Source organism: Apodemus sylvaticus, chromosome 8, assembly GCF_947179515.1.
Source record: "Apodemus sylvaticus chromosome 8, mApoSyl1.1, whole genome shotgun sequence".
Classification (NCBI taxonomy): Eukaryota; Metazoa; Chordata; class Mammalia; order Rodentia; family Muridae; genus Apodemus; species Apodemus sylvaticus.
In genome coordinates this window covers 80779856-80851944 of record NC_067479.1, presented here as the reverse complement: position 1 = coordinate 80851944, position 72089 = coordinate 80779856, and the positions used below count along the sequence as shown (strand labels likewise).

The window sequence follows — 72089 nt, the reverse complement described above, 5'->3', positions numbered from 1 at the left end:
CCAGAGTAGAGTAGATAGGGAGTGGTACATCCTAGCTCAAAGAGGGCAACAACAAGCAAAGGAGGTTAACTAATCCCAATGGACTAGATGATACCCAAGCACAGTAGGGAGAAAATCCACTTACTTAGTCCACCAACTCAAATATCCTAATAGACACACCCCAAGACGTTTATCATGAGATTCCGTTGACCCGCTGAAATTGACACATAAAATTAAACACCATGCTTATCAATGTTAAAAAATACTGAACACAAAATACCCAAAGGGAGAAGTCAGACAAAAGGGCCATCAGATGAATACAAGACAGTTAACAAAACAGCAACAATAAATTCTTCCTCATCAATAATTGCCTTCCATGTAAATGGATTGAACTCTACAACAAAAAGAGATGTTATGGCTGAATAAATGAAAACAAGTTTCAATTATAAACTGTCCACAGGAAGCTCACCTTAGATTTCAGGGCACATAAGTGCAACAAAGGCAGTAGTGAGGCAGAAGTTTATTATCGTAGGCACCTATATAAAAGAGAAGAAAGATGTCTCTGTGGTCAAGACAATCACCATGCCTCGTGCTCTGGGGACCCATGTAGTAGAAGGAGATAATCATGTTCAGAAGTCATCCTCTGACCTCCACACACATGCCACAAATGTGCACACATACCCCTACATGCACACAACAAATAAATGTAATAGTTTTAAAGGAGAAATATAAAATAAACAATTATCTCTATGCCTCAAGGAAGTAAAAAGGACAAGCCCATGATGGCTAGTTTTACATCAGCTGGACACAGTCTAGAGACATCTGTGGAGAGGAAATGTCAATTGAGAAAATGCCCCGACCAGACTGGCCATTGGAAACGCCTTTGCTCGGGGGGTGGGGGGTGGGGGGGAGGGGGGGAAGGAACCGCCTTGGTGCATTTTCTTAATTGATGAGAGCACAGCCCACTGTGAGCCATGCCACCCCTGTGAAGGTGGCCCTGGGTTCTGTGAGAAAGCAGGCTGCGCAAGCCATGAAGAGAAAGCCAGTGAGCTCCATTCCTCCACAGCTGCCCTGTTTGAACTCCTGCCCAGATTTCCCTCAGTGATGGATAACCCGGAAGTATAAGATGAAATAACCCTTTCCTCTCCAAGTTGCTTTTGGTTATGGTGTTTTATCACGGCAACATAAACCTAAGTGTGGCAGAAACTAAGCCCAAAGTTATCAGAAAGAATGAAATAAAGATCGGAGAAGAAATAAATGAAATAAAGAACAGAAAGGCAATGTAATAAACTTAAAATTCTGAAAAGATAAATACATTGAAAATTATTACCTAGACTAAATAAGAAAAAGAAAAATACTCAAACAAAATTAGAAATGAATAGAGATAGCATATAGCTGATGTCACAGAAGTGTTTAAAGGATCATACAAAACTATGGTGATCAATTAATTATATACCAACAGGCTGGATAACCCAGCAGAAATGAATAAATCAATTCCTGGAAACACACTATGCCTAAAACATAAAGAGGCAGGGAAGCGTATGCCATTCATAGTAATTTAGTATAAAGAGTAAATCATTGATCAAGATCTCAAGAAAAGTTCACCAATAAAATCACACAAATTTAAAGTCAGTGCCAATCTGTGGAACATTCTTCCAAAAATTTCAAGATTAATGAAGATTTAAGAGGTATTATTTTGATGCAAAGCCAGACAAAAATACCTCAAGACAGGAAACTACAGGCCTGTATTCCTGAAGATTATAGACACAAAAGCCTCAATGGCAGGCACTCATAAATTTTCTGGTTCCTTACTCATATATATATATATATATATATATTTTACTCAACTGAAAACCAAAAATCAACCAGGTGATGTTTATCCTGGGGATATCAGGATGGTTCAGCATCTTGAGAATAATGAATAGCTCTCACTAACTGTCTAACCCTTTCCACCTTACCAAATCCAGTTGGCTCACTTCTGGCATCTTACCTGTTGAGATGGATTTGCTCACCACAGGCTCACATGCTAAAAATTGGCTCCTGATACAGTTTAGAGATGGGGAGTTGGGAGTTATGGCTCCTGAGTGCTGTGGGCTCTTTAATGGATGGATCCACTGATAGGTTCAGAGATGATGGAAACATGGGGGCGGGGCCTGCTTAGAGGGAGCAAATCCTTGGGGCCATCCATGCTCTTAACCCAACCTTCCCCTTCCCTTCCCTCTGCCTCCCACATCTCTCCTCTCCACATCTCTCCTCTCGCTTCCCAGCTACCTCTCTCCCTTCTTCTTCCGTGGTGGATGCTACGGATTGGTGGCCTTCTCTGCCTCGCATCACCAGTGCTGCCACGCCCTGCCTTGCCTCAGGCCCAAACCAGTGGAGCCAGGAACTGAAACTGCAAGACAAAGTAAATCTCCTTTAAATGGATTTTCTCGGTTAATTTTTTTCTCTTACAGCAACAGAAAGCTAACACAACGATACGAGGTTGTTGTACAGATTTTAAGGAAAGAAAGACAGCAAATAAGAAAACGTAACTAATAATTAGCTATAATGAACACTAAAGTAATATTTTCTCTTGCTTGGATATTTTGCCAACTAATGTGGAATCTGACAGAAGTAACAGTTCGATAAATACTTTCTAAATCATGAGTGGTTTTCATTTACTTTTTAAAACATTTTGACAGCCTGATGGTGTTATAGTTCACACTATGCCATGAGATTTCCATTGCAGACTGTTTTTGTTATTTCAAGTCCTTAACATTATAAATTTCAAAATAAGCATCTTCATAGATACACAGGTGCCCACACTTTGCCCCTGAATCTCTCACGCCTTCTCCTCCCCGGAAGCCCACTCCTGATTTTGAACAAGCCCGTCTGCCTCTGTCTCCTGAGTCCTGATCGAGTATGACCTTGGGGACATCATCTCTTCTCCGTGTCATCGCTCTTCATCCTCTCCTGGCTAACTTCAGCTCTGGGCACAACTTGAGTTGGTCTGCGACTGGCCCAGCCCTCTTTCTGCTTCTGAGTCCCACAGAAGCCTCAGTGAGCAGGTCTGAAGCTGATGGTCTAGTGTGCACCATTGCACAACTTGTCCTAAGTCTCCTTGACACCCACTGTAACTGCTTGAATATGGAATGCCCCTGACAGGTTCGTGTCTTTGAATATACGTGGTCCTCAGCTATAGGTGCTGTTTGGGAAAGGTGAAGAACTTTCTGGGGTAGGTGGTCCTTGAGTTTATAGCCCAGGCTCCCCTCCTCTCCCAGCTCTACTTGCTGTTTCTCCAAGGCATGATGAGCTGGTGGTGGCCCACACCTGTAATCCCAGCACTTGGCAGGCAGAAGCAGGCGGATTTCTGAGTTTGAGGCCAGCCTGGTCTACAGAGTGAGTTCCAGGACAGCCAGTACTCCACAGAGAAACCCTGTGTGGGGGGGGAGGAACCCCACCCCCATGCTCCAGTTACTACCTGGGGCTATTAGGCCTCGATGGAGGAAGTAGGTATCTTAGAGGTGGGTGGTATAGGATATAGCTTGTTCAAATTCCACCCTGAGCCCCCTAAGTTGCAATCTGCTGAGATACAAGCAGACTGTTTCCCCACTTCTGCACCACGGGTCTTCATGAACCTTCCTTCCCACCTGAGCAGGTTAGGATAAACCTCTTCTCCCTTCAGTTGCTTCTTGTTCAGTATTTGGTCCCAACAATGAGAACAGGGGCTACTCCGCGCACTTCTGCCACTGTCTCTCCCTTTGTGGTTGGTGCTGCCCTAATCCCCAGATACCCTACCTCCCCGAGCAGGATTACTCAGGAGGAGCCATCGCCTGCTGGTGAGCAAGCTCCTCAGCTCTGTGTTTAAACCTGTGCCCTCCTCTCAGCTGCAGGCGCGCTGACAAGCTTTTGGTCCTGAGTTAATGTAGTAGTTCCTAAGATGCCCAGCCTCCGACTGACTCCAGCACAGCCCAACTCTCCCTGCCTGAAGGCCTCCTGCTAGCCTTTCACAACTCCCCACTGCTTCTGGATCTGTTCTGGTGAAGGGCCTTTGAGGTCTTCTGGGATCTGGCCCTTGGAGAATCTCTCCAACCCTCTGTGTCTAGTACCCCACCTCCACTGTGGGACCCACATGCAGGGGAGCTCTGTATCTAACGTGTTCCAAACATGAGTCTCCATTACTCACCCCCTGCCTGAGTCTAAAGGCTGGGCTGTCTTCCTCACCTTTGTGTGCCTACATACGACACAGCTAAGCTTAAGGGAGAAAAACCTGTACAGAGTCACTGCAGGAAACAGCAACTGTGATGGGAAAGAAACTGGTGCTATTTCTCTGGGTAGGTGGGACTTCACTCCCGGTATTTACCTGGTCTTCCTACCTGTGAATGGAAAGAGGGCCCAACACTCAACAAGAAGCCTCTTTTAAGTACATACCATCAGAAGTTTCTGGGACCAAGATGCTCAATCCCACCTGTTGTACCAGAAAGCCCATGATGCCACCTGTATAACTTCCAACAGTATGTGCTGGCTAGCTTTGTCAACTTGACACAAACCTAACCTATCTGGAAGCAGGGTAATCTCAACTGAGAAATTGCTTCCATCAAATATGGGCGTGATTGTGGGGTATTTTCTCCAACAGTTAATGTGGGAGGAGCCAGCCTATTATGGACAGTGTCCCCTGTGGACAAATGGTCCTGAGTGCTATAGAAAAGAAGGCTGAAGCAAGCCATGGAGAGCAAGCCAGGAGGCAGGATTCCTTTGTGATCTGCTTCAGTTCCTTTAGCTCCGGGCCTGACTCCCCTCAGTGATGAACTGTGATAAAATAACCCCTGCCCTCCACAAGTTGTTTGGACACAGTCTTTATCACAGCAACAGGGAAGCAAACTAAGACAGGCCGCGTCTTTCCCTATGCAAACGGAATGAAGCACTCACCAAACTACGGCTTCATTGGCAGGGATATCTCCAAACTTAGTTAAAAACACACTAGAGGGACTAGGGAGATGGCTCAGTGTAGAATGTGTTTGCTGTGCAAGCATCAGGATAGGAGTTCAGATCCCTGGTACCCATGAAAAGCTGGTCCCACCCCAGGCCTTGGATGGAGACAGGTGGATCCTAGCGCTCACTGGTTGGCCAGTGTAGCTGAATCAGTGCGTTTAAGGCTCAGTGAGAGATCCTATCTCAAAAAATAAGGTTGAGAGGAAGAGAGATACCCAACAGCATCTTTTGGCTTGCATGTGAGCACAAAGGCACACACATCTGTGCACACACAAAAATAAATATCATAGACACGCAATTGAGTACAAGGTAGAGAGAAGAGAAACAAGATTAGTTCTGTAGGGCCCAGCAGGGCCTGCAAAGCCCTCTGAGTCAATCCCCATTGCTGTGACGGCTGAAAGAAACGGTGCTTGCCAGCTCCACAGAAGCTCCCCTAGCAGCCCAGAAGGCTGGAGTTCTTTGCTGTGTATGTGAGGGAACCACAAAAATGTGTCAGATCCAGAGAGAGGATCTGTCAGTGACAGGTTGCTGGCCAGATCCAATCCTCCATCTGTTAATGCTTTTTACATGTTTTAATCATTGAAAACGGCAATATTTCATGACACATAACAATTATATAAGGGGCTGGAGATATGGCTTAGTGGTTAATATTACTTGCTGCTCTTCCATAGGATGCGGGGCTCACAACCAGCGGTAACACCAGCTCCACAGGATCTCCGCCCTCTCCCGGCACCCCTGCAAATAGATAGTATACAAACACACACACACAAATATACATATAAGAAGCAAATTTAGAAATAACTATATGAAATTCAAATGTCAGTGATGATAAATAAAATCACACCGAGACACAAACACACTGGTTCTTTTGTAGATTTTCTGTGGTGGTTTGAATTAGAATAGTCCCCACAGGCTCGTATATTTAAATGTTTAGTCACCAGGGAGTGGAACTGTTTGAAAGGATTTCAAGGAGTAGGAGACACGGCCTTGTTGGAGGAAGCGTGTCACTGGAGGTGGGCTTTGAGGTTCCAAAAGCCCACGCCAGGCCCAGTCTCTCTCTTTCTGCCTGTAGATCAGGATGGAGTGTTCACAGCTACTGCTCCAGTGCCAGCCTACAGGGTGCCATGCTCCCGCCATGACGATAACTGACTAACCTCTGAAACTGTGAGCCAGCCCCCAATTAAAGGCTTTCTCTTATAAGAGTTGTCTTGGTCATGGTGACTCTTCACAGCAACAGAACACTGACCAAGACATTTTCTGTGGTGAATTTCACACTGTGGTGACAGAGTAGGCAGAAAACATGTTACCTACAGAGTCAAAAATATTTAATACCAGAGACTTTCCAGGAAAAGGCTGCTAGTCTCTGATCTAGAGTTCTCAAAGCCTGTGAGTTACAGAGGAATAAAAATGCAAAAATTCAGCCCAGTAATATTTTCAATTTAACAGAGTAAATACACCTGATTTGTTGTTGTTGTTTAATCAACAGTAGATATGGGAGCAGCATGTGAATGCGGGTGCCCTTGGAGACCAGAGTGCGTCGGTCCCCTGGGGCTGGAGTTACAGGTGACTGAGCCCATTTGAAATGAGTTTCAGTCCTCTGGAATGGCAGAATGTGCTCTTGACTGCCAAAACATCCCTCCAGACTCATGTTTTGTTTTTGAGGTAGCATGGACTATATTTTCTACGCCGGCCTCAAACTCATAATGTAGCCCTAGGCTATTCTCAGACTGTAAGGTCCCAGTTAGCCTCAAACTCTGGCCTTTCTGAGTGCTAGGATTATAGCTATCTACCTTTTGATTATCAAAATAGTGACAGGTTAAAAATAAAAAGTGTCTAACACAAGGGATCCTTTGTCTCACGTGGCCCCCCTCCTTGCTGAAAAAGAAAAGAACCAAAAAGACTGTCATCTCTCCACCACCAGTTACTTAACCAAAAGACACCCTGTATTGTTCTTCCAGGCTGATCAGTCTGGATGTTATCCAAATGCAGTTGTAGGAGGTAAGAATGGACCTCACACCAGTCTTCCTCCCAGGATCAAGGATATCAGTTTTTAGTTAACTCAGCAACTGGTATTCACACGGCAGCTATGAGTGTGTTCTCCTGACAAGCACAGTGAAGTCCTAGAGAACGCTGTCTTCTCTTGTGTTCTTTTCTGTACATTTGGAAGCTCTCGTGGGGGAACTCCTTATAGCAGAGCTGTGAGAAGTTCTAGATCTCCAGCTACGACCTTTGTAGCACACTGCAAATTATCTAAGCAATTACATATCTACAAAGCAAATTACGTAGCCCAGATGTCTCTCTAAAAATGAACAGCCACCACCTCTTGCTGTTTGGAGAACACCTTGTCCAGATGCCCCCCTCGCCTCTCGCTCCAGTCTCTGAGAGTAACAGAAAAACAAGAAGGCCATGCTCTCCTGTCCCCATATGACCATACACAAAATGATGAACACTTTAAGGGACTCGCAGTGAGAACCAGCCAAGCTCCTGCCCAACTCAGAACTTGCTTGGCATGAGCCAAAGCGATAAGGTGATAAATGGATCAGGGACTAGTCTGCTTCTTGCTAGAAGGACCCTAAAAATTAACCCAGCCCCCATGGGATCATTGCACACACTTTGGGGTTAGAACTGACTTATAAACAAGAATTTTAAAAGGCCCCAGTAAGTGACAGCATACACAGGATTACACACACACACACACACAGAAAAAGAGAAAATGAATGAATGAATGAATACAAAAGCCCCAAAAGTAGAATTGATAGAACAAATACATATGTTTTAATGGCATGTGCATGCAACATATACATACATACATACATATATACATGTAAAGACACTTTTAGGCTCTGATCGTACTCCATCTGTAATTTTTTTTATAAATGCTTGTGGCTACATGGTTAAAATTAAAGTGTATCTTCAATGCATACTGTAAATTAATTCCACCAGGTTAACCAGGGGCTGATTCATTCTAAATTAAATATAAGACCAAATTACTTCCCCACGGGGAGGCAGAACACACTACAACTCCAGCACTCAGGAATTGAAAGGCAGGAGGATCAGAAGTTAGTTCAAGGTCATCCCCAGCTACATAGTGAGTTTAAGGCCAACCTGAGCTACATGAAACCTTGACTGAAAAAAAAGAAGAAAACGAAAGGAAAGAAGGAAGGGAAGAAAGGAGGGAGGGGGAAAGAGTTAATGAATTGGAAATGTCATCGGTAAAACATGCTTAGCAAGAGCTTAGCATGTGCTGAGTGTGTGTGGAGTGTGTGTGTGTGTGTGTGTGTGTGCTCATGCACGTGCAGTCTACGCAAGGAACTAGTTTTGATCCTCGGCATTATAAAGTGAAGCACACACACACACACACACACACTGCCTCAACCCCTCAGGCAGTGTTTCTAAAACGTACAGCAGCTTTGTTAAGATGAAAAGCCGCCTGCTACTGCACTTGGCAGCCTCTGTAATTCGATTTTCACTACAAACAACAATCCTTCTGAGTATTGGGCAACAAGAGAGGTGAAGCGTCTGTCCCCCTCCTGGCAGGAGAATCTCTGCAGTGTGCTCGGGAAGTGGACCTGATGGTCCGTGTGCCCGAACTTTAGCATAAAGCTGGACACTGTCAGCATCTTCTGACAGAGACAGGAAATGGAGAACACAGGGAGGAAAGGAGCCCTTCACCCAGGAATCCAGGGGAAGCCTCTTGCCTGTTGAGAATCAGGAACTGTAGCACAAAAACCAGCATTTGCTTACAGCCTCTCTCCTTCCCCTCCAGAAAGCTACAGTCTTCTAGTAAAATCTCACCTAAAACTATCCTAATGGTGAAAGGACACACCCTAATGCCTTCTGCAATCCTGGTGTCTCCTGCTTTTACCACATCTGATCGCCATATTAACCCCATCCAAGGCCCCTCCATAGAGACATTCTGTGATCTCGTTTCTCTAGAAGGGCTGGGGCTGGATTTTCTTAGCAACCCTTTGAGGTGGAACTGGAGAACCACCAGAAGAGATAGGTGGCCGATGCTTCTCTGAGAAGGCCCGTTCTCTCAGACGTCTGACTTTCTTCCCGAGAGCCTTTCTATTGACCTTTATTCTTAAAATACGTGTCCAAAACATCTTTTAATAAACTCCAATTCGTTTCATACTAGTTCATCCCAAAATTCTTTTTTTTTATTTGATATATTCCTTATTTACATTTCAAATGATTTCCCCTTTCCTGGATTCTCCCTCCCCAAAAGTCCCATAAGCCCTCCCCCCCCACTCCCCACCCTCATTCCCCCATCCACTCCTTCCCACTTCCCTGTCCTGAGTTGAGGTCCCTACAAGATTAAAGGAATCCCTCAGACTTGTAAGAAAAATGCAGGCCTGATCTGGGGCAGCCTACTTGGCATGATGAGCTGCTAAGTAGGGAGCACAATGCGCCTGAATATTCCCAGAAGTCCAAGCACAGAATTCCGAAGCAGTGTGAGTAGCCGGGTGCATCTTCCTCACAGAGACCTTCCCTGGTACTAAGAGCTCACTATCAAATCCGAGGTAATGTGCTAACTGATCACAGTCCATGGGCTTCCATATAAGCAGCTGTCCATGAGCAATAAGCAGACACTGTTCCCGAAACCGTCTCAGGACTGGTTCATCTGCATGCCCGTTACTGACCCACGGGCATTGCAGTCTTGTCAGCGGATGCCCAGGCAACAGGGGCAAAGTTTGCTACAGGTGATGGCATAAAGCTGTGCCTCTGTCCCGCTGCCACTGACATTACCTCCTGTTAGATCTTACAAGCCATCCATATATCTAGAAATAAACCTATGTAGAAATAAAACTATATAAGGCTTTCTGGTGGGTTAGATACAAGCCAGCATTCCCCAGGAATGTGTAAGACTGGTTGCCATCCATTTCTCTTACCTCTGGCAGAAGGGACATATGGCTACCTGTGGTTGCGTATCAAAGCCCATACTGGCTTCCAGGCCCCTGCAGTAGCAAATATATTTCAAAGTCCACTCTAGTCTCCTGGCCCTTCCCTCCTCATGGCTACTCATCCATCCTCCCATCCTCTTTAGAACTCTCTCTCTCTCTCTCTCTCTCTCTCTCTCTCTCTCTCTCTCTCTCTCTCACAGTCTCCACTAGTCTCCCTTCCCTAGCCCTGGCATGTCCAGTCCACAGTCTGCTTCTCTCTGCTCTGGACTCTTCCAGATCAGATGCTTTTCGATATTTTCTCTCTCTCTCTTTTTTTTTATTCACAATAAAAACCTGGCCCTAAGCCGGGCAGTGGTGGCACACACCTGTAATCCCAGCACTCTGGGAGGCAGAGGCAGGTGGATTTCTGAGTTCGAGGCCAGCCTGGTCTACAGAGTGAGTTCCAGGACAGCCAGGGCTATACAGAGAAACCCTGTCTCGGAAAAAAAAAAAAAAACCAAATCCAAAAAAACCAACCAACCAAACAAACAAACAAACAAACCTGGCCCTAGTAACGCAGTGGTCATGTTGGCAGTCTTTACTGCAGCCTCTTATATATATCAGGAGCCGCGATACCCTTGCAGACACATACCTAACAAGGTATCATACTTTAAAAACAACACACTTGGTGCTGGTGGGGTAGCATGAATTTAGTAATACCTTGTTGGGAAACAATTTGAATTATATACCAAAAGTGTTTGAGTTGTGAAGGGGGAGCCGAGTGGTGGGTGCAATGAGGCAGTCTGGTGGGCCCCAAGTTATTTTGTCTCAAGAGCTCCACACTGGAACCTACCCTTTGGAAATGCAGGTGTTCACTGAGACATTGTTGCAAGAAACTGGAAACAAAAGCTTGTCACTATGAAAGTAATTATTTACCTGTGTTATTTATACCATAGATTTTTTTCTTTATTTTTTTACGATGTTTATTATGTATAGTGTTCTGCCTGCAGTATGCCATTATGCCAGAAGAGGGCACCAGATCTCGTTATAGATGGCTTTGAGCAACCATGAGGTTGCTGGGACTTGAACTCTAGGACCTCTGGGCTCTTCTTAACCATGAGCTATCTCTCTAGTCCCTCTGCGTAATTCTTTAAATGATGCTATAAAGATACCAGGGAAGAAAAAAAAAAGATACCAAGGAAGGCAGAGAAAGCTATGTGGACCTTAGGGTCTCCAAGGCTATAGATAGTTAGAGCAAGAAAGATGGGGCAGAGACTGGAGCACTAGACACAAAAGTCTGACTCTAGACGTTTAAAACAGTCTGGGAAAGACCAAGGCAAAGTTAGGATCAGATAGGAATTAATCATTACAAATTGGGGGTGGGGGTAAGAGATGTGTGAGGTTTTTGTTAATTCTTTACTTCTTATCCATGAGTAATACATCCTAAGGGAAATATGGGTAAAATACTATCTGGGTGAAAGTGCTTTAAATCACCATATCTTTTTCTGTATTTCATTTTAACAAAATGAAAGAAAAGAAAAATGTTAACAGTAGTTACTTCCAGGTTACACAACTCAGTAACTAGTGGTTTTCTGTCCCCCTAACTCTATTTTCTAAGTCTGCCGTGATGAATCAGAGTGTGGAAGTGAGATATGCTTAGACAAATCAGACCAGAGAAATGACTTACTCATTCATACACAGGTAAATGTAGAACTGATTGTACTAATGTGGAGGCAGTCCCTCGTTAGAGGCAATTTACCTTTAGACCTGTCAACTGAGCAGCTACAGGCGCTGTTAACTGCCTTAACTGGATGCTGGAGTCCACTCTGCAGCAATAATTCCTATGCTGTTCTCTGCCTAAATTGCCTAAGATGAAGAGACTAGTTTCCTGGTCATGTGGTTTCATTGGTCAGAGGAACTGAATGTTTAGTTAGTAGTTCTCAACTGAAGGAGTTCACTGGAATCCTCAAGGATTTTTTGTTAGTTTTCTTTTCTTTTCTTTTCCAAAAAATACTGTATAGTTCTAAGTTGGGTGCAGGCATATGTGTTGACAAAACCCTCCTCGGTGGTTGGGGGAGGCCCGAGTAGTTGAGAATCCCTGATGCAAATACACGTGTGTGAATAAGCTTGCTATCATTTGGAAGGACCTGTAAGAAAATGGAGGCGATAGGGAGGGGGCTGGGTGGCAGGAAGGGGGGAAGATGTTTCTATCTTTGCTGTCTCTCAAAGACTGTGCTATAAGTGTGTTATAAGATCAAATAAAGCTGGGCAGTGGTGGTGCAGGCCTTTAATCCCAGCACTTGGGAGGCAGAGGCAGTTGGATTTCTGCATCCAAGGCCAGCCTGGTCTACAGAGTGAGTTCCAGGACAGCCAGGGCTACACAGAGAAACCCTGTCTCGAAAAAACAAAAAACAAAACAAAAACAAAAACAAAGATCAAATAAAATCTCGGTGAAAGGAAACCAATTTCAAGAGGCTCCGTCTGCCCTGGCACTCAGCTCCTTGGGCGCCTCTTCTCTTTAGCAGGGCTTTCAAAGCCATGCAAAGTGAAACTTTCTTAAATACAGATATTTTTGATTTTCCATTTTTTTTGGTTAGTGTGCACTAACTTTAAAGGAACTCCATGAAAACACGATGAATTTTTCCTTCTGATATTTCCAGAAGCCAGCCCTCACTCCTGAGTCACACACGTCACCATTGGCGTGTCTTGTTTTTGCTGAACTTGGTTTAAGCATAGGCACGCCTGCTTAAACATAATATTGAGACAGTTTAGCAGGTAATTCAGACTGGACGGAACTACTAGGTGATGTGCACATGTTTTGTTGATTTGACACAGTGATGTCACTATGCAGCCCAGGCTGGCCCTGAATGGCAATCCTCCTGCTCCCAGAGCTCTATTATCATGGATACATAAGATCACACTCAGCCTGTTTACTTCTTCAACAGTGAACTAATATGGAGACTCTGCTAGGACAGCCAACACGGCCAGAGAAGTCGGTCTCCTCTTCCCCTACAGGAAAACGGTGACTTGGACAACTAGGCAAGCGGCTCTCAGATGCAGTCAGGTGAGGACTTTATAATCTCATACTCTGAGCTTATACACATCAGCATTCAGGAACACAGAGCTGAGACCCTAGTGAGCAAATTTCATCTGAGATCAGTTGCCTTTGGTTGGTTTAGGGAACACACCGACTGACAGAAATAAACTCTGGAGTCCCTGGTACTCAGAATCGTTTTAAGCTCTCTCTCTAGCTCTCTCTCTCTCTCTCTCTCTCTCTCTCTCTCTCTCTCTCTGTATGTCTGTGTGTATGTGTGTGTGTGTGTTTGTGTGTGTGTGTGTGTGTGTGTGTGTGTGTATGCAAACATGGGTTCATAAGCTTGCTTGTATGCAAAGGTCAGAGGTCAACGTCAGGTATCTTCCTCGATCACACTTCTTGATTTTTGAGGCAGGTTTTCTTACAGAGCCTGGGGCCCAGCAGGATGGGCTAGGCAGCAAGCTCTGGGGAGCAGAGGAAGCCACCTTCCAGTGCTGGGATCACAGCGGTGTGTATCATGCATGAGTTGGGGGGGCGGGTCTGAGCTAGGACCTCAAGCTCACACAGCAAGTGCTTTACCCACAAAAGCTCCCTGCCTCAGCTTTTCTCCACACTCGTCAGTGTTTCCCTCCATTCCACAAGTGAAAAGCCCTTCTAGAGAGCGGGGTTGGGGGGGGGGGGGGTGTGAGAGAGGGGGTTGGGGGTGGAGAGGAGGGTTGGGAGGGATTTATGAAGGAATTTAGTCAAGACAGAACAGGCTATAAAAACTAGTATCACCACAAAAAAAAACTCACAAAACGACAAATCAGAAACATGTCTTATTTGTCTACCTGCTGAGAGAGAGTATTTTCAAGTGTGGAGATCCAGCAAGGGCGAGGAGAGTCACCACGCCCAGGCAGAGTCCATTCCAGAAGCTAAAGGACTTCTCAGAAGTCAGAGCTGTGCACTTGCTGCCCACAACAAGCAGTAGAGTAGAAAGGCGGGGACAGGCAGACCACTAGGACATCAATCAACCTGAGGGAGATCAACCTGACGGAGGCCGTCCTAGGAGACCTCGCAAGGAAGTCGCTACACCATGAGGAGAGACGAGACTGCGCAGGGCTGGGGGTGGCGATCAGTGCTAGAGCGATCCCCTCACATGCAAGAGGCGCTCGCGGGGTTCATTCCACATTCCACAAGAGGCGGAGGCAGGAAGGACAGGAGTCAGAGGCCTGAGACCTGAAATGCCACTATCCCCCCACCTGCCCGATTTTCTTGCCCAGGGGATCACCACAATGTGACTAAGCAGGGGTGGGGAAATCCAAACACTCCTACTACCCATGCCAATTCTCGGAATCCCCAGGAGAAGGCCCCACGTAGCCTCATCATTTCCAGTTCCCACATAACCTTCCTTCCACCTTCTCCAGAATCTTAGCAGCCAGACAACCCTTGCGCAGAAGCTAAAGAAGCCCCGTGCTGGATGTTTTAAAACTTAAGCTCGCTTCAAAAGGACAGAACCAGAGAAGAAAGAAGAAAGAGGGAGGAGAGAGAAGGGAGAGGGGGGAGAAGGAGCAGAAGCAGGAGGTAGGAGGAAGAGGAGGAAAGAAATGATGCCAAAGAATTGATTTACAACAGTCAAGCAGGGATGGGAGGTGTAGAGGTTGTACACAAGATGTCAGAGGTTTGGGGTCCACATGCTAGTCTCTCTGCTGCTGTATGCTTTATTTTGCACAATTAACAGATAAAATAAGCCATGTGACTTTGGATAAAGTGGGTGTGGGGTAGTTAGGGACTCACTTGAACTCCTCTCAGGCTTCCTCTGTGAAAGACCAGAACCTGTCGTGTTAGTAAAAAGCCTTGTTTTCCTTTTGAGATGGAGTCTCACTGTTAAGCCCTGGATGGTCTCAGACTCAGAGATGCACCTACCCCTGTCTCCTGAACGCAGGGGTTAAAGGGGAATGCCACCTCTGGAAAGCCTTCTTTCAACTTTGGGTGACAAAGGACTTGTGTATTTTTCAGAGAAAAATCTCAGTACCAGCAGATTGGCCTGAGTTGAACGGTTTAGTTTTGACATCTGGAACTTTGGTTTCAGAGTTACACCAGTGGGCGAGCATTCCTGAGAATGGCAAGAGTCAGTGTCTGCAGTGTGTGTAAGTAGCAGTGAGCCACTCCAGTGCCTGGCACCTAGATACACAGGAAGCCAGTGAGGGCTGGAGCCATTGTCCAAGGACGAGCAATGCAGAAAACCACAAGCAAGAGGGCACAAGGACTCTGGCACAGAACAGGAAGGGCAGCAAAACCCTTTGCATCTCACTTCGGGTTTTGCCCAGGGAGAGCCCTGGGCAAAGAGGAGAGCAAACCCTCTCTGCTTCCTGCCCCTTCCTTCCCCCTCTGCATTCATGAAAAAGCACTGCCTGTCCCAGGAGGCTGCAGCTACCCTGAGACCTCCTCTTCCCATTACCAGCAAGAGGCTGGAGTTAGTCTTACTCCAGTCACACATTAAAGAGAAACTACCAAGGCCTCAAGCTATCGCATTATCATTGAGATCTGTATTCTTAACACTTTCCTGGATGAACCAGGCTTTCATGATGGATATTTTAGCTAAAACAGAACCAAAATAATCAAATTGATTAATGATGTACTTAGTCGGGGTTTCTATTCCTGCACAAGCATCACAACCAAGAAGCAAGTTGGGGAGGAAAGGGTTTATTCAGCTTAGACTTCCATACTGCTGTTCATCACCAAAGGAAGTCAGGACTGGAACTCAGGCAGGTCAGGAAGCAGGAGCTGATGCAGAGGCCATGGAGGGATGTTTCTTACTGGCTTGCTTCCCCTGCCTTGCTCAGCTTGTTCTCTTACAGAATCCAAGAGAACCAGCCCAGGGATGGCATCGCCCACAATGGGCCCTTGATCACTAATTGAGAAAATGCTTTATAGCTGGGTCTCATGGAAGCACTTCCCCAACTGAAGCTCCTTCCTCTGTGATAACTCCAGCCTGTGTCAAGTTGACACACAAAACCAGTCAGTACATGTACTTATACTGGTGATTGAAAAAAAGAAACATCCACAGGAACAAAATTAAAACACTTTAATCATTTAAATAGAACCAATTTCAGTAACATACATACATATACAGTAAATCCAAACAGCATAATTGAACAGTATATTTAAATACATCAAATTTTTAAAAATTTCCCAAATGGACTCGGTATCATGGATATGAGAAGGTGTCTTTGAAGAACTATGGACTAGACTGAGACAGACAAGGCTATCCCTACAAAGACACTGATGGAAACACAGCCTGGAGATGTCAGGCATTTGTCAAGAACACTTCTAGAGAATGACCCCACAGGGTTGTTCAGAAGAAATACAAATGACCACCCCCACAAAAAAGATGAAGGTATATCTAACAATCTCTTTGGTCCTCTAAGTCAAGTCACACTGGTTTTACTTTAAAATACCAAACACGGGTTACGTACTTAACAGCCTCCCTAGAAATGTCTAAATAGCTAAGTGTACTAACACTGCTATCAGGTTAGATTACAAAGGAAACTCAAAATCCACCTGACTATATTTTGGAAACTCTAAATATAGAAAGTACTAGGAAAAAGTAGAGGTAAAATAATTAATAATAAAATTAAGAACCAGTTCTTGCTTATCATAAGCTGATGAGTGTCCAAGTGGCAGATAGGACCACAGGAATTCATTTAGAGAGCACTATGTCAGCCAGCAGGAAAACTCTTCAATGGAACAGCTATGATCCTGTCTGTGTGGGGGAGCAAGAATGCTGGGACTCACTTGGCCCTCACTGCCCCGGTGGAGGACATTTGAAGCAACTGGTCATTAGTCACACTTCCTGGACAGCTACACCTCTGGACACACTTGTACTGAAGACAAGACGCACACCAACAAGAAGGAAACTAGACTGAAATCCCCGTGCATCTCCCACAGCCACAGCATGGCGTGGGCAGAGCAGTGGGCACAGCCCCAGCCTTCCTCACCATCCTGCACTCCCTGCAGTTCAGAGGAGCTGGGAGTCCACAGAGCTGACTGAGAGGCAGTTCCAAAAGATTCTGGAAATAATTGCAAAAATACTTCATACAAGTTTTTGAAAATGCTTTGACATATCTCCTTGGAATAGACAAAGTAAACTCCCAAGAACTTTTAACAGGAAGTCAGCAATGTGCCGAGTGGGTACTCACAAACTTGAGAAGTTACAGCTGTCCGAAAAGATGGCGAAGTACCTGCACTCCAAATGGTGCAATATTTGCACCAAGGCACAAGAGTCAACCCTCTAAATCCACGTAGCTGATGTGAGAATAAACTTAAGGAAACTACTGCAGGAAGGAATTCCCCCTACTCAAATTGTAAAATATAGAAGGTGAAAATTTTCTTCTTTTAACTCACAGCAAAATTAAAGGCAGATACCCTGTCACCTTCCCTCAGAGACTAGTGTTATAGCTGGACAGTTAATAAATATAAAGAAGAAAATGTCCCTGGTAGCTTCATACGCATGATCAAAACAGAGTGGTGCCTGTGGGTCTCTGAATGCAGAGGGCAATGCTCTGGGCACCCACATCATCTCCGGCAATTCAACGGTATACCGTGCCCACTGGAGGCAGAAAACAGCACAGTGGCCACAGCTCTTTGAATGTCCAGTGCCCTCTGCTAATGAGTCAATGATTACGTCAACCAAATGCATGAGTTTCCTCCTTCCCAGCATCCCTGGTAGCTCTGAATGGCGGCAGTCAGTGTAGAACCTATACTCCTGGCAGCTCACGTTAGCGTTGCCACTAAGAAGGTGGCGAGAAGAAAGCAGAAGCTCACCCCTTAGTTGATCACCTTTATTTGACATATCTATATAAATAATTATTAAATACAATTCATGGTGAGAAATAAAGTTCACAAGTGTACCAACTAAAACTGGAATGTACGGTTGAGACGGATAAGGTCTGCAGCGTGGGCTCTGCAAACTGGGGCTTGCCCACGGACGTTCAGCTCCTGATGAGGGTGAGGAACTCCTCCCGTGTCTTCGGGTCTTCCCGGAACACGCCCAGCATGGTGCTAGTAACAGTCTTGCTGTTCATTTTCTGCACGCCTCGCATTACCATGCACATGTGTCTATAAGAAAACGAGCTGGTTTAAATAAAAGCAGGCAGGGCAGATACAACACTTATATCAGTTAAATAAAACTCAGGGCAGAAAATTAGTCTCAATTCACAGTTATTAAGAGTATCAAAACATCCCCCTCTAATGTTTTCCTAAAACATTAAACTTCCTCTTGAATCATTTTATCTCATACAGCTTTTATTCCTGTTCAAGGCTGAGCCCTTGACACATCCACCCTGAAGGGGAAGCAGAACTTTCTTCCTGGGGGCTGGGGGAGCACATAAGTTCTTTTTTTTTTCTTCCAATTTGAAGCAGTCTTTATTAAATATTTAATATTGACCAATAGATGGGCTTTTTAGTCAGGACCACTCCTTGGAATTTCCCAGCTGAGTGGCTGCATGTAGTTCTGAAATTCAGAGAGGGCTTGATCCACCCTCAGGACCGTGGTATGATGGCGTGCTACCCACGAGGGTGTCCAGAGAGATGCCCGTGGACTCTGACCGTGCCAGCAAATGCAGTAAGTCTGAGCAACATGGCAAAGGCAGACAGCATGCCAAGGCCAGAGCTTGGGGACTGCCATAGCATGGGAGGGGACGTGCTATACAATGTATGTGATTCTCATAACTCAGCCTAACTTCAGGAGTGTCTGGAGATCATTGCACGAGGTGAAGGCAGACACAGAAAGGGAAGCACCACACGCTCTCACTCTAATGTGGGATCCAAAGGAGCCGGTCACATGGAACTGCACAGCGCTTCCCAGACAGTGCTTCCCAGAGGCTCTCACTGAGCAGGATAGATGGATTTGAAGCTACAGCTAAATGCAGTGAGAAGTCCCGGTGGGTGGAGATGGCTACACTGTTGCCAGGAAGCATGTGACAGTTCTTTACTCCTAGAGAAATGGCAACTCTGAGGAATAAGCCAGACCTAGCCCCATCCAAACCCCTGCCGGCTACTCTGTATCAAGACACCGTCCACTCTGTATCAAGACACCGTGTTGGTTGGGCTCCATCAGTAGTGATTATGTTTACTAAAACCTCAGTTAACAATGAAGTTGGAAACTAGAAAATATCTGTTCTTCTTATAAACAGTGTCTTCAGTTGCCCTTTGTACCAGTTCTTACTTTTTTTCTATTTGACAAATGTGTGCTCATGAAAAAGCTAAGGAAACAGGGGAGATGCAAAAACTACTGCTGACTGCACACAAACTTCTACAATGATGCTTATGACTCAAAGAGCTCCAACATTCTCACAATGGGGGCTGGGGGGTGGACAAAACTAGGGTCTGGAGAGATGGCTCAGTGGTTGAGAGAACATCAACTGACCTGTATGGTTCCCAGGACCCACTTTGGGAGGCTCTGTAACTCTCCTTTTAACCTCCACAGACACAGATACACATGCACAGGATCCACATAAGATCAAAATCAGAACAAAAGTCTTTCCTATCCTGGCTCCTCGGTCAGCAGCGTTACTTGGTCCTAGAGAAGCTGAACGTACCGTAAAGGTAGAGTTGGGGTCGATACCACTAAGACATTATCAAAGGCGGGTTTAGACTTACGTCGCTTCAATCACAACCCCAACGCCAGCGGGCTGCAAGGCTTCTGTGATGGCCACCGCAATCTGTTTGGTGAGACGCTCTTGAACTGAGGATGTGACAACAAAGAGGTAGGTTTAAAGGCCAGACACAAACAGATGGAAGATTTTTTTTTCCTCTAGAATATTTGTGATCTTACAAAGCAGACTTCTGTGGGATTTAATATCTAAGACAGGACAGCTTTCCCTGAGATTATTCTACCTGCTAAGTCCCTGGTCAGTTTCCTCATGAGCACTACAGGCCCTGAAGAAACCCTGGCCCTGGGGCACCTCGGCAGGGAAGGTGTGAGAACAGCAAGCATTTCTTCCTTAAGCCTCAAGAACAGATATTGGCTCGCAAGCATCTCCATAGATAGGGAGTGGAGTGAAGAATTAATTACCTTGCAACAGTGTTCTGAGCGTGGAAGCTAACTGCTGGACTGTTAAAAAGCAGTGCTGGAACCTAAATAATTCAGTTTCCTTCCTCCTCCTCCTCCTCCTCCTCCTCCTCCTCCTCCTCCTCCTCCTCCTCCTCCTCCTCCTCCTCCTCCCCCTCCTCCTCCTCCTCTTCTTTTCTCTTTTCCTAAGATAGAGTTTCTCTGCATAGCCCTGGCTGTCCTGGAATTCACTTTGTAGACCAGGCTAGCCTCGAACTCAGAAACCCCATTGCCCAGCTGTGTCAGTTTCTTATGCCAACAACAACTTGTCTTTCGATACATGCAAAAATGTTCTCAGAATCATGCCAATGCCAGGAGACTGACAAAATCCCCACATGTCTTCCAGAGCAGAGACGGGCTGGTGGATTAGTTTACACAATGGAACTGGAAACAGCCATGTTGTTAGGAGTGAGAGGTATGGGAGTTGTTTAAGGTGTGTACGTGAACAGGAAACGGGAAGGGTCGTGATTCCAAACCAGCCCCCTTTTGTTTAAATGTAAAGAACTGATTTGAAAATGTTGAGCCGGAGGTGATGGCGCATGCCTGTAATCCCAGCACTCTGGGAGGCAGAGACAGGTGGATTTCTGAGTTCGAGGCCAGCCTGGTCTACAGAGTGAGTTCCAGGACAGCCAGGGCTATACAGAGAAAAACCAAATCCAAAAAAAGAAAAAAAGAAAAAGAAAAGAAAATATTGGTACCTGCGTAGACATGGGAGGAGCGGGAAAGCAGGGCAGGGCTTCCTCTACAGGTTTAATCACAAGTCTCTGGGACCTCCCTCAGAGGGCTTAGTTCCCGCATCATATTTATTACATTTGTAATAGGGGAAATGTTTTCTGTAAATAAAGCGTGTGCTTACCTTGTAGTCTTCTACTGTAGATTTCTACAATCCTGAAAAAGAAATGCTTTGCTTAGTCACATGTTTAATAACACGAATTCAGCAAAGCTTCCTCGTGAGACAAGGACTTTGTGGGTATGGGCAGGAGAGATGGCTTTTAGGACACAGCAAGGGATACATTCAAGCAGGGCACACCTGTCACACCTCAGCTCTGCTCCCATGTCCCTAAAGAGAAACTAGGAGAACTGATAGGCCCCAAGTGTAGAGTTCACTTAGGGAACTGTAACTACAGGGGAGTAACAAATCTTGGCGGTCCCAGTCATCAAGTCTGGCTAAGTCTAGGGCGCTCTAATTAATCATATTGTTTTATCAGAGCTTAAAGTTCAAGTTAAAAATAAAAAGACTATTTGTTAATTAATAGTAGGTCAACTACTGAATCAGCTAAATCTATTAGAGTAATCAGATCAGAGAAGATTAGATTTCTTCAGGCCTTTCTTCACAAAAGGTTTATATAAGTATTTTGCAGGATTAATGCTCTCCCAAATAAGAGGCTCTTGGCCAAACAGTGAAACCTGCCAGGTGGTAGTATGGACAGCCCACGTGAGGGCAACAATTGGCACAGCAGAATATTTCTTTAAAACATTTCTGTCTGCTCATGATTTGGACTCCATTAAGAGTCACTTCTATGAGACAGTTTAGGACACACACACACACACACAACCTATACACATCTCTGGCAAGCTGCTCCTTTATAGCTAACATGCATAAAGCAGTTGCATAAATACCTTCACACTGACCACCCAATCCAGAGACCCCTTGTGGCAGGAGTCATTCTATTTCTTGGGCCCTGTAGTTATAAAATGTAGGAGATGTGACATTGTTTTAGTTGAGCAAAAGAATGTTTTTTAAGACCAGAATTAGGAGGTACTGGGCTAATTTTTCTTTTGTATATATTATTTCTAGGAGTTTTTTTCCTGGGTGATTAGTTTGCCAAATACTTAAGAGATGTTATTGATTTATAGCTTAAAACTCTAGCGTTAAGTAAAATTGAGGATGGCATATCAGACAAATGCTGGGTGTCCAGGTTTCCCTCTACACCGGAACAGGAATGTCTCTGATATATTATTTTACCATCTGATGTGCATGCTTCTTGTAGTGAGCATCGTCCATACATCTGAAGATGTCGATCAGTGCTGGGACATTTGCCTAGCACGTAGGAAGCCTTGGGTTACATTCCCAGCCGGAAGCATGGAGTGGTCATTTAGTAGCTATGTGGTTATATGCCAACATGTTCTGTGCTCAGAGAGCTCTTCCCCCCTTCCTCCTTCTCCCTCTCCCTCCCTCCCTCCCTCTCCCCCCCCCCCCTCTCTCAAGTAAGAAACATGTGTACTGTTTGATTTTTGTCAATCCTGGATATATCTGGGGACAGGAAATTGTAATTGAGAAAAGGTCCCCATAAGACTGGCCTGTTGGCAAGTGCATAGGGCATTTTCTTGACTTATGTTAATGCTTGATGTTGGAGGGTCCAGCTCTTTGGAGGCAGAGTCATCTCTGGGCAGGAGTCCTGAATAGTAAAAAATACACTGAGCAAGTCCTGGGGGCCAAAGCATCAAGCAACACTCCTCCAGTCTCCGCTTCTGTTCCTGCTTCCAGGTGCCTGCCTTGAGTCCCTGCCCTGGTTTCCTGAGGTGACACGAGTGTGATCTAAACGTCCTAAGATGAAATAAACCCTTTCCTCCCCAATCTGCTTTTGGTTGTGGTGTGCCATTGCAGCAGTAGTAATCTTAAATAAAACAAAACTCTGGTATCAGAGAGTGGACCATTGCTGTGACAGTCATGACCATGTTGTTGCTAGAGGATTCTGAAGAATTTAGGAACTTTGTGCTGGAAAGGCCATCAAGCTTAATGGGCTGTGGTGGGAAGTGTCAAGACAAGGCTGAGAACAATCTATCTACCAGAAGCTGGGTCCTTCTAGTGATAGTTTGAATTAAGAATCTATTGTGAGCGGTGGTGGCGCACACCTGTAATCCCAGCACTCTGGGAGGCAGAGGCAGGCGGATTTCTGAGTTCGAGGCCAGCCTGACCTGTTAGACTGACTGTGTGCTGTGGGCACAGTCAGGGAGGAGGAGCCGCTCAGGTCCTGTGGAGCCAAGGTGATTCCCAGACACCTGACACTGAGCTCTGGTTTTGCTCTGACTGTAACTGTACCTGGCTCGTGCCCTGGTTCTTGCCCTTTTGGAGTAAAGGATTTACTTGTCTTTAATGTTATTTAAAAAAAAAAAAAAAAAACAGGAGCCCACAGTTGGTTCAAAGAGAAGTTGGATATTTTTAAAGAAAGCTTGGACGAAATGTCAGAGACTGTGGGACTGAGCCATCTCCCCATCCCCACCTACCGCACTGACCACGTCAGGCCTTTTGAAAGCCGCACAGGTGGCATTCACTCCGACCATGGCTTTGGGAACTTATAGCTGTGTGCGCCCCTTCCTGCTCCATGAAGGATCATGTCTGTGCTTGACTTGCTGTGTGGATAGACTACAGTGCTAAGCCCTGTGCATTCTCTATACAGGTGCTCACACATCCTCAAAGCACACAGGAACAGGAGGGCATCACAACCTGACTCAGCGTGCCTCCAGGGGAGGAGCTGTTGGTTTAGGGTAAAGCACTAGGAATGAACCACACTGGGTCTGAAAACATTGCAACTAACAAGCTAGAGGAGATTTTTTCTTTTACATCCAGAACTTGTGCAACTGTTATTTGTAAATGCGCTTAGTCAGTAACTTACCTAGTCTTAGCAGGCTATGGTGTAGGTGTCTGGAGTCGGGAGTAGGTAAGTCCTCATAACACTTTACCCAAGCAACTTTACAGGGTCTTCTATGAATGTTCCTTGGCTCCCCTAGAACTCACTATATAGACCAAGCTGGCCTTGAACTCAGAGATCCTCCTGCCTGAGTGCTGGGATTCCAGGTATGCACCACCACACCTGACTCTTCTATGAATGCATTAATACACCACAAATTAGTGATTGTTTGTCACTAATTACTGATTGATTGGTTAGTCAACAAGGAATATTCATGAAACTGAGCATCTCTGAGCAGTCCCTCGGCAACATTAACCCGAATTCCCTTTTTCACTTATGTTCACAGGCAGCTTTCCTGGCTTTCAATGCACTGCATCCTTACCTCAGCTAAGAAAACTGCACCATGAGGATGCTGGCTGTGGTGACTGAGCCCTGGGAAGCCAGCACTCAGGATGCTGATTTAAGAGGACTGCTGTGAGCTCTAGGCTAGCCTGAGCTACAGACTAAGGCCCTGTCTCAGAAAGAAGGAAGATTATGGAGGCTATTTAGGTTGTCTTTTTGGTACACACGCTTGTCTCTAAATATTAGAATGGATCCCTCAGTCAGTTAGACCTCGAGCAATCTCTGATTCAGTTTCAACTGATTGGACTTGTAACTTCTATTCTCTGGAGTCTTCTCAATTATTCCAAAGAAGCTGAACTTTGTCTTAAAAGCTATGGGCAGGCACAAAAGGGACAGCATAATTAAGTCTGCACTTGAGGAAGACCACTCCTGCAGCAGATCCAAGGACCCTTAGAAGGTACAGAACAGAGTCGGGATCTCAATTCACAGCCCAGGGGGCAGAAGCCGGAAGCTCAGCCATGGGCAGTGAGGACAGGAAGGCAAAGAGCACCCCAGAGCAGTGAAGGACTTCTTCTTCATTCCTGGTCCCAAATGCATCAAGATGTAAGAGATTTAAACATGCAATAAAGCCTGAAGCCATACAAGTGCAAACAAGTACACCGCTTGTGACCAGACAGAGTTTATAAAGTTTCCTTGTGGAAGTATAACACTGAACGGACAGGCACGGTGATACACACCCATCGTCTCAGCAGGAGGATTCCTAGTTCAAGGCCAGTCTCAGTTATAGTCTGAGGCCACCCTGAGTTGTTTTAAGATCTTGTCTCAAAACAAAACCCAACTGGGCTGGGGAGATGGCTCAGCCGGTAAGAGCAATGACAGCTCTTCAGAGGTCCTGAGTTCAATTCCCACCAACCACATGGTGGCTCACAACCATCTGTGATGGGATCAGATGCCCTCTGCTGGTGTGTCTGAGGACAGCTACAGTGTACTCATACACATAAATAAATCTTAAAAAAAATAGAATCATGTTATAAAAAACAAAAACCAATCAAACAAACAAAAACCCTTTAAAACAAAATCAAAAGACAAATGAAAAGCATGGGTGTGTGTGAGCAGTTAAAGTAGCAGCTTTGGTTTTTCAAAAAAAAAGGGAGACTTCCTTGGACAAAATCAGTTAGTTTTCTAGAAGAAACTGCAAAGTAAACCTGATACAGAAGAAGCAAGTGCAAACAGTGCTTAGTAAGTACCCAGGCTGCACAGACTGAATAATGGGTTGACGGGAAGCCACAAGCATGGGAATCAATATTTAGATATCAACTAAGAATAATTTAAGATTTTCTTTTGTATTTGAAATATAAATATTTTTATTGTGATTTATGACAGTTTTCTGTAGCTGTTAATCCGTTGAAAACTTTAAAGCAGTAAATTAGTTTATAGGAAAAAAAGAGCCATGGAAATCAGTGATAAGGAGGCAAACAGCAGTACCCTCAGCCACTGAGGAAATCTAAATCAAAACTACACAGCAGATTTCAAAACTTCGAGCAGGGGCCAATACAATCACCCTGGTGGTGACTGCCCATGATGCAGACCTCATTGAGCTGGTGGTTTTCCTGCCTGCCCTGTGTCACAATATGGGGGTGCCCTGCTGCATCGTCAAGGGAAAGGGCAGGCTGGGGTGCATGGCCCACAGGAAGACAAGCACCACTGTTGCCTTCACACAGGTTAACTTGGAAGGCTAGGGTGCTCTGGCTAAGCTGGTGGAAGCTATTAGGACTGCCATCCCTGGGTGGCCATGTCCTGGATCCCAAGTCTGTGACTCACATTGCCAATCTGGAAAAGGCAAAGACTAGAAAGAACTCACCACTAACCTGAGCTAAATGTACACTGCTAAGTTTTCTGTATCTAAATATAATTACAAAATTTTTAAAGATCCATCCTCAAACTCTCCCTACTTTTGACAACAGTCTCAGACTGCAAACTGTATTTATCTGTGTTGAAAAGCTAGGCAAATGAATGACCAGTCAAAGAAATATAATGTAGCCTCTTTTTTTTGAGATAGGTTACCACTATGTAGCCTTTGCTGGCCTAGAACTTGCTATATATACCAGGCTGGCCTTCAACTCAAAAGATCTGCCTTGCTGGGAGGCTTTTGAAACGAAAAGATGTCAAGAAATTTCAAGATACTTAAAAAAAAAAAAAGAAAACAAGTTTGTTAAGGAGCCAGAAAAAGTGACTCAGTGGTTAAGGACACCTGCTGCTCTTATCGAGGACCCAGGTTCAGTTCTTAACACCCACATGGTGGCTCAAACCATCTGTAACTCCAGTTCCAGAGGAGCTGATGCCCTCTTCGGCATTCATGGGCACCAGGCATGCATGTAGAACAGACATGCCTACATGCACAATACTCTTAGATATAAAATAAGAAGTCTTTAAAATATCTTAAAAGAAAGATGTAATGTTAGGCATAGTGCCACATGTCTTTAATCGTTTTGTAACCAAAGCCAACTTCACAGTGTCTCCTCACCACCCTTGGGTTAAAATCCCCTACTTCTGATAATGAGTCTGGCTGCACACGCTAGAACAGGCCTTGCTCCAACTTTCTGGTTTGCCTATCTTTAAGCGTTAGCCACGCCTTCGAAGTTCTCCCTACTGAGGAATCTGTGCACCCCCCCACCTCTGCCTGGGCACACCACTGTTATCACAGTGGCTCTGAACTTAAGGCAAACCTGCTTGTGCACACTGGATTGACTGCAGGGCCTTGGGTATGAGGGTAGACATTTCCATGGCTACAGCTACCTGATCCCACTCCTCCTCCAAGAGGAGGCTGCTACTACCTTCTCTCTGGCCACAGCAGTAGCTGATCTGGAAAGCCCGCCCAAGCCAAGGAATTCAATACCCAGAAACTACAGTTCCAAATTCAAGTTTTAATTATATTCATTCAATTGTTCTAAGGCAAGAAAACACAGAGCTCTTGGGTCTGAGTTTACTCTCGACTTCCACTAGAACCAAATCGAATCGCTTCTGGTGTCTTCCTGTGACTTGAGGCTTTTCTGCTTGATATTTGACTTCACCGGAATGGAAAGGTCATGCATTTAAAGGTGAGCAGACAACAAACCACACACACAAGATTAAAATGAACAGTGAGGTTTCTCTGGGACACAGCTTTCTTCATTACTCCCTGATCTCGAAGCATTCTTATTTCTTAAAAGAAATGGGCAGTTGAACACCCAATGCCTTGGTTTGGTGTTGCGTTTTATCCTTAAATTTTAATCCTATTGGCACAAGGCAAATCCTCATGCTAACAATCCGTTTCTTTGTAATGCTTCACAGAAGATTTAACTCTTTAAGGTCTTTTCACCAGGAAAGGACATAACCAAGATTGTCCCCCTGTGTCTCTGAGTCATCATTTATTCCATGAGCCCACTGGGTCACTGGAGAAACCATCTCTCATACCATCAATCATGCAGTAGAGGGTGCCCTTTGGGGTCTTTGGAGGGCTGGAAGCATGGCTCAGTAGCGGAGCCACTCACTCGCCTAGCACCAATGTGAGCCTCAGCACCACAGAGAGGAAAGGTAAAAAGACCATACCTAAGCTTACAGTGCTCTGCGACACTTATTTTTAGTACAGAAGCCATCGCCAAGTCAGTCTTCCACATATAGACAGTCTATTACAGTCTCAACAGTGCCAGAATGCCTGTGATAAAGGCAGAATTAGCATTCTTGGTGGAAAAGAGAACACCAGAAAGTTGCACCTGTGACTGTGTTTGTACAATAAGCATACTGATGATTCTGTCATTCACAGTTGATATAAATCTGTTTTCACTATTATTTGGGAGCAAGTAACTGGGAGGAAGACTTGTACTTTTCTGTGGTGTGTTAAACACCATGACCACGACAACTTATAAAGAGAAGGGTCTGTCTGGATTATGGCCCCATCACCATCACGGCGGGAGACATGGCAGCAGGCAGACACAGACGCTGGGACAGCAAGCTGGGAGCTCACATCTTGAACCACAAGCAGAGAGGGCAAACTGGGAATGGCATTGAGGCTTTGAAACCTCAAAGCCCACTCTCATAAATACACCTCCTCCAGCAAGGCCACACCTCCCGACTCCCCAAACAGGTCCACCAACCGGGGACCAGCGTTCAAACTCCAGGAGCCTATGGGAAACATTCTCATTCAAACCACCGCAGGTTTATACGGATTCCAAGAAAGAAATGGAAAAGATGAGAGCTACCACATTAGGACCCCAACCAATCCCACTGTCACACAGAGTTGCAGAACATTCATTTGTTCCAATGTGACTGAGGTCACTCTAGCCTCAGGCAAATGATGCAAACTTAGCTTTAAATGCAACGACTGCATGTTTACCACCTACTCCTTCATTTGATTCTACACACACACACACACACACACACACACACACACACACGCATATATGCACGGACAAATGTGCATGCACACACCCAGTGCACACACAGCTCACCCACCTACCCAGGATTCATTAACTCCATAAAAACAAATTAATACAACTTAAACACCTTTAGGGGCATTAAAAAGCCTGTGGGCTGGGGCCTAGCAGAGATATGTAAATAAACCTTCACACTGACTTCCAAATGAACACAAATTGTCGCGCACATACAACAAACATGCCACCTCTCCTTCCTAAAATCCCAAGTAAAGGTGGTAGCAAATGATTTTTCTTTTAAATTGTTTTACTTTTGAGTCAGGGTCTCTCCTCATAGCCCCGGCTATGCTGTAACTCACTGTGCAGCTGGCCTTGAACTCAGGGATCTGCCTTCCTCTTTTTCCTGAGTGATGTGATTAAAGGTTTGCCACCGCGCTCAGCTTGACAATGATTCGTTTAAATTCAAGAGCATGTAGGGAAAAGAGCAGAAACAAGGAGACCAAGCCAGCAAAGGGAGCCACACCCCTGTATCTACAGGGACAGAGGCCTCGACATGGATGGATGGGCTCGCTTGCCGGACTGAGAAACACACAAGGTGCAGGTGCCAAGGAGTGCAAGAAGCCAGAGCCCCAAATGCAGGCTGACCAAAAGCTTAAAACCACATACCTAACAGGCTAACAGGGACCTAGTGGCTGGGCTTGTGTTTCTGTGTGACCTCCTGGTGAAGAGACCAGGACACTCTGACAGCTTGGAAACAGAAAACACCAGAAAGGCCCGACCAGTGTGTGTGCTATAAAAACTCAGAAAGAAAGTGACAGAGTGAAGATATAGACAGATTGAGAACACACAAAAAGGTGTTCCCAAAGAGAGTCCTTTATCTCATCTACAGACAGCGAAGAAGACAACTCCAGCGGGAGCCATGAGGACAGAGGTTCCACATTGTTATTCATCCCTAAGTATGGCCACTGCAGTTCAGTTCTGTGACTATCAGCAACAAGGAGGGCAGGGACCCTCAGTTATCCTCTGCTTTCTGACTCCAGACAGAAGCACCATGTGTCTAAAAGCAGTGTGGGAGAACCTTCAGTGGTTGTACCTGCCTTCTATATGATATAACAGAACTCATGGAGAGAAACCCTGTGTATAAGCAATAGGGAAACCCTTCACAGTTCTTTCAATCACATGAACCACAGGGTTCACAGTAAACAGAAATCCTATGATGTGTTGTATGAATAACTTTCCAATACATAATTGAGTGTGCAGTGGACAGAAACCTTATTGTACAGCAATGTGTGAAATCCTCCACTTTCTGACCCCTTGTAAACATGAATGTACTCACAGAAAAGAGAAAACGTCTCTATGTCAGTAACGTTGGGAAGCACCAACCAATCCAGCTGTATTTGAACCGGGAAGGAGTCACACTGAAAAGAAGCCCCAGCCACGGCTGCAGAGCAAGCCCTTTCTAGCACCCATGAGAACATACAATAGAGAGAACTCACTAACGTGAAGTATGTAGTCTCTAGCTGTTTCTGTTCAACTGACGGGCAAACTCTTGGCAAAGTACCTTGAGTAGTGAGACGAGCCACTGCCTCTACCCGTGAGCCACTCACTGGGAGTCAGGGGGGGCTTTGGAGGCACATGATATCCCCAGAAGACCAGGCCTTCCTGTGAGCATGGAACTAACTCCAGTCTTTGACTTACAAGTACTTTCTGCTATGCACTGGATGCTCTTCTCCATATATGCAAATACTCTTCTACTCCCTGTCCCTCCAAAAGGAAAGATAGTGGAGTTAGACTCATGTGTCTCCTCTCCTATCCCTCACTGTTAGCTTAACCTCCTCTTAAGATCCAGGGCTGAACTGGGGGTAACCCTTGGTCTTTTCCAGTTGGGGAAAACTCTATAGAGAAAGTTGTGAGCTCATACTTCAGTAATGGGCTTGGGGAGAGAGATGAACAGGCCGTGAGGGAGAAGAAGGCAGAGACAGCGCTAGGGCCACCTATGTAAGAACAGATTTAAGTTACATTATAACGTCTAAGTTAGCTTCATACGGGTAAAAATACAAATTTTTATCATAAATTATTTTTTGTGCATTGGTATTTTGTTTGCATGCATCTGTGTAAGTGTCAGATCCTGAAGTTAGAGACAGTTGTGATCTGCCATGTGGGTACTAGGAATTGAACCCTGGTGTTCTGGAAGAGCAGTCAGTGTTTTTAACTACTGAGCCATCTCTCCAGCCTGAAAGAAATCTTGAAAGTCTTAGCAAATAGGAACAATTCTAGAAACCTCATACTTACCTGGCAAGTTTGCTGAGACCAAGGACTTGCTTGTTAGGAAGATAACCAATATGGACCTTCAGGGAAGAAAGAAAAATTACCAGCTAAATAAAAACAGAGAAGGCACTTTGTAACAATACAAACTGATATAGGAAGGCCACAGCATACACACAAGTTAAGTTTATCACAGTGACAATATATCTTTAAAACCTATGAAGCAATTCCATACATACTTTCAAATTACATGAAGAAACTCAAGAACAGACTTGTTAGCCGGGCAGTGGTGGTGTATGCCTTTAATCTCAGCACTTGGGAGGCAGAGGCAGGAGGATTTCTGAGTTCGAGGCCAGCCTGGTCTACAGAGTGAGTTCCAGGACAGCCAGGACTACACAGAGAAACCCTGTCTAGAAAAACCAAAAAAAAAAAAAAAAAAAAAAAAAAAAGAACAGACTTGTTACTAAAATGACAAATCAAAAGTAAACCTGTAATGTTCCTTGGTAAAATTCTTGATTCAAATCTGAAAGCCTGACAAGAAAAACTATATTCAATAAGGGGAAAAAATGGGCACATAACATCACAGTGTAGTCAGGGAGACTCCTTAAAATGGCAGACACTGTGCATACGAACAATGCTATTGCATGTTATTGCATGGAGCAGGCCTAGGCGTGCTGGAGGATTGACTAACTCAGGGTCCACCTAGGTCCAGATGCAGGACCCTGAGCTAGCCCACCAACATCCACCCCATCCACGAACTGCTGACGTATGTGAAAGGGCAGGTCCCTCAGATCCAAAGCTGCAGGGTCTCCATGGCACAGAGCAACAGAGGAATGTCTGAGGATCCAGTACTGGAGGGGTGGCTGAAGCCAGAGGCCTGGAACCAGACCTCATCGCAGGGAGCACTGCAAGTGAAGCTGTTTGGGGCAAACGGTGTACGCGTGACACGCCGTGGTACAGCACAGCTTCCATGGCAGGATTCTGTATGTTTGTTTGTTTGTTTGTTGTTGGTTGGTTTTGTTTTCTTTGGAGAGGAGAGGCTGCAAGGACAGAGGGTGATATGAAGGGACAGGGAGATGAATGGGATTGGGGTGAAAGATGTGAAATCCACAAAGACTCAATTAAAAGTTTTTTTTTAAGTGTGCAGAGATTAGATAGATAAAATAAATGGGTGGGTGGATAGATAGGTAGGTAGATAGATGATAAATAGATATGTAGGTAGGTAGACAGACAGACAGACAGACAGCACTAAATACTAAAGAGTGAAGTACCAAGTGCTACTGGAATATAAAACATTGATAATCCCCACATGTTCCTTTGCAGAGCTGAAGAGCAGTAGGGACCAAGGTGAATATGGACACACCTATGACCCTGCAATCCCACTCCTAGATACATCCCAGCGGACACAGTTTCATATGTAATCAAGAGAAAGTTAGTGGCCATATTGGCTTTGGGGGCAGCCTTGTTTGTTGGTTGGTTGGTTGGTTGGGGTTTTTGTTGTTTGTTTTGATTTGATTGGTTGGCTGTTCAAGACACAGTTTCTCTTTACAAGAACCTTGGCTGGACTGGAACTTGATATATAAGCTAGGCAGACACCTGCCTCTGCTCTGCTCTGCTCTGGGATTAAAGGTGTATGCCACCATGCTAACACAGGTCAGGCTGCTTTTAACAGCAAGAAAAAAAAACAAGACAGCAGAATTGCAGTTTGTACAATGCAATAATGTATAACAATGAAAATATTTATACATTGTGCCATTTTTAGGTTTTCCAACCATAAGAAAATAAAATATTTTAACAAAAAGCAAAGAAAATATTACATATTCACATTATACCCTCCAAATTTCCTGTTGGAAAATTAATAAAAGTCAAAATAGAATTACACTATTATGAGAGTTGGCATAACAGGACATCGCTATTGTTAAGTATTCATGTCCTCAAAGGTGCATTTAATGACCACTCTGACTTATCTAGCTTGCATTCAATTCTCTTTCCCTAATATAAAAAGGGACAGAATCCAATTAAATCCACTAATACCAAAACCTCTGGCTCCAGAAACTCTGCAGTCAGTCCTGCTCAGGTCACGATGTCATGCTCTGCGCACATGGACCTTGAAGCAAACAGTTCACTCAAAATACAGGGCAAAGCTTTTCAAAGCAGCAGGAATCACCCTTAAAAGATGCAAGTTTAATCTCATTATCCCAACCAACAAACAGGGCGCTAATGATGAAAGGTTTGTGTGGGCCATCTTTGGGGGTTGTTTTCAAGACAAAGTCTCTCTATGTACATAGGCTGGCCCCAAACTCTCCATCCTCCTGCCTCCACCTTACGATTGTTAATGTTATAGGCATAAGCTATCACCTGGCTGGTTTGCTTTTCAAATTTCCTTTTCTTTTTAGTTTTTGTTTTTTGAAACAGGATTTCTCTTTGTAGCCCTGGCTGGCCTCGAACTCAGAGATCTGCCTGCCTCTGCCCCTAAGATTACAGGTATGTGCCACTACTGCTCAGCCTAAATTTCCAATTATTAGGTTAGCCAAAATTGATAGAGTCAAAAATTATCTGTATAGACTATAAATATTGAGATTATTAAGAATCAGTTGACAGTTTCAAATACAATTGTCCCAATTTAAGATTTCCATTATTCTTTCTTCAATTACTAGGCAATAAGGAGAACTTACCCTTCCCACAAAGGGAACAAGGTGATGTTCACACATGGAGAACATATCTATGTCCTTCACAATTACCATCTCGTCATGATCCTCATCAAATATCGCGTCATTCAGAACATCTGGAACCAGAAAAACATGAAATTGGGACAGTAAATATTTTTAAACTAAAATAAAAATGAAAACAGATTAATTTTCCCTTCTAAGCAAGTGGTCTCTTTTCCTTAATTGACATTAAACCATCCTCTGGACAATGTTTCAGGAGAAATTCAGACTTCCAAGTGAATTTGTATCATGAGCTGAAGGGAGGAGGGGAGAGGGCATGACAAAGTGGGCGGCTATGTACTGGGGTGAAGACAGGTCGCTCTTGCCACCATCACGTTTCCTAACAAACATGTACAAAAATCCACAGGCCTGTAAACTTGGCAAAATTCTCCAAAATCACCAGGGGAAACATCAGACTTACTCTAAGCAGCTGCCTTCCTAAAGGAATAGATCCTATATTCTGCGTGTGTATGCGTCTCTAGAGGGCAGCAGTCATGTAAGCTGTGAGCCTCACATGTATGGCCAGGCAGCCAAGAGACAGCTCAGACAAGATGCTTATGCTTAAAGGCTGCACTTAGTAACAGTCCTTTCCCCATGTGCAAAGGAGAAGGTTATCCAGAGGACGCCCAAGGGAGCACTGAGCTCATGTAACACTCTGTGACAGCAGGACCACCCTGCCCTGACTGCAGAAAAGTAAAGAGATAGAAGCTACAGCCAGCCATCACTGCAATATAGCCATGGCGTTGACAACATTGCATGTAAGGGTCACGTGTCATTGTCACGTGAGAGGATGAGGGTCACGTGTCATTGTCACTTTTAAAAAAACAATACATGCACAGGAGAACCCTGATCTCACAGCTTGGCAGACCAGGTAACACCAGGACAGCTAGTGTGTAACTCCAAGGATCCTGGGAATACCTAATCCACACAGTACAGTAAGATAAGTGTGGGGGTTGAGCGTAGCTTTGCAGCTGCCCCCAGCATTTTTCGCCCCCGAGAGACAGGCTATGAGTCACAGAGATGTACACGTGCCCACCCCCACTGCCTGACCTTCAGGGCCTCAGGCACTGAGTCATGCATGAGCCTCTGTTTGTCAGGCCGCTTGGAGTTGCCTTGGATTGAGTGGTAGGAGAGTCACTAGTGTGGCTAGCCAGAGTGGGCATGTGCGGGCATTCAGCACAGACCACAGGGACAGGACTGGAGCAGGGACAAGCTCTGTCATCCTCTGAGTAAATACCCCTTCTCCGGAGCAGTCTCCTATGCAGAATACTCTGCCCTGACCTTTAGTTATATTTCTAAAAACAGTTTAAATATAGCTCCTTGGTGTTCCCAGAAGTGCCCTGGATTTCTCCAAGAGTTCAGTATCATGATAAGGCCATGAACAGCTCACTAAAATCCTTGGTCCTATGAGAAATAAACATGAGGGTATAAACAAAACAGTGTTTCTAAATGAACTACAGAGAGCAGGGGATGCCAGACATCCTTTTTCTCTGACAAAGGAAATCTTCAAACTTCTCACAACTACACAGCACACGTTAGAGTCAGCCTCAAGCTAAGGAGGAACCAGCTGACTGTTGGACCTTAGGCAAGGCACAGTGGGAAAAATGGCAACCCTACAGTGCAGAGACTTGGCAGATCAGGAGTGACTCAGCCACTTGTTGGACATAAAGACATTGGATAACACCTGTGTGGTATTACCCAAAATTTACAACTGTAGTCTAATCATCAGGAAACCCGAGAAATAGGCTACACTTTAAGATCACTTCAGTAGTTTTCTAGAGGTAAGGGCTCACTAAGCCCTCTAGGCTAGCCTCGAACCAGTCCACCCAGCTTAGCTTTCAAAGTAGCTGGGAAGATAAGAATGTACCATCAGGCACGGTTCTGTGGGTAATGTTTTGAAAAATCATTAAGGTCATAAAAAACATGAAAAGCCGTAAAATTTTCAGAGAAGAGATTAGTGAAATAGGAGAGCTAAGTGCAATTAAAACTAAAATCAGAATTTGAATAAAACATGTTAGCTAGCATCATTATGCCAATATTAACTTAAGTATTAGTAACTGTATCATGAGCACGGGAGACTTTTTGGTAGAAGCTGGTGAAATGATCTATGAAAACCCTCTCTTTGGAATTTTGTCATAAGTCTAAAATAACTTCAAAACTTTAAAAAAAGGATAATATCTAAGAACTGCCGTGTATAAACAATGCAGTATAACTCAGTGAAAAACATACTAACTTATAGCAGTATGTTAGGTCTCTGTGTGGCATAAAGTCACACAGAAACATGGAAGGCTCCCCTCCTGCACCGCCCAGCTGTAACCGCCAATGACAGATCACATATGCAGCACTGTCTGAGAGGCCTGCATGTCCTGGCCAGAACAGTCTTCTCAGCTCATTTTTGTGCAATCTGAAGAGACGGCCAATTGACAGATCATTGCCCGAGGTGTGATGTTTTAGGAAAGGCCAAAGTATGGTGAGTGTGTGTGTGTGTGTGTGTGTGTGTGTGTGTGTGTGTGTGTGTGTGAAACAGATTGCAAATTGACAGAGAGAAAATTTAGGGGCGATAAGAAAGGCCTGAGCATCACCATCACCTTGTAACTAGCCGACTGTGTGTGTGTGTGTGTGTGTGTGTATTTATACTTAATAGCATTATGTCAATGTGTGTATATGTCTGTCCCAACTCACACTTTCGTTGTAGAGCTCAGAGATGCTACCCGTTCCTTAATAAATTTACCTATTTTTCTTTTCATTATAATACAGTATATAGCCTCATGTGTAGTATAAAAAAAATGATAGAAGGCTAAATCACAAACCTAATAAAATACTTACAAGGGATAAGAACAGACAAGAACAAAGGGAAACAGCTGGAGATGAAATGTGTTTAAAATGGAATTTGTCATATTTTTAGTTTTTTCCCTTGAATTCTGTGTATGGGATGGAGTGTGCACATGTGGATGCAGATGCCTGGAGTCCACAGGAGGACCTAGAATCCCTGCATCTGGAGTGAGAAGTACTCGGAATTGAACCTGCGTCCTCAGAAGAGCGAGCGGCAGGCAAACACTCTTGACCACTGAGCCATCATCTCCCCAGCCATGCCAGGTAGCTTGGACCTGAGTTGACAGAAATGGAGCTTGTGTTTGTTTGTTTGTTTGTTTGTTTGTTTGTTTTGAGACAGGGTTTCTCTGTGTAGCCCTGGCTGTCCTGGAACTCACTCTGTACACCAGGCTAGACTTGAACTCAGAAATCCACCTGCCTCTGCCTCCCGAGTGCTGGGATTACAGGCGTGCGCCACCACTGCCCGGCGATATGAATGTTTATATACTCAAAATCAAACCAAGAAGAAGCCTAATTGCCGTCCGAAGGCAATGCTTTGTGTAGAACTGACACGACTATGTTACCTATATCACGTTTCATTAAAATGAACCCAGACTGTAAACTTGACCTCACCAAGTCATTTTTCTTCAATAATGAAGTTTCCCAGCTATATTTACTTATGGTTTGCTCCCACATATCTGAAAGCTGCCATCTGTGGATAATAAGAACAAAGCTTTATCACGGATTGCTTTAATTTCCTGCCTGCTATCAGCAGCAAGAAGGTAACCCTGGAAACACGGTCCACAGCGTCCTCCTTCCTACTGCCTGTTAGTCACCACCACAAAGGAAACCAGAGCAGTCTCTGAAGCTGGTCTGTCCACACCACCCTTGTCAGTGCTACGCAATGAAGCAACAAGGCTGAGCAGCCATTCCTCAAGCCTCTTGCCTGCTTGGACCCCTCCTGAAAACACAGTAAGGCACGCATGGGATGCTCTCTAAGCATCTTCTGAAGCAAGGATGCCAGACCCTTCCTGTGGTTGTGTTAAAACACAAATAGCTGGGTGCCACCCGCAGTCTTGGTAGGTCTGGGTGGACTTGAGAATCAGATTTCCTTCCCTATACTGTGATGCTGGACCAACCCCACGGAGAACACCTGGTGCAGAGTGTCTCTGCTGCTACCCAGAACCTTCGCATCTCCTACTGTTCCTGCTCAAATACATATGTGCACATTTAGGCTAAACACACCTGTTTTGCCAGGGAGAAGGGCAAGAAGGGAAGACATGGGGAATTCCATCTTGTTTTTGCGATCATCATTGTTTGGGGCATGGGAATGGCATTCAAGGCCATTGATTTATCTTCCAGCATGCAAACCTGATGAAAGATGGCTTTGGTGCCTTGAATCAATATCCATCCAAAGAACAGGAAAGATATAGCAGGGTCTACGCCCTGTCTAGAAAGAGAAAGATAAGGGGAAGGAGCACCGGAGCTCAGGCAGGCGGGGGCAACACAACCCAGGGCAGGCTCTTGCCAGAATTAATATCTTTCTTGCAATGAAAGATAAATTTATCAGCAGGCAGTGGTGGTACACACCTTTAATCCTAACGATTGGGAGACAGAGGCAGGTGGATCTTTGTGAGTTCTAGGCCAACCAGAATGACTTGCAAGACAACCAGGACTACAGAGAGAAACCCTGTTTTGAAAAAACAAAACAGAAACAAAACAAAAAAAATCTATCCCATTTGAGAAAAAAAAATTGTGTCACAGGTTCAAGCTCTCCCAGTGTCACTGTCCTCATAGAAACTTGGAAGTCCCACAGCACCACGTCATCGGGTCCCCTGGCACCACAGTTACTGGTACCAGAGGAAGTGCTCCATTTCCGGGCTTTGGCATTTCCATAGTGCCCTTATAACACCAAGTCAGGTGTCCTTCAGAAGTCAGCCGGGAGTTCTCTTGCCCTGCCCACTAACAATGCAGGCATCTCAGGTTCCCTCCCCTCCCCTCATTCAGGGCACTCAGGCACCTCCCATTGCCAGCCTTCCAAGGAAATTCACAAATTCAAATCTATGGCCTAAAACAGTTTCAAGGCTCTTCCTTTACTCTGAGAGTCTACTTCCCCTTATGGAAGGCTGCCCTGCTGTATAGCCGGAAGTGAGTGTGCCAAAGCATAGCTTATTGGGTCCATAGATTCTGTGGACCAGAAATGAGACAGGACCCAGAGCAGATGTCAGGCCACTACTCTTCCCCATCTGGGGTAGAGTCAGCTAGGGGCTTTGACTCAGTGTTTCAGCCATGTCTCAAACACCAACAAGTGGTCTCTCTGTGTACTCAAGATGTCCCTACAGAGCAAAAGCCTCAAGGTTGTTGGACTTTTAATATGGTGACTCAAAGCCCCAAAGTGTCTTACATTCTTAAGCCAATTCCATGGTTCTCTTTCACCATGAAAGGGGGAATATATTATCCAGTGCTTTTTGTCATTTCTTAGTTCTTCTAGCAGGTCAGGTGAGGCAGTGTTACCACCATATGTAAAATGAAAAGGACAACTTTACAGACATATCAGTAATCATACAGCTAACAGGAACGGGGTCACGGGTAAGCTTCCTGTGTTCAATAAAGCTAAATTTACACTGCTTAATGATAGGAATATGCTTTTGTTTTTGTTTTTTGTTTTTTGAAATAGAGTCTCATGTAACCCAGGTCACATTTCCCCAAGTATTGGGAATTACAAGAATGTACCACCATGCCTGGTCATGATAGTGCTATGCTCTGCAAAACGAATCACTAAGCAGTTTGTTTCTGTGTGAATACCGTGGGGTATGGTTACATGACTTACATACTTACATATTACATGATGTTAATGGTGTGTATATTTACATGTTTACTCTATTGTTTTTAAACCAGGAAAAACAAAGCACAAGGTTAAAGCACAGACAGATTAACAGAAAGACTAACTAACAGAAGGTGGGGGGCTCTGCAGGTGCAACAGGGCAGACTCCCAAGGTGAATCAGCAGGAGCACACCCTGAAACTACAATCAAGTTTAACAAAGCCCTCCCAGCATGGTGGTGGCTTACTCTTAGTCAGGGACTGGTGCTGCTCAGAGCTGTGTGGCTATGCTCTTAACCTACTGGCAGCACAGAGCTTGGCACACATTGGCAGTGGGTTGTCCTGGTCAACAGCGGTTTGTTTTGTTTTGTTTTGTTTTTGCTGCTCCATTACAATCTTGTGGGGTCACTGCAACATATGCAAATAATGCTGAAACCACATATATATATGGTTTTGCCATAATAACTGCTTATGTAGAGAGAGTTCTGTTAGTCTTGGGTTTGAATGAGCTTGGTGAATGTTTCTCACACTGGTCTGTTCCCTCACAATGGCTAGCTGGACATTAAATGAAACCTCAATGCTTTTGTTTTGAAGGTTGTATGATTCAAACCCAGAACCGTGTTGTCAAGCCCCCTCTAGGCTGCCTCTGGTGCTCTGCACTCAGCCCTGCCTGGCTCCCATTTGTTCTCTCCCAGCACCCAGTGCCTGGGTCTAGGCAGCCCCAGTCCGAGATTTTTACCCACCTCTGCTCCCCTCATATTTTATCATCCTCCCGATTTCATCAGGGACACTCTGGAGAAACTGTCCCAGCCTCAAGCTAATACTGAGGAATTTTTATGAAAGCAAGAATTTTATAATCCAAATTACATTTCCTTATAACATTTCCTTACTTGTTATCAAATTTGTTACTTGCAGAACTGCAGCCAGGCAGTGGTGGCACGTGCCTTTGGTCCTGTCACTGAGGAAGCAGAGGCAGGTGGGTCTCTGTGGGAAAACTTTGCTAATTAAGGTTGAAGTCCACTATGACCAGATAGCCTCTGGGCTCAGTGCAATATGGGAGACTCCCATCCCCTCCCCCCATACATCTCTACATCTATACATGCCACTGTGTCTCATAGGACCAATTTTCTTCCTCCTGATAAATCCTGTCAGCCAGCACCAGCGATTCAGGAAATGTTTCTCCATGCTGATGAGTCATTCCAGGTACCCTAAGCTCCTAGCCAATGACCTTTTACCAGTACATCCTGGATGTCCCTACCCTCGGTCCCCTTAAACTTTATAAGTCTCCAGGCACCTACGTAAAGTTGGTCTGCCTACTGACTACTGGTCTGCGGGTCCAGAGTGGTTTATACACTGTATGTACTCACAGGGTTTCTGAACCCTATACGAAATCTCTACTCCCACTACCCTTGTGGACTGTATCAGCAACAGTCCACTAGAGCAGGGAGACACATAGGTCTCTATGAGTTTTAGGCTAGCCTAGTCTACGTAGAAAGAAAGAAAGAAAGAAAGAAAGAAAGAAAGAAAGAAAGAAAGAAAGAGAGAGAGAGAGAGATGAGAGAGAGAGTGAGAGAGAGAGAGAGAGAGAGAAGAAGAAAGAAAGAAAGAAAGAAAGAAAGAAAGGAGGGAGGGAGGAGGGAGGGAGGGAGGGAGGGAGGGAGGGAGGGAGGGAGGGAGGGAAGGAGGGAGGGAGGGAGGGAGGGAGGGAGGGAAGGAGGGAGGGAGGGAGGGAGGGAGGGAGGGAGGGAGAAGGAGGGAGGGAAGGAGGGAGAAAGAGGGAGGGAAGGAGGGAGGGAGGGAAGGAGGGAGAAAGAGGGAGGGAAGGAGGGAGGGAGGGAAGGAGGGAGAGGAAGGGAGGGAAGGAGGGAGGGAGGGCGGGAGGGAGGGATGTCATGCTGAGTTACTCTATAGTAAAAAAATTAGAACTGAATAAACGAATGTCTTAAATGTCTGTCTTTTAACAGAGGCTGGCATGACCACCCAGTTCTCCCAGGATTTAGAGCACCAACTGAGGAGTGTACCTGAAGGATCCAGGCTACAGATGTAGCAGAGGATGGCCTTGCCTGGCAGCAATGGGAGGGGAGGCCCTTGGTTCCAGGAAGGTTTGCTGCCCCAGCGTAGGGGGATGCTGGAGCAATGGGCAGGAGAGTGTGGGTGGGTGGGGGAGCACCCTCATACAGGCAAAGGGGAGCAGGGAGGGCAGGTGTGGTATGGGGGGTATCCAGGAAGTGGGATATCATGGGATGGGGGTTGGTGGAGGGGATAACTGGGAAGCGGGATATCTTTTGAGATATAAATGAATGGAATCATGGCCATATTCATACACCAACAACCTGTATCCCAAGAAACTCAAATAAGCCTGCACCTGTTTGGACCAGTAAAATAAAAATTGTATTTTGCTGAAAATGCTTTTGTCCAGGGTATATTAAATATTTGAGTTATTTTTATATTTATTATTTTTTGTGGGGGCTTATTGTCTTTAAGTCAAGTAATCTAGGACTGGCAGTGTTTACCAGACCTGGAATTTGCTTGGGTGTTAAGAGTCAAAGTTTCTTTTCTTTTTATTTTATACCTTGCAAAGTTTTCCTAATATTTACATTTTGGTGTTTAGATATTTTTCTTTTGGTGAAGCATGCATTTCTATCTCTGGTCCCTGATCAATGTTAATGGCTGAGCACCCTGGCACTGCTAACTGCTTCCTTCCGGGACAGCCTCCTCAGCCCATCAGTCATAGACTAGAGAGACTGAGACTGGAGCATACGGAGTGGTTCTGAGTCACCAAGCCCCAACAACACACCAGTGACTGACCAGCAGGGCTTGGGTGTGTGGCTTTAATTAGAGAAACAACTATCCACCCAACTTTCCGCTTTGGCTCTCGATGGGGGACAGATGCCAAGATGGAAGGCGGTCCAAGGTTCTCGGCTCTCGAGTGGTAACTGTGCTCTAAGACATTGCTGTCAACCAAGGACTTCTCTGGCATGTGTTTCCCGGGAAGCCGTGTGAACAGGAGAATGACCACAGCAGCTGCTGCTACAAGACTGTGTCCGCTGCCTGTCTCACAGTGCTGACTGGAGGACCAGAAGCCACTGGGCTGAGAGAACCAGCAACAAACTGGAATGGTGAGCCCTGAGCAGTGCATTGAGGAGCGGGTCTCAACTGAACAACCCTAGGGCCGTGTGGAGCAGCGGTCAGAGTCTGCAGGATGGCCGCCCTGGAGTGACTATCTGGGGCAGGTTACAGGGCTGGGCACAGTTCATACTCTTGCCATTTTCCTCACACATTGGATGATGAGATGAACTTGGATGGTGAGCTCTCTCTGAGCTAAAGCTACACACAGTGGCTGTCACAGTATTTTCCATTTATTTGAAAACCTAAGCATGTACTTAAAAAATTAAAAATATCAAAGTACAGTTGGCCCATGAAGTTGAACTGTGTTAATTCCCCTGTGTATGGGTTGCTTAGGATACTAGTGACAATTTGGGGATATCAGAATCAGGTAGCTTAGCAACATTTATAAAATCAAGGTATGTATAGAATATACCCTGACAGTAGTCCGCTTTAATCATTTACTACCTTGAAAATATGCACAAATCCACTTTTAAAGTCAATATTTAGGGTGGAGAGAAAGCTTAGTTGGTAAAGTGCTGGCCATACAAGCATCAGGACCTGAGTTCAAATCCCTCAGAACCAACATAAAAACACTGGGCATGGCAGTCATAACCCCAGCACTGGGATGGGGTTGGGGTTTGGCCTGTTGCTATAATGCCAGGTGCGGCCCCCAAGGCCTGGCTGTCCCAAAGACAAGAAAAGTCCACACTTAGTCCCAAGTGACACTATGTGACCTTGCCCCCAAGTTATTTCTGATTGGTGAATAAAGATGCCAATAGCCAATAGCTGTGTAGAACTGAGAGAGGCAGGCTTGGTGTCCCCAGGCTTAGGGCAGGAGAAGACCACGACGAGAGAAGGTGGAGAAGGGAGAAAGACATCCTGTGTTAGGAGTCAAGGAAGCATGGCCACGAGGGCTGGCCAACTGGAGTCAAAATGAAACTTTCTAAGTACTTCCTCGGGGTTATCAGTGGAAATAGGATTTAATAGCATAGAGGGTAGATATCTGTCCAGCACTAGTGCTAGTAAAGGCTTATTATAAATATAAAGGTGTCATTTATCTGAATGATCAAAGATGGGGTAGACACCCTGGATTGATATTAAATATTTTCTACGACAGGAAGGCAGAAGCAGGAGGATTTCCAGGGACTTGCTAGCCATCTAGCCAATGAGTGAGCATCAAGTTCACAGAAAGACACTGCCCCAGGTATCAAGTAGAGGAACAACTAAGTCATTGTTAACTCCTGGCCTCCCCACACATTCATACAGATAGATAGATAGATAGATAGATAGATAGATAGATAGATAGATAGATAGACAGATAGACAGATAGATAGATAGATAGATAGATAGATAGGCAGATAGACAGACAGACAGATAGATAGACACACACATATATATACACATATATATGCTTTTACATGTGCGGAGTGCAACTTCCAATAGACTTATGTAGCATAGCACACACTGTACTGTTTGTAATCAAATGTAAATAAATATTTCAGTATTAAATCATAATTGGAAAAGCATTAACCATTGGGCTGGTCACACTGCCCGGTGGCAGGGCTCTTGACTGGCATGCACACAGCCCCAGGCCCAGTGTCTGACACCACACACTAGTTAACTGTAGAATTATTGTGATTTCATGACTGCCTCTCACTGCTACTGCCATGAGTTTCTTGACTTATCTGCTAATTTTCTCTTGAGCAGTTCCTCTGTTGTATAACATGGTAAACATGATCTCTTAGTTCATAAATGTTTTTGCTGCATAGAATACATAACACATGACTAGTGTATTAATCTGTTTGCTATTAGCAAGGCTTCCTGTCAAAGCAGATTATCAGCTTTCAGAAAACTTGAAAGTTACACATGAACTTCTGAGTCTACAGGGGTTGGTGCCCAATGCTAGCATTCCTCAGTGGACAACTGTGGAGTGCGGCTGGGCATTCTATCCTCGCCCATACCCCTCACTGAACTGGTAGACAATGGATATTTAGGTCATTTGAGTATATTCATCATGCTTTCTTATAGTTTCAATAAACAGTATCAAATTTCTGTATGTTTGCCCATCCGACAAAAGAACAGTGTATCTCTATGTAGGACATGTGTGCTTCTCCCATGGAGAGTGAAGTCAATCACATTTCCTGGTGTTTGTGGAGCCCTTTGGATTTCCTTTACTTCACTTTAGATGCTTTGGCAATTTCCAATTGTGAGACTCACATCTCTCCCAATGTTTTCTAGCATCTCATCTTATATTATCAGCTACATTATCATCAGCCCACTGCCCAGGATATGAGGGGTAGATGTCTCTTCCCACTTTATCACTTGACTCCATTTGTAATGCTATTCAACATATGAAAATTCTTAGTTTATATCAGCCATATTTTGCAGTTTCTAGATTAAGTCATGATTAAGTAGCTTTCTATTATAGAATTAAAGACATTTAAAAAAACACAGCTTTTTCTGTTTTAAAGCTTTGTATACTTTTAAAATTTGCCAGAGTTACATGGGCCCCTTCTTAAAGGGACACAAGAGTCCCGCTTAGAATTCCAACTAATAAATTTAAAATTAAAGGACCAAAGATCACTAGTCCATCGTTTCTAGTAAATACCAGATCTAGGCAGTCGGTAGGTGACAGGCTAGCTGGGAACTCTGTAATTGACAAGATCAGCTGAGACACTCTGAGCCTAATGCCAGAACAGACAGACAATTAGCTTCCCCAGACAGACAGAACCACTTCCTCCTAGGCAGTCTTATCTATACTTAAAAGTTTTTGTTTTGAGAAAGCAAGATATTTGTATGTTGTGCAAATACAAGACATAGGGGCTCCCAATAGACTAATGCTCGGGAATAAGATAAGCAAAGGCTGAAGTGGGAGATTCTGCACAACTAAGGGGCCATTTCTTCAACAACTCATTACGAGTCTAAAAAGTCAATGTGAGAGACCTAGAGAATGGTTAAGGATGGGACTGGAGAGATGGCTCAGTGGTTAAGAGCACTGACTGCTCTTCCGGAGGTCCTGAGTTTAATTCCTAGCAACCACATAGTGGCTTATAGTCATCTGTATGTGACCCGATGCCCTCTGTCTGAAGACAGTGTACTCACATACATAAAAGATCCTTGAGGAGAGTTCCCTAGTACTATGTCTGTCTAAACTAAGATCAGTTAATACAAAGAAGCCTGTGAGAGAACTGCAAGCACTTGCTAGAAACTGGATGATATCAGGGGCCGTGGTCAATTTCACACATGAGCATACATTACTGTTTTTCAAATCCTTGTATTCTAGAGATTAGTAGAATGTTTAGCAATGACGTAACACACCAGGGACTTGCTATAAGATGATTCAGTGAAGAAAGGTTGTGAGGCAGGAGGCGCAAAGCAGGGCAGACCTACTGTGTGATAGTCACTGAGATGCATGCTGGGAATGCAGCTTCTTCTCACGCACCCTGGAGCTCTTTACAAGAAAGAATTTAAAATCTGTGACTCTGGGCTGGAGAGATGGCTCAGCAGAGCACGCGCTCCGCTCCCAGACGACTGGGTTTGGTTTTCAGCACCCACATGGTGACTCACAACTACCTGTAACACCAGTTCCATGGATCCAGAATCCTCTTCTGGCCTCCATGAGCAACACACACACACACACACACACACACACACACACACACACGGGGGGGGGGGGGAGCATACGAGCACACAAAACACACGCAGCAAAAAAAAAAAAATCTTCTAAAGACAATGTTTAAATACATAATCCTAACAACGCATCAAATGCTCTCTCCTTCAGAAACAAACCCAAGTATCCATCAACTCCACCAGTTAGTTGTATGGGACAAGTTGCTAAGGATTCAGAAGGAATGCCTGCAGTCCCCTTTTTTTCTGAAAGTGTTCTACTATAAAACAAAATTCTAGTAAATCCTCAGTCTTAATTAAGTATAACAAAATTGCCAAATAATAATCCCAATTACCACACTCTAGGTCGTTCCTGAGTGTAACTTTCTTCACAGATTTGCTGGAGAATCTACAGCTGTCAGAGATATCTCCCTTCACATAACACTTAATTAGGATCCTTGCAATCCAGATTCCTAATCACAAAACCAGTCATTAGACGCCAGCCCCCTCCTGGTCAGTCCTGGTACTGCACTCTTACTCATTGAAACACTTGAACTCAAATGACCAACAGGGTGCAAACCTGGAGAGATGCCAGGGTGTGGAGGAGTTTCTAGAGCCAGACAAAGCAAACAGCAGGAGAAGAAAGGAGAAGAAGAAAGCCAAGTAAATTAGCACAACACTGTCATCAACTGAAATCATCAACTGTCATCGGTCACACCGACCGATGCTCCTGATCCGCTCAGCTCTGCTGCTTGTCAGCCGTCTGGAGCAAGTCTTCCCTGTGCCTCTGTTTCCTTGTCTACTACATGAGAATATTACATGCTCTATAGGGCTATCATGAAGATAAAGCGAGGTGACACCTGTTAAGGGCTCAGGGAGGCCTCAAAGTCAGCGAGCAAGGGCACCAAGCGACCATTACACTTCCATCTCCCAGCACGAGTCAAGTGTCCTCACTAAGCTCAGTGCTCCGTGTGTCTACAGTCACATTTCTCTTCCCCGTGACTGGATAATGCCTCTTTCCTCAAAAGGACCTCCCAGGAGGGCAAGAACCGTAGCCAGATTCACTCACTCTATTCTCTGCACTCTGCTTTAAGTACCTCCAAGCCTGGTGGTACAAACGCTTAATCTCAGCATTCAAGAGGCAGGCTGGTAGGTCTCGGTGAGTTCCAGGCCAGCCAGGGCTACACAGAGAGACCCTGTCTCAAATAAATAAATAAACAAACAAACAAATAGAAACACTGGTAAAATTCCCAGTTAATCTTATGAACAAATATTTAGTACTTCTTTGGGTTGAATTGTACCCTACCAAGAAAATCACAAAAACCTGGGTGCCTCTGAACATGATTTTACTACATACGGTCAGCTCCAGGTGTAACTCAGCAAATTCAGATGAGACACATTACAGCATGACTACACATTACAGCATGACTACACACTACAGCATGACTACACACCTCAGCATGACTCTTCATCAACCCTATCCACAGAAGACAGAAGCAAGGACACTGGCAGAGGCAGAAGTTAGAGTGAACATGGACTGAGTTCTACAACCAGAAACTGAGAGGGGGCATGGAAGGTCTCTGTACCAATGCTGTGGTAGCAGTTTGAATGAGAATGCTTCGCCCAGCCCCCACAGAGGCTCATGTTTAAACGCTGGGTCCCCAGTTGGTGGAGCCCTTTTGGAAGGATTAGGAGGTGTGGCCTTGTTAGAGAAAGTGTGTCACTGGGCGTAGGCTTGGAGATTAAGACCCCATGTCAGGCCCAGTCTCTTAGGGTGTCTGTCTGTCTGTCTGTGTGTCTGCCCCTCCCCCTCTCTGCCTCCAACCAGAGAATGAGATTAAAGCTTTCAGCTACTGCTCTAGCACCACTCCTGCCTACTGCCACTACACTCACTGTCTTGATGGTCATGGATCCACCCTCTGAAACTATAAGGCCACCACTGAAATGTCCTTTATAAATTGCCTTGGTCATGGTGTGTCTTAACAACAGAAAAGCTTGTTGGTCATTCCAGTGTTGCATGCAGTACCTTTACCTCCCCATTTCTAGTTTTCTCCCCTACTCTCCACAGCTCTGATCTACATAAACTACTGTAGCAACAGCTTTCCTACCTCTTCTTTATTCAGTGTGCTCTTTCTGCAACAAATAAGCTCTATCTAATAATTCACTAACAAAATGAGCAGAAATTATTAGTGAGTCAAGATTTAAATGAGCTACATGGTCATGTTTATTCCTTGACATTTCAGCCCTTAAGATGAACTGGTGTGTATGTCTGTGTGTGCCTGTGTATGTGTGTCTGTGTATGTGTGTCTCTGTGTGTCTGTATGTGTATGTGCCTGCATCTGTGTATCTGTGTATATGTATCTGTGTATGTATCTGTGTGTCTGTGTGTGTGTGTGTCTGTGTATGTTTGTATGCATGTGTGTGTATGTATGTCTGTGTATGTGTGTGTCTGTGTATGTTTGTATGCATGTGTATCTGTGTATGTTTGAATGCATGTGTGTGTGTGTGTGTGTGTGTGTGTGATGTCACTTCTTTCAGTTTCTCATCTCTTAAGACCGTCTCTCCACTATGAACCTGGAGCCTGCCAATTTGGCTAGACTCAGTAGCCAGCAAGCTCCAGGGATCCTGCCTCTACCTCTTCAGTACTAAGATAAGCACAAGCATGCCACCTTGCCTTGCTTTCTTATATGGGTGCTAGGAATCAAACTTGAGTCTTAATGTTTATTCAGTAAGCACATTATCAACTGAACCATCTCCACAGGTCCTATAATATATATTTTTAAAACAAGGGCATGAAATTACCTTTCATCCATGATATTGGAGCATGTACTATCTTCTAGAGGACCCAAGTTCAGACTCTAGCACTCACAACTGCCTATGACTAGAGCCTCCAGGAATGAGGTGCCCTCTTGCGGCCTGTGCACATGCGCTCCCCTCCCTTCCTCCTCCCCCTCTTGCTTACATATAATTAAAAAGTAAAATAAGTCAAGAATTTTATTTCTTATCTACATTGACACTTTAGCTGTCAGTTTGCAATTCATCAATTGTCTTAGGGTTGTATTGTTGTGAGAAGACACCATGACCACAGCAACTCCTACTTGTAAAGAAAAACATTTCACCGGGGCTGGATTACAGTTTTAGAGATTTAATCCATTATTGTCATTGCAAGAAGCATGGCAGTATGCAGGAAGACATACTGTTGGAAGAGCCAAGAGTTCTACATCTTGATCTGCAGGCAGGAGACTGTACCACACTGGGCATAGCTTGAGCATAGGAGACCACAATGCCTTCCCTATAATAACACACTTCCTCCAACAAGGTCATGACTCTTAACAGGGCCATTTCCTATGGGCCAAGCATTCAAACACAAGTCTATGCAGACTACACCTATTCTAACCACATTTCACTCCCTGGCCCCTACAGACTTGTAACCATAACATAATGAAATATGTATTTAGTCCAACTTTGAAAGCCCTCATAGTCTCAGGTTTAATAGTATTTAAAAGTCAGAAGTTCAAAGTCTCTTCTGAGATTCATGAAATCTTGTAACTGTAAACCCCTTTAAAATCAAAATAAAAAGCAGATCACAGACTTCCAAGAAGTGTGCTGCAGTCAACAAAGCTAGAAAGAACTGAAGATCTGGAAAGTGTTGACATGGAGATGTGGTTTTGGTCTCACTCTGGTCCAGCGCCTCCACACTGTACTCCTTTCTATAGTTTTGGAATGGTAACTATATCCTGTGTCACTCTATGTTGAAATATGTTGGGAAGATCCCACTTCCACCTTGTGGAAATGAATTTAAGAACACCTTAGGTCAAGGCATGGGAGTACACATCTTGAATCCAGAGGCACATAGATCTTTGAGTTCAAAGTCAGCCTGGTGTACAGAACAGGTTCCAGGACAGGCAAACTATTGGAGGAAACCATTGAATATAGAAAGTTGTTTAGATGCTATTAAGAGAGTGGGCCGTGTTCCAGTCCCAGACCGCAGCAGACCTTGGCAGTTTCAGTCGTGTGGTTCTGGCTTTAGAGTCAATGAAAGAGGGGCTATGGAATTGCCCTCCACAACTAAGGAAAGCCACTGAGGCCAGGTGTGTGGCAGGGATGTCCCTGCAAGGAGGTTAAGAAAGGCCTCTGTGTGAAGCTGTGAAGGTGAGGCCTCCTTACCTTGGAGACCGCATGAGGTTAGAGATGCCAGGAGTCCTAGGATACATGCTAAGGAAAGAAAGCTGCCAGCCCGCAAGCTACAGCAGTGACAACCAGAGGGAGACTTGGTATGCAGGCAGCCCTGTCACAGGTGACCACAGTCACTCCCAAGGAAAGGCAGACACTGGAAGGAAGAGAAAGGTGTAACAGGGAAGACGGTGGAAAAATGACAAACTCCCCCGGGGCAAGAAATGAACAGAAAAGCCAGAAGAGAAAGGAAAACATGCAGAGTATTAATCAAATAATTTCTGCCCTAAGTCAAAGAGGAATTAATAAACAAAGCACCAGGCATACAAACAATATAAATCCCTTTGCTTGTGCACAAGCTTTAAAAGGAACATCAGGTTCTCGAGGGCAGGCTCAGCTCTTACATATGGGATCTGGTTGAGTGGCAGCACCCACATGTTGGTTCATATGTCTGCAACTCCAGTCCCAAGAGATCTGATACCTTCCTCCAGCCTCCGAGGGTCCCTGTACGCATGTGGTGTGCATACACACAGGAAGGCAAAACACTCATACATGTAAAATAAAAAATAATTTTTTTGGAAATTATTAGGAAATTGGTTTGTTTGGGGGGGGATTAGGTTTTGTTATTAGTCAACAATCCAGCCATGTATGGGAGAGACTCAAAGCCCCACTCAGAAGGGTCTATCTCAGTCCAGGACTTCTGGGGGAGGTAGAGTCAGTTCTTTTAAGGGTGTGACTCCCAGCAGATCAAACACAGTCCAAGGGATGGCCACATAACCATGAGTATATGGACGCCATAGATTTTATAAATTTAAATTAATAAACATGAATTTATTAAAAATAAATACAAAAATTTTAAGGCAGAAAGTTGGGAAGAGGAGGGCAGGAAGGGAGGGGGCAGGCAGAAGGATAAAGGAGTAATTAGGAGAGGTGAGGGGTGAATCTGATCGGAATACATCGTATACACGAATGGAATTCTTTGTTTCGAGACAGGGTTTCTGTGTAGCCCTGGCTGTCCTTGGAACTCACTCCTAGACCAGGCTGCCTCGAACTCAGCTCTACAAGCCTGTGATGGCATTAAAGGTGTGTGCTGCTGCTATCACCACTCCGGTATGAATGGAATTCTTAAACTAATAAAAATACTGTATTTAAAACTAAACATTTGAGGCTGGAGAGAAGCACTGGGTGCTCTTCCAGAGGACCTGGGTTCAATTCCCAGCACCCATGTGGCAGCTCACAACTCCAATTCCAAGAGTTGCCATCCCTCATACAGACATACATGTAGGCAAAATATCAATGCATAAAATAAAAATAAATACAAGTTATATAAAAATTTTATCTTTACTATAATTTATTACATGTGACAAGTTGATCTCACCCAGTCCACACCTCTCTCTGTCCACATGCTTGGTAGAAAAGTGCACTGATTCATCTTGCTATATTGCAACATAAGGAAGTATCTACCAACAGCGGCTGGACTACCTAGTTCCCACCATATACAAATGCCCAATCAGCTTCCTCATTGTAAGGATAAAGTGATGCTTAAAGCCAAAGGTCAGGGTTTCCCAAGGCCATTCAATTGAAGCAGCTCACACCTTTAATCCCTGCCTTCCAGAGGCTGAGGCAGGCAGATCTCCTAGTTCTAGACTAGTCTAGTCTACCTACATGTCTGGCTCCATGCCAGCCAATGCTATATTAAAAAAAAAAAAAAAACAAACAAACAAAAAAAAACAACCTCAATTGATATCAATCAAACATGTTCAATTAATCAATGATTTTTATTGTGGTAACATATCTATAAAAGTCTTCATTTTAACCACTTGTAAAGTATACGGTCCAGCAGTGGTCACGATGCTGTGTAACTATCACCTCTGTCTAGTTCCTGAACATTTCTATCACTGGAAAAGAAAGCTCCACACCTATTAAGCTGTCACTCACCGGCCCTGCCTTCTCTGCAGACAGACAGATCTTCAGTCTCTAGGTCAATGGCTGTTTCGTGAATAAGTGGGAATAAATGGGAGAGACTTTGGAGCCCTTGGGCTTCTTTAGCTGAATCTCAGCTCCGAAGCAAGCCTATGACAATCAGTTCTCAGATGGCAGGCTAGAAGCTCCTCTCCCTCGGAATGAGGAGATCCGCAGGACTCAGGGCCTCATTAGTGAGGGACTCTGCTGAGAGCCGCCAACAAGGACCAGCTTTCTGTCTACAGAATGAGCAAGGCTATCGAGATGCTCCTCCTGGTTACATTCTAGACAATCGGATACACCAACTCTCCCAGACAGTGAACTCTCAGGAAAATCTCAGTGATTGTTCTCTGCCTTTGCATTTTCAAACTCTGCTTTTGAGATCCAAACTTTCACCATCAAATGTAAAACCGTGAAACCCAGACTCGGAACTAGATCTGAGTCCACTTCCTCGAATTATTAGGAAGTAGTTTCGCTTCCTTTGGGGCCCCGCCCTTCTCAAGCTCTGACCTCCCACCCTTCCTTGAGGTGGGGGAAGGTCTGGCAGAAATAATTGTTCTTTCTAGGACCGGTTCTCAGTCTCTCAACGCCTTCAGGAAGATGACAGGAGCAGGATTACTACCTTTCAAAGCAGCACCGATTTTATTTTCCATGAGAAATGGTGGAGGCAAAGAAACATGTCACAGAGATGCCCAGATGTAAACTGGAAAAAATGCCATTGAACTCAGCCAAAGGAAGCAGAAGCTTCTCTTTTTAAAATAAAGGCCAACGCTGCCTACCAAATAGGTAGCAGGCCCTGGTCATTTTCCACTTCCTCCTCACCCTGACTTCACCACAGCACTGCCTCCTCATCACTGGCTGGGAAAGACTTGCTGCCAGCAGGCTCAAACTGCCGATGGGGGGGGGGGGGGGTGGTCACGGAATCTCGGGTACAGTGAACCTCACCCCACAGAGTGGAAACAGGAGTTTCCTTTTATTTCTTTTGAGCGAGCAAGCATTAAAGGCTTTCAGCAATAATACTAGCTCAAAAAAGTCCACACCTCAAACTGAGTAGGAATACGAATCCAGAATTGTGCCAAAATTTGGTAAAGTCCTAAGCCGGAGTAGTCGGATGCGAATTCCAACTTTCTGAAATCCCCCCACCCCATTACAAGTACCTAACTTTACTAGGCTCACTGTGTGTAACGGAAACCTGGCTTCACCCAAAAGCGCTGGATCACAGACTGACGCAAGAGTCCCTTCAACAAGTGTCCACGGGATCCTTAAGTGGGGAAGGTGGGTGCTACACGTGCCTTATCGCGCTCCGGGCGCTCCGGTGAGAGTGTTAGTGGCTTTGCGCTCGCGAGGCCCCCTCCCCAGAGCCCTGAGTGCCAGTGACACGACCCAGGAAGGACCCTCGCCTCGGCCAGGTGGAGGCTCCGGGGCCACAGCTGGGGCTGGGACGCGAAAGACTGGCTCCCTGCTCCAAAAGTGAAGCAACTCGGGGAAGTTCCCGGAGCTGCCCCCACTTCCCGAAGCTGCTTCCCCGCTCCTCGCACACCCCGGCGCACGCACGGACCTGAGATGGTCTCCTGGTATCCCTTGGTGAAGAACTGCATGGCAGTGGCCGCCCTCCAGGGCGTCTTGAGCAGCCCCTGCCGCTGGGGGTCCTCGCCCAGCGAGCGCAGGATGGACGAGTAAGCGGCCGCCAGGTTGGGGAGGTTCAGCTCGTTTTCCTCCTCGCTGCGGGGCCGCCCTGCCTTCCAGGCGTCCGCCGGCTGTGCGCCCTTAGCCTCGGGCGGCCGGGACTTCTCGGCAGGCCGGCTGGCCCCGGGCCGCGGCAGCTCCCGCTCCGGGAACCCATTGGTGCACCTGACTCCCGGCGGCTTCTCCATGGACCCGGCGCGACTGCTCCCGAGACACCCTAGGGTGCTAACAAGCGCAGCGGCTCAGCGTAGCCGGCAACCGTGACCTGTGGCCGTCACCCGGACAGGGGATCTGCAGGGAGAGATACTCGCGGAGTCTAGGGCAGCTGCCAGCTGGGGAGCCCCGCCGCGCCTCTCTTTTTATGGCGGGGCGACTCTGCCGGCACCGCGAGATGTTCTCATTGGTCGGATCCTCTTGCGTCACGGCGTTCGCCCCACCCCTCCGCCCCGCCCTCCTGGATGGCCCCTAAACCCCCGCAATTGCACAAGACATAAACCGAGGGGGTCCAAAGGGAAAAACTGAGTCTGCAAAGAGACAAGAATCCGGGGAGCTAGAACCTCCAAGATGGAGATACCCGGTCCCCCTCACTTTCCACAGGGAAAGGAGGCGTGTTTGCAAAAATGCTGTGGTCTAGTTGCCCTGAGAAAGATGTGCTAACTAACAGGTGACCTTGCTGTGGCAGGCCAGGCAGGGTGGAGCAAACAAGATAGTGATAAGTAACCTTGTGCTCTTTTTTAAATATTTTTTCTTTTAGGTTTTTTTTTTCCCCGAAATTACAATTAACTTTATTTCTGCTTTCCCTTTCCTCCCTCCAAGACTTCCCACATACCTCCCCCACCACACACATACACACACACACATACACACACACACACACACACCTTGCTCTCTTTTAAATTCACAGTCTTTTTCTTTAATAGTTGTTACGTGTGTGTGTTTCTAAATATATAAATACGACCTGTCAGTCAAGTTAATGTCATATGTGTGTATACGTTTTCAGGGCTAACCTGGTATTGGTGTTCTCTTTCCTGGGGAAGACTACCCCAGTCTAAGCATTCCTTGGTCTTTGTCTAGGGTTGAGACCTCATGAGTCATTGTTCCACTCATCCCCTCATTCTTCTGTTTTGCTTTGTTTTACTTTTTGAAACAGAGTCTCATGGTACAGCTCTGTCTGGCCTGAAATTCACTATGTCTACCACCAGGAAGGCCTTTAATTCAAGTGATCTGCCTGCCTTGTACTTCCAAACGATGGGATTAAAAGCATGAGCACTGCCTCTCTCCTGCTTTTAAGGCTAGAGAAGTTGTGACTTGAAATTTGCTCAATTGTTTAAAATGTATACAACACACACACCTGCCACTCTAGGGAACCCTCTGGCTTCTATCAAGGCCTGAGTTACAGTAAATGGCACTCAGAGGAGTCCCCTATGCCTAGGAAGATAATAATATTTGTGAGCTGCCAGATCTGTCTGCTGTTTTAACCTGCCCTGACCTTATCTTTCACAATGACTAGGGAAGCTTGTTTTCTTTCATTACCCTGAATTTGGTGATCAGCAAGAAGGCTAGGGCAGTTAGCTACACCCTGTAGCTGGACAGGGTGTACTCGGCCAAGAACTGGTCCCTGGCAAACTAACCACTGACAAGAAGGGAGCTAGCAGTTAAGCAGTTAGCTCAGTAGTTAAGAGCACTTGCATAATCTGCCCCCCAACTCAGCGTTCCTAAGTACATTTATTCTATTCTTCTCTTCTTCTTCCTGGTGGTGGTGGTGGTGGTGGTGGTGGTAGCAGTGGTAGGTGTGTGTGTGTGTGTGTGTGTGTGTGTGTGTGTGTGTGTTGAGACAGGGTTTCTCTGTGTAGCCCTGACATGCACTCTATAATATCTGGCAGGCCTGGAACTCAGGAACCTGCCTGCCTCTGCCTCCCAACTGCTGGGGTTAAGGGGTGCGCTGCCACCACCCAGCCTAAGACTGTTTCTTTAGGTGGGAGAATCCCTTCTTGCCGTCAGCTAGTCTATCTCGGAGAGTTTACCACTGCGTGGCTAGCTTTTCTTACTGATTAGCTTCCTACCTGCAGTAAGCCTCCTGCTGGCTAACATTTATGGTAGCCAGAACTTTGACCCTGGGAAAATTGATTAGCAAGCAGGGAGGGGAGGTGTTTTCATTTAAAATCTATTTGTATTTTGTGGGAAAATAGTAGGTTGATCCAACTTTAAGTACAAAGATTCACTCTCCAGAAGTTGGTATAAACTGAAATAAATGTTATTGATCAACTGGGCTTTTTTTCCCCCTTCTACTTCCCAAGTGCTGGGACTTAAGGGCTTGGTGACTCAACGGGCTCTTAAGCAGTAACACGTGCTTTGATTTGATTATTTACTTTGAGATTGGGGGAGGGGGACCTGTTTCTCATGGAGGGGAGGAATTATGTCATAATTCCAAAGGTGGATTTTATCAAGCAATCAATTAGTGTCTTCTTTGTTTCAGAGAATATTTTATGCTGATTCTGTTACCTATAAATAGGTGTAACGAAGCTTGAGATCAGATCAAGCAGAAGATAAGCCCTGGGGTTGTCTTGTACTGATAAAGTCTATTACTATAAATTGTAATTGATATTTATTGGACATCTATCTGTTCCAAATAAACATTCAGGAAAAAAACATGAACATTGCTTAATCTCAGAGTCATCTTTGGTCTGAAATAGGAGGAATGGGGCTGAGTCGTACCTCTGTTGGTAGAGTGCCTTCCTAGCACACGAAAAGCCTAGGGTTCTGTGCTCAGAACTGTGTAAATCAGATATGTTGGCCTACGCCAGTCATCCAGGCACTGGGGAAGGGAAAGCAGTAGGTCAGGAGTTCAAGGTCATCTCCAGCTATCTAGAGACTTAAGAGTCTAGCCTTGGCTAAAAGAGACCCTGACTAAATAAACAAACAAAACAAAAAATGTAAAGCACTTGCGTAGCATGCTTGAGCCACATGCTCCATCTTGAACACTGCCAAAATGTGTATACATGTCTGTAAGTATAAGAGATATGCATGGGGGCCTGGAGAGATGGCTCAGTGGTTAAGAGCACTGACTGCTCTTCCAGAGGTCCCGAGTTCAATTCCCAGCAATTGAGCCACAACACTGTGGCTCACAACCTTCTGTAAAGGGATCTGGTGCCCTCTTCTGTTGTGTCTGAAGACAGCAACAGTGTACTCATATACATAAAATAAATCTTAGGAAAAAAATGGGTAAATCAGTTGCTACTATAACAGAAAGGTACCAAGAAAAAAGAAAAATATACATGTCAGTGAGCTTTTTTTAAAGCTAATAATTGAATTCCTGAATATATCCAATAGCAAATTACATAAATCAAAAAATGACCATCAAAATTGTGTGTGCATGTATGTAAATAAAGTATAAGAAACATGCATGTCAGCCGGGCGGTGGTGGTGCACGCCTTTAATCCCAGCACTTGGGAGGCAGAGGCCGGTAGATTTATGAGTTTGAGGCCAGCCTGGTCTACAAAAGTGAGTTCCAGGACAGCCAAGGCTATGCAGAGAAACCCTGTCTCAAAAAAAAAAAAGAAAGAAAGAAAAGAAATATGCTTGTCAGTGGGGTTTTTTAAGCTAATTATTGAATTTCTCTATATATCAGATAGCAAATTACATAAATCTCGAAATGACCATTACACGGTTACAAACATAACTAGAAGCAACTCTCAAAGGATAGATCACATGTTTAACAAGTAAAAACAAGGGCTAGAGAGATGGTTCAGGGGTTAAGAGCACTGACTGGTCTTCCACAGGTCCTGAGTTCAAATCCCAGTAACCACATGGTGGCTCACAACCATCTGTAATGAGATCTGATGCCCTCCTCTGGAGTGTCTGAGGACAACTACAGTGTACTTACATATAATAAATAAATAAATCTTTTTAAAAAACAAGTAAAGATGAAGATACCAAGGGAGGTGTGTGTGTCTGTGTGTGTGTGTTTGGGTGTGTGCACGCACGAACATGGCTTCTATTGCTGAGCCACGTGCATGCATGCAGGAAGGACAGAGATCAACACCGGACAGCTGCTTCTGTCTTTCTCCTTCCTGTTCTTTAGAAACTGAGTCTCTCACTGAACCTAGAACTCACCAGTTTGACTAATCTGGCTGACCAGTGCTTTCTGACAATCCTCCTGTCTCCACTCCCTGGATTCTGGAATTACAGGTTTGTACTCCCACACTTGGTTTTGTATGTGGGTACTGGGGATCGGAATTCAGGTCCTCGAAGCTGCACTGCAAACACTTCACCAAACACCAAGACTTCAGCTCAGCCCTGGGAGACACTGTGAAAGGTATAAATAAAGATGCTTGCAATTAAACACACACACACACACACACTAACAGCTTATTCCTCAAACTTCCTAATGAAATTTCTGTTTTGATGCCACTGATGTCAATTCTCAGCACAGAGTCTCGGGGTTTGTGCTATATAATGTCAAATAAAGGCAATGAAGCCCTGGGGTGGGGTGGGAGTGGGAGAACCCCCAAGTAAACCTGTGGTTTCTCTTGCTTTCAAAGGCCAGGAGCACTACAGGGCCACTAGCCTTTCTAAGGAGAGTGCCTGGGCCCCACTGGTCACATGCTGAATGTTCAGTCCCCAGGTGGTGGCACTGTATTGAGGGGAAGCAGGTCACTGGGGTTGTCTTTTATCCCGCAATATCTTGTCCCAGGAGCTCCTACGTCTCTCTCTCTCTCTTCCTCTGCTTCCTGACAGCCATGAGGTGAAGAGTACCACATGCCATACACTCTCAGGTGCTTGGAGAGACTTGCCCACCACAGAAAATGGCTCTTGCCTCCAAGGAACAAGTGATAATTTATTCTAGAGCCAAACATGAGTGACTACGGCCTGGAAACACCGATTTAGGTAGTTCCCAAATACCATGATTTAATGAAGTAGCAATCTCATGAAGTTTTTTAAAGAATTATTTATTTTATGTATATATAACTATAACTGTCTTCAGATACAACAGAAGAAGGCATCAGATCCCATTATTACAGATGGCTGTGAGCCACCATGTGGTTGCTGGGAATTGAACTCAGGACCTCTGGAAGAAGCCATCTCTCCAGGCCCCTCATGAAATTTTAATAGAAACTGAAGGTCATAAGTCAACCCATTTTTAAAACACTTTGATGCATGCACTGAATAGGCAGGTTTTTGGTAAGTTGGGGGAGATTGCCCATCCCCCACACATGCTGTCTGACTGTACTCTTATTTCTTTGGTTGGTAAGGAACTAATGATGCTGTTGAACCCTGTAGAGCACAAACCTAATAGCCACAGAGAAGTCAAGCCACGGACAAAGAAGGGCAATAAATGTTTGCTCAGACGGATAAACAGATGGCACAGGATAAGTTGGCTCTGACTTGAAACAAGTCCTCCGAGTCAGCCTTGGAGAAGGCTCAGTGTAAGGGGCAGTTCTTTCCAGGAACTTTCAGTCACAGACTGAAGTGCACTCCCAAACGCACAAACAACACCAGTCTCTCCCCCTTTCCCTTGTTCCCTCCAGGATTTTTCTCAGATCAGTGCAAAGTCTGGTTTATGAAACGTGTGATGGATAGCTCAAAACAGCCATGGTTAGATTTTTTTAGGAGCTTAGAAGAAGTTCAGGGTGGTTAAAACCACACATATGTCACCTGCTCGTGGCTAGTGGATGGTCTCTTGATGCCAGAGGCCCTAAATGTGTGCCTCCAAGTATGCTGACGCCACTATTTCTGAGCATGAATTCTATGAAGAACTATGCAGTTTTGATTTTGCATGTAGAGCACCAGTCATTTCAGACAAACTAACTTTCTACGGTACCCCACAGCTCAGTCCAGTAGGCACCCCATCCTCAGGGAGGTGGATTCGAGACCTGAGACTCCACCTACTCATATTCCATACCTCCTGTATAAACTCTCCTTTGTAAAATTGGTCATTTCAGTGATTGTTATGCGATTAGATTTCCCAAGCAGCTTAAAGACATGGGAGGCAGAAAGAAACTGGAGATTGATGTCAACAGACTGGACTGTTTGTTTCAAATAGTGAAGGACAGACATTCTCCCACAGGAAAGAGGTGTCTGTGAAAGGGGTGGGGACCCTTGGAGACTTTGTAGGAAGTTTGGAGAATACAACTACTGGGTCCTGCCTGCAATTTCTTCTTCCTTACATTTTCTGATTCATCAAGACAAGCTACCTTGGGAGACAGGCTGACCCGCTGTGTTTGAGCAGGGTCAGCTATACCTTCAAAAGAATTCTGCTTCTACAACCGAGGCATTCTATCACCTACGGTGAGACCCACAAAGCAACGTTTGGTTACAGAAGTGCAGTTCTTCCGGCACCTGAAGGCAATCCAAAGAAGGAAGCTTCGAAATCTCCAATGTTATGTAAACAGTTTAGTAGCAGAAGGTAAACCTTTTGCAGGGTCGGATTTTAAGTAGTGATAAGAGAAATGGGAGGCATAGACCAAACCAGAAAGGCATGTCCTACAGAATGCATTAGCAAAGACAATTCAGTGTCCCCCTGGAAGCTTTTACATATAGGAATTGTAACAACGCCATATTTCTACCCCAATTAGAGAGGCCCAGTAGCAGTACCAAGTCTAGCAATTTCTTTCGTCCAAAAGTCCAAGGACTTTTTTTTTTAATCCTATCATTTCCCATCGTACATTTTCTTGATTAAGGACTAATGTATGAGAGCCCATCTGGGTAGAACTACCCCGGTAAGTGGTCCTGAGTTCTGTAAGAGAACAAGTTGAGCCACTCATGAGGAGTAAACTGATAAGCAGCATCTCTCCACAGTCTCTGCTTCAGTTCCTGCCTCCATATTCCTGCCTTGACTTCCCTCAATGTGGATGATGGGCTACAAACCATGAGGTAAAACGAACCCTTTCCTCCCCCACATTAGTTTTGATCATGGCGTTTCATCACAGCACTAGAAATCCTAAGGCAGCAAGGCGGTGGTGGGGCACACCTTTAATCCCAGCACTTGGGAGGCAGAGGCAGGCAGATATCTGAGTTTGAGGCCAGCCTGGTCTACAGAGTGAGTTCTAGGACAGCCAGGCTTCGTAGAGAAACCCTGTCTTTAAAAAAACAAAAACAAAACAAAACAAAAATCCTTAGTTAAACACAGGAAAGGTGTCCTTATTTCAACCCTGACACCAGAAGCATGACTGTGGAGTCAACAGAATCCTCAAACGCTGCTAATCCGTCAATACAGAAGAATCCAACTGAAGCTGTCTTCTCTTCTGGAAAGGAATGGCGTAACTTTGGGGGAGAGATTGAGAGAAAATGAAAGCGCTAGGTTAATGGAAGGGAGAGTCGTGGGCTCCATACTGATTCCAAAGGCTAAAGGCCAGTCACCAGGGAAAAGGAGACATAATCCAAACCATTGCTCGTTCCAGCAGAAGTACTTTGATGTCTCAGAAGGGTGGACTCCTGTCTGTGGACACCTTCTGGCAGTGAAGCCACACGCATCAATCTGCATACTCCCACTAGCTCCCTCCTGATCTGTCAGTGCGACAGTGGCTGTCTGTGGAGAAGCTCAGGTTTACCCAGAATGGAAGATTTGTTTTCTAGTCAACAAACGCTTTCAAGAGGTAATTTAACTGTCAATGAAAAGAATAAATAAAAAGGCGCTGCAGAATTTTTAGCGATTCTTGGAAGCTCTCTTGCCGTTGAATGAGTCTTCCCCCCAGTTGCCCGGGGAACAGCATTTTAATGTCATGCGTCAAGCAGTTCTTCCCTGAATATAATTGTAGTCTATCTGATGCCCTGTTTAAAGCTGTTCAAATGTTTGACTTCTGCTTACTCTTTTGGCATCACTCATGACAGATGATGGATCTGAAGTGAATTTAATACATTTTTTTTCTAAATCCCACTAACTTGTTGAATCAGCAGAAGAAGAAGCCTATATACATTGAAAATATCTTTATTACCAGAAGAAACACGGAGGATCCATCTAAATCTGTGATGACCCAATAGCTTTTGCAGAAAAGCATCCCAGTGGCCAACTCAGTGGTGTCTCATTAGGGGACGCCGGGCAATGAGACGGAGCTGTGAACCAGTAGGAGCTTTGCTTTGTGGAAGGCACAGCTAGATGTCCAATCAAATATTTTTAAACCTCTGTGTTTGTTCGTTTTTTTAAACTAAAAGATCTCCAATTTTGCTTAAAGAAGTTTTGTTCCTGAATTTGACTGAAAAAACAAACACCACCAACAGTATCAAACCACACACTTTTCACACTCCTGACAGCTACGGTGGCCGTGTGCATGGTTTATGCAACGAGTTATTAGAACATTAGCCTTCCTGTGTTTGGAAGACCATGAGCCCAAACTCGGGACTACTGAGAAGAAAGACAGAGAGATCCCAAGTCCTCAAGGACAATAGCCCTAGACATCGTCCTTCAAGAGTTCCCATTACTTCAGGAACATTAAACAATTACTGAGTCCACGGTGGGCCTACCCTTTTCTTCACTATGCAGGTAGTAAGGACAGCGTGATGACTTTGTTATGAACCAGAAATTTCACCCTGGAATAAATTTTGTGATTGCTATGTCTCTGGAGAAGCAGCCCTTATGAAGCACATGTTCTGTCTGCACATGTGTACCATGTAAGTGTCCAGAATACCAGGAAGTAATAGGATGAATGTAGTAAATGTAATAAAGCCTTTAGACAGTCCAGCTCCCTCAAAAACATGAAAACTCACACCAGAGAAAAACCCTATAAATGGAAGCTGTGGGAAAGCCTCCATCTACCTCTGATGTGAGAGTCATCTACTAATGCACAGTAGAGATAGACCTTCTAGAACCTTTGAAATCATGACATAACTCCCTCTGGAGACAAACGGGTATGAATGTCAGCAGACTAGTAAGAGGTCCATGTATCACCACTGGGCTCAAGCGCATGTAGAGGCTCGCAGTTCCTTTCCCCAATCCTTCCAATTCACAAAGCAACTCACCTTGTAGAAAAACACTCGAAATGAGACACTATGCTAATGTTTGTAAATGTACTGTTTCTATTTAAAATCAAGAAACCATTCATGCTGCAGAGAAGTCTTAGGAGTATAAATATAACACTAAGGTCCCAGCCTGCCTCAGCCCTGAAGACCCTGTAGCTTTTTATCTCAAAATGCTATTTCACTTACCAAAGATGTGTCTCTCATCAAAGAAGAATGCTATGTTAACTCAAATGAGCCTTCTTCTCTGCTATGTTACTTTAAAATTCCAAAGCTTCTTCAACTCTCTCTTGGCTCTCTCTCTGCCCTTCTCATCTGTGGAAAAATTTAACCCATAAAGGAGACTCCTGACTGAGTCCGTATCCATCTAAAGCCCTAACAGTTTCTCTGTGTTCTAACTGCACAGCACATACTGTTTTTCTAAGTCTAAGGAGTATGCTAATTTATGCCAACGTGATATGTGTTTGTTTATAGCCATCTAGTTCCTGGAATGTACAGGACTGCTTGAATACCTAATTCAATTTTTCAAAAGAATCCTTAAAAAGGCCAAGTATTTTCTTTCTGAAATGATAGTCATTTCTGGCTCCCTGCAGGGAATCTTGGGAAAGAGTCTTGAACCTGTGTCTCTCAGCCAGGATCTCAGTGGCTCAGCTTGGGAAGAGGCCTGGCTTGCCGTAGCTATTCCACACAGCAACTGAGAATGGGGGAGGGAGTACTGGCGGACTACAGAGGCTGGGTGTTGCTTCTGTGCATGCATGCATGCCCACACACACACACACACACACACACACACACACACACACATTTCATGAGCACTTACTGTCACTGTTACAAAGCCATCCTAAAAGATAGTGGAAAATAACAGACCTATTTTGAGGAGATGGCGGGGTGGATTGTGCTGCTGGCCCACCAATGCAGTGTCTGTCAGCTGTGTTTGAGTGAAGAGCTGAACTGGTGCCTTGTTGACTTTGCACAGGTATATGCCTGAAGGGCTGGTCATCCTAGGAGTGTCTGCTACCATTGCAGAGATCTCTGGAAGGTGAGCCTCGGGACTGTCAGAACATGTCACAGTTGCTGTTCAGGCAGGGGTCAGAATCACACGCTTGTTTTGTTGTGTGTTCTGAGGTCCAGGAATAGATGTTGTGCGGGACGGTGCACAGCCTTGTACTACCTGCTACTGAGCCCTCGTCCCTTCAGCTTCACTTCCTACAACTCCCACTACACACACACAGACACACCCACACATACTCACACACATATACATACACACACAGACACACCCACACATACTCACACACATATACACATACACATATATACACAAATGCACACACATACACTTACACACACAGATACCCTCACAAACACACACATACTCACTCACACAGAGATACACACACGTACACACTCACACATACTCACCCACACACAGATACATACGTTCACACAGAGATACACACACACAGAGATACATATGTTCACACAGATACACACACACACACACACATACACACTTCCTTTGTAGCCTCTGCACAGAGGCAGCTTTGGCTCCCATATAGAATGAGGTACCCTCTGGCTCCAGCAGGACAGTCAGCTTCTAAATCCACTGAGACATGAGCGAGTTGCCTCGGACCTCTGCTGCCGAAGAGCTGACGCTGTCGGCACGGTGTCTCCCACTCCATGGTGGGCCTTACCCCTGGAACCAGAAACCGGGAGGAAGCCTTCTCCATTGAGGTGCTTGACATGTTTTGTCACAGAGATTAATACCTGGCACACAGGCAATCTCATGTTCTTCCTCGAACCCTCTGACTCTAAGAAGCCCGCTTCCTCTTTCTGCTTGTGGCTTCTTCAACTGCCTGAGGAGTCTGTCTTCTGTTTGCCTTCAGAACAGGTGTAGAACTCTCAGCTCCTCCAGGACCATGTCTGCCTGGATGCTGCTATGTTCCCACCTTTATCATAATGGACTGAACCGCTACCTGTAAGCCAGTTCCAATTAAATGTTGTCCTTATAAGAATTGCTTAGTCATGGTATCTCTTCATAGCAATAACATCCTAACTAAGAGAGAATTTTCTCATATTTTATTTCATTTTAAAATATTTTCTTCTGGGGCCGGAGAGATGGCTCAGCAGCTAAGAGCACTGACTGCTCTTCCAATGGTCCTGAGTTCAGATCTCAGCAACCACATGGTGGCTCACAATCATTCTTAACGAGATCTGATACCCTCCTCGGGACAGTGTACTTACATATAGTAAATAAATAAATTTAATTTTTTTTCTTCTGGCTGAGGATGTAGCTTAGTTTCCTGATGGGGATGAATCACCAGTACTACAATCTCCAGTACTACAAAAAAAAATTGTTTTTTTCTCTGACCACAAAAATATGACCATTTGGTAGGTGGTAAAGAGGCCAGGGCTGAGGAAAAGACTTCAGACTGAAGCCCTGCTGACTGGAATCCCAAGTTGTCTTCTCTCTGTGGCCTTAGAGAAATGTTTCATCTTTCTGTGATGCAATATTCTCACCGGAAGGAAAGAAAAGTTATTTGGAAAAAAGAACAAGTATAAACAAAAAGATGTGACCTGAGCGTAACCGTCAGGATGCCCAGAACAAAGGCAGGCGTCTTGTTCTCTTCCTCTGTCTCCCATCAGCTCTATTACAGGACAGCAGAAAGCCTCTTATCTAAGATTTCTAGAAAACAAAAGACAAACTGCTCTGTGGGTGCTGCACCTGCCCATACACTTACTTAGAGTCCCCACGTCCTGGAAATCAATGCAGCTGTTTGCCTTTGGACATAGTTTCCCAGCAACGCACATCTGAACCGATTTAGGATCCTCCATCAAGTGTCTCTTTGCAAGCTTCCATAAATATTAGTATTATACCTGCTTAAGGGAAATGAGCAAATGTTATGTTTGTACACTGTCTTTCTCCTGGGATTTTATAACGCTGAGCAAAGAGACTTTCCTGAGCTGCCACCAGCCCTTGGAAGCAGGCAAGGCAGTAGTTTGCAGCATGTAAATGGAGCAGATGTTCAGCTGTATTTCCAGGGTCTCCCAGCCTAAGGAAAAGATACAGTTGCTCCATGAACCCTCAAAATCATTTGTTAACAGTCACAGAGGACCCAGGAAATATTCAGACTTCTCTGCACAGGGGTCTACCCTGACATTTTCTCTCTTTCCCCGTCGGGACGAACTGATATGCACCTTTAAGACAAAATAACACTCAGGTTATTGCCAAGACATTTAGCAAACAGTATATAAATTCTCCATGTTTTAAGTGTAAATATTCTTCATTTTTAAATTCCCTTTATCCTTTCCACATCTGATTTAAAAGGAAAACAAGCCAGTACTTCTTGAATCCCTACAGACAGGACATTTACTCTGCTGTTCACTGAGTGGGGGTTTTATTAGTGATTGATAAAGAAGTTTATCATATTTTAATAATGAGGGGGGAGGGGCCGAGCCTATACACGTTGGTTCTGCTGCTACGATGTGGACTCGGGAATCGACTCTGTTCATCCAGTTTGGTGGCAGGTGCCCATACCAGCTGAGCCATCTCTCTGGCCCCTGAGAAGCAGTTGTTATTGGCTGGGCAAAGATGCTGTTGCTTGCCTTCAATCATCCCAGCACCAGGGCAATAGAGACAGGTGGATTTCTGTGAGTTCAAGGCCAGCCTGGTCTGTAAAGTTTGTTCCAGGACAGCTAGGGATATACACAAGAAAACCTGCCTCAAACAAACAAAAACAGAAATAGAAGGAGGAGGAAGAGAAGAGGGAGAGGGGGAGGTTGGTTTTTTGTTTTGTTTTTTGTTTGTTTTTTCAAGACACGGTTTCCCTGTGTAGCCCTGGCTGACCTGGAACTCACTCTGTAGACCAGGCTGGCCTGGAACTCAGAAATCTGCCTGCCTCTGCCTCCCAAGTGCTGGGATTAAAGGCGTGTGCCGCCACTGCCCAGTGAGGAGGAGGTTGTTACTAGAAAATTAACAATTATAAGATTTAAAGCCACATAATTTCACCTTTATAGTCATTTCATTGTACTTCTGATTATTTCCTATTTGTGTTGTCTTTTAAGTTATTTAGTGTGCATTTGTGTGTGACTAGAGGGAGAGAGGCACGTGTGTCACAGTGCATGTGTGAAGGACTAGAACAACCCTGTGGAGTTAGCTCTTTCCTTGCCCCACGTGGGTTCAGGATATTGACCTAGGCCATTGGGCAAGCATTGCCTTTATGTGGGTGACGACTCACTCTGCCAGCCTAGCTTTAGGATGTTTGTTTGTTTTTTGGCTGATTGGTTGGTTCTTTTGCTTGATTTGTATGAGGCTGGATCTTACTGTGTTGCCCAGGCTGGACTTGAACTCACACCACAGTATCACCCCATGAATATTAGGATTTCAGGTGTGAACCACAGTCTACCATGCCTAGCTTACTGTATTTCTTTTTAATGTTTTCCTATATCCAAACCTTTTCTTTTCCTTTACATTATTACCTTCCATTAATAATCTGCATTTTATGTCACCATTATACATTTTTCATACTACAACAAAACTTTCTGTCATGTTTCCATTTTACTTTTATTTTTTGTATTTCATAAGGCAGCCACTTTGCTTTAACATATTGTTGTTGTCATCATCATCATCATCATCATTGTTGTTGTTGTTGGGTTTGTTTTTTTGTTTCGGGGGGGGGGGGGGGGGTTGGTTTTTTTTTCTTTTTTGAGACAGAGTTTCTCTGTGTAGCCCTGTCCTGGAATTTGCTCTGTAGACAAGGCTAGCCTCAAACACAGAGATCCACCTGCCTCTGACTAATGGGATGAAAGGCATGTGTCACCACCACCCAGCTTGCTATTGTTAGATTATTATTATTATTACAGACTGGGTCTCACTCTGTAGTTCTTGCTGTCCTGGAACTCACTATATAAACCAGATGGACCGGGCTGGCCTTAAACTCACAGAGATCCATCCAGATGCCTCTGTGTCTCGAGTGCTGGGATTAAAGATGTACAACATGGGGTTGGAAAGATGGTTCAATGGTTAAAAGCACCGAATGCTCTTCCAGAGGTCCTGAGTTCAAGTCCCAGCAATCACATGGTGGTTCACAGCCATCTGTAATGGGATCTGAGGCCCTCTTCTGGTGTGTCTGTAGACAGCTACAGTGTACTCATATATATAAAATAAATAAAATCTTTTTTTAAAAAAGATGTACAACACTACAACTGGTCTTGTTATTAAATTTTAAATAAGTTAAATTTATCTTCCAATATATATAAACAAAAATTGGGTATATTAAAGAAGTGAAACAGAGAGAGACACCCAAGCACCACGCAACCATGCACTGTGGAGAGAGGTGGAACTACAGACATGACAAAGTGACAAAAGGCAGATACGAGGAGCCTGGGTGTGTAGCCGCCTGGGTGTGTAGCCGCCTGCGGTCACGGTAATGTCTGGAGCTGGGATGCTGCCAAGGCTGGGTCTGGGACCCTACTGCAGCTGGGGTCTGTGCTGATGGCTGTGGCCTGAGTTACCACCAATGACTCTACAGATATCCCTGGCCTGGGCTGCCACCTGAGTCCAAGTACGGTGCTAATCTGTCCCTGCCCTTCACCCGCAGCAGGAGAGCTGGCCCTACCTCTCACCTGGCAGCAAGGGAGAGCAGGCTCTGAGAGCAGGAGTAAGATGGGAGGGCTGGAGGGGGTGCAGGAGAGCTATCTCTGCCCCTCACTGCCTTCGAGGTGGTGAGAGTGGAATCGGACCCCACCCCTTGCCTGGGTAAAGTGGGAGAGCTGGTCCTGGTGGCCTTGGCTCAGGAAAGCCAGCATGCTGACCAACTCAGGTACCACCCAGGCCCAGATCCAGGGCTCTGAGTTGGTCCACCCCAACATCTACTGCATCTGTGAGGTGCTGGACTATGAGAAGAGGCTGGTTCTACAGATCCAAATCTATAGGATCTCCATGACACAGGCAACATCAGGATATGTGAGAGGAGCCCCAGTGAGGATCCAGTATTGATAGTGTAGCAGAATTCTGCCAGAGGCATCAAACCAGATGGATGAACATTTGAAAGTAAAGCCGTTTGGGCAAAGTATATGTATACTGTGTGGTACACCGTGACACACTGCAGCTTCCACGGAGAGATATGTTTTTGGTTTTCAGTTGGTTTGTTTTCTTTTGTGGGATGCTACAAGGACAGAGGGCAGATATGAAGGGTCAGTGAGATGAGTAGGATTGGGTGCATGATGTGAATTCACAAGGAATCAATGAAAAATCTTTAATTACAAAAAAGGAAGTAAAACATTCCAATGCATGTGTACACTGGGTAATGTTTAAACCATGTAAGCCAGCTGTCTTCGAACATTTACTATTTCTTCTTCTTAGACATTTCTCACTAGACTTAGACTTATTTCTCACTATGTAGCCCTGGCTGTCCTGGAATTCAGTGTGTAGGTCAGGCTGGCCTACAGCTCACAGAGGTCTGCTTGTCTCTGTGCTGTGAATGCTGGGACTAAAAGCATACACCACTGCACCCATCCATTTGCTATCCCTTTATAGAGAGAATCTTCACAGGTGTTTCTTGTGGCCTTTTAGACTGCAGAACATCATCATTCTCTATAGACCACCTGTCATACTATAGCCCTGGGGACCTTCTCATTGTCACCCAACTGCCACTGCCATTGCAGCAGTAAAGACCCGTGTGCAGAACTGGGAAGCCCCCTCAGGCAGCTTGGGGTCTCCTTTATCGGACAGAGGAGGGGACTTGTGTGTTGGATCTGTGTCAGTTGTTCATTGCCCTTCGAGGTGACTGACTCAGCAAAGCTGCTTCCTGTGCTTATCCCCGTAGCCATCCTTCAGGTCAGAAAAAGTCAAAAGAGAAAAATACTTATTTTTATCTTTTTTGGTGTCTTTTCAAAAAATTGAAAGATAAAAATACATTAGAACCTTAAGTTAAATGTATGTTAAGATTCAGCAATGTGCTGGGCAGTGGTGGCACACACCTTTAATCCCAGGACTTGGGAGGCAGATGCAGGTGGATCTCTGAGTTCGAGGCCAGCCTGGTCTATAAAGTGAGTTCCAGGACAGCCAGGGCTACACAGAGAAACCCTGTCTCGGAAAAACCAAAAAAAAAAAAAAAAAAAAAAAAAAAGATTCAGCAACAGTCACACTTAGATTTTATAACGGTCACACTTAGATTTTATACCGTATTCTCTTTGTTTGCATTTTGAGTGTGTAATACTTCATTAGCAATATGGTTCCAATAGAAATTCAATATATAGTATTAAAGGAGACCTGTAGCAGTCAGAGGTTTTATTGATTTAATGACAAATAAAGGAAATTAATTAAAATTTTTTCTTGCTGTGATTCTGCATTAAGCTCACATGAAAATCATGACACTAGAGTTTGGAATGCAAAATTAAATGTTTCGACCTCAAGCTGGAAATATTTTTCAAAATAAATATTATAAGTATCAAATTATTATTTTATTTATTATTTTATTTTGAAAAATTTTTATTGACTTGATACAACTTTGTTTCCATTGTATTCATAATGTTCTGTTCTATATAACATTAAAACATTCATTAAAATTAAAAAAAAAAGTGTGTGTGGGGGGGAACTAGTTCCTTCTGGTTGAGAAGATGGCATCTCTGGCCTGGGTGAAATCTTAACATTCCAAGCTACCTAAAACAAGTTAATGCAGCTGTGCGTGCCAATCACCTGTCCAAGGACCACTTCTAGGGAGGCAGGCTCACCTTAAGCCAATAGTTCTCAACCTGCGGGCCATGCCCCCTTTGGGGTTCTCATAGAAGGTATTCCGTATATCAGATCTTTATATTATAATTCATAACAATAGAAAAATTACAGATATGTTGTTTTCTTAACAAAATCCCAATCATTTGATTTTACCAGTGAAGACTTGGGAGTCATATGTGGGGTGAGAGGCTGCTGGATCAGAGAGGCAGAGAAAGCACCCAGCTGACCTTCCTCCGCAGCTGACATCCCCCCAGCAAGGCCCCACTTTCAGGCCATCTCAAACAAGCAAACAAACAAACTTTCTTCAAACTGAGTGTCCCTCCCTTCTGCTTCCTGTGCATCTCTCTATCCATCTGCCTCACTCCATCTCTATGGTTTTTCTTAATTATCCTCTGTTTATTTCCTGCCAACTGGTTTGTTCCACCTCTTGACCTATGGTTGACTTTATTTGGTCCTGTTTACAATATCCAAGCAGAAAACTCTCAGGTTACAGATGTGTGCTGGTGTTGAGCCACACCACGGCTGAAAACACGTTTTCCCAGTAAATAACACAATCTCCAGGTTTCCCAGTGTGATCAAATATCCGACAACACAGTTATGAAGTAGCAAGGAGATAATGTTATGGCTGGGGGTCACCACAACATGAAAGGTCTCCCCCATTGGGAAGATGGAGAGCCACTGCCTGGGGCCATTCCACCGAGGTAGGTGGAATAACTATGCCAGGAAGGAGACAGTGAACCTTTGCCTCCCAGAATTCCTCTCAAATCCCAGAGAGTGTACCCACGCTGCTTCAGTAAGCAGCCCGTTATTTCTGGATTCCTCTGAAAAGCTGTCGCTTCCTTACTTTTCCAAACTCGCTTTCCCTGACACTTTCCCTTTGTTCCTCTTCTGTACCCCTCTCCGCCCACCTTGGGACCTCGGTGCTGGAGTAATTTATGGTTTTTCCCTTCTCTTCTCCTCTCCCAGGCAGCTACTGAAATGTAAAGCTTACTAGTCTTGGGGTTTTTCTTTTAAACCCTAATACAACTCTTCTCCTTGAAAGAAAAGAAAAGCTTTGGATTGGTTTGACATTCAAACTTTTTCTGTCTTTTAATTCTCCAATCAGTGGAGAAACAAACCTTTCCCTTGTCTCTGTAAGGCAGCACCATCACCTTATACCTATAAGACAACCCTTCCCAGACCCTTCCTCCCCTACTCTGCCTGGCTTCTGGTAACCACCGTTCACTCTCGGCCTCTATGAGATCAGGTTAAAATTACATGAGTCTTTGTTATTTATCAATTGCTGTGATAAGGCACCATGACGAAGGAAACTGTGATGGTTTGAATGTGCTTGGCCCAGGGAGTGTCACACCAACAAGGTGTGGCCTTGTTGGAGGAAGTGTGTCACTGTTGTGGTGGACTTTGAGACCCTCCACCTAGTGGCCTGCAGAAGAGTCAGTCTTCTGTTTGCCTTTGGAACAAGATATAGTACTCTCAACTCCTTCTGTGCCATGCCTACCTGGATGCTGCCATGCTCCTGCCTTGATAATGGACTGAACCCCTGAACCTGTAAGCGGGCCCCAATTAAATGTTGGCCTTTATAAGACTTGCCTTGGTCATGGTGTCTCTTCACAGCAATGGAAATCAAACTGAGACAGAAACTTATAAAAGAAAGCATTTAATTGGTGTTCATTGTTCTAGAGTGTCAGAACTATCGATAGACTGCCAGAAAGCAGTTGTCTGTTGAGACAAAGTAGTCTTGCCTTGCCTTGGGCAAACAACTTCGGAAGGAGAAACTGTAGGAGGGACACAGGTCACCCTCCAGCTGCAGCAGCTTCCTCGGTCCCAAGCCCTTGCCCGCTCCTAGAAAGAGGCCCAGCAGTGTCCCGCGCTACCATCTCGCCAGCAAGAACGACGCGGCACACTTAGGATCCTTCTG

The 72089-nt window shown here is 44.9% G+C and overlaps 1 protein-coding gene across 1 annotated transcript; it reads right to left on the bottom strand.

Annotated features, from left to right (window-relative positions):
• Window positions 1-15919: 15919 nt before the first annotated feature.
• Window positions 15920-53834, bottom strand: Gch1 (GTP cyclohydrolase 1). The gene is made up of 6 exons (XM_052191695.1): window positions 53357-53834; window positions 33284-33393; window positions 30636-30691; window positions 20817-20848; window positions 19510-19594; window positions 15920-17967 (listed from the first exon to the last, which is right to left on the bottom strand). The coding sequence occupies exons 1-6, from the start codon at window positions 53670-53672 to the stop codon at window positions 17841-17843; spliced, it is 726 nt and encodes a 241-aa protein (XP_052047655.1). The 5' UTR covers window positions 53673-53834; the 3' UTR covers window positions 15920-17840.
• Between the last annotated feature and the right edge of the window lie 18255 nt (window positions 53835-72089).

What these genes read in the sequence shown, in the direction of transcription:
- Gch1 (XM_052191695.1), bottom strand. Translation starts at nt 53,672, where the DNA reads ATGGAGAAGCCGCCGGGAGTCAGGTGCACCAATGGGTTCCCGGAGCGG. An exon ending in TTGTTCCCTTTGTGGGAAGG is followed by an intron (nt 30,692 to 33,283) that starts GTAAGTTCTCCT and finishes TCTTCCCTGAAG; the next exon opens with GTCCATATTGGTTATCTTCC. An exon ending in GGGGTTGTGATTGAAGCGAC is followed by an intron (nt 17,968 to 19,509) that starts GTAAGTCTAAAC and finishes GTTTTCTTATAG; the next exon opens with ACACATGTGCATGGTAATGC.